The sequence below is a fragment of the Phyllobates terribilis genome, unplaced genomic scaffold (genome assembly GCF_046119375.1).
Source record: "Phyllobates terribilis strain yellow unplaced genomic scaffold, ASM4611937v1 Scaffold_2__4_contigs__length_985480577, whole genome shotgun sequence".
In the NCBI taxonomy this organism is placed as follows: domain Eukaryota; kingdom Metazoa; phylum Chordata; class Amphibia; order Anura; family Dendrobatidae; genus Phyllobates; species Phyllobates terribilis.
This window is the reverse complement of record NW_027362762.1, coordinates 233858479-233930567: the sequence shown is the minus strand read 5'-3', so window position 1 is coordinate 233930567 and position 72089 is coordinate 233858479.

Below are 72089 nucleotides of genomic sequence, written 5' to 3'. Positions count from 1 at the left end.
CAAACATCAGAATCAGAATCACAATGACTTTTAGTCACCCTGAGTATTCTCTTGGTTGATCTCATAAGACAAGAAAAGCTACAAGTCACTATCCACTTGACCTGATTGCTTAATGGTAAGGCATTACCCACTGAAGCTACTGTGTCTGGGTTCAAATCCCAATAGAAATAGATTTTTTTTTTATTTAATTTTACTTAGTTAGCACACAAACTACAGGGGTGTTTTACTTTTAATATCTGACATTTCGATTGTCATCCCGACGTGTTAAAAGTTTCAGACATGCTGTCTATTTGCATGGTAAATCACATAGCCAAAGTAAATGTGTAAAAAGATAAATAAAATCCAAAGGCGGGCAACTAGATTATTACAAGGGATGGAAAGCCTCATATACTGTATGATGTGAGGTTGAAAAAGTTGGGCTTGTTTAGCTTAGAAAAACTACGCCTCAGAGGAGATCTCATTTACATGTATAAATATATGTGTGGTCAGTACAAAGGACTAGCACATGACTTATTCCTTCCAAAGTCCAAACTAAGTACCAAGGGGCACTCATTATGGGTGGAAGAAAGGTGATTCCGGCACCTAAACAGGAAAGGGTTCTTTACAGTCAGAGCAGTCGGGCTGTGGAATGCCCTACCACAAGAGAAAGTGATGGCAAACACTATAACAGCTTTCAAAAAAGAGCTGGATGATTTCCTCGAAACACATAACATTGTGGGTTACAGTTTTATTTGTACAATTAGTACAGTATCAGTACATTTAGTACGGTAATAGTAATTACGTTACTAGTAACATAATTAGGTTTGATCCAGGGTTCTAGGACTCATTGCCTTTTCTCAGGGTCAAGAAGGAATTTTTTCCCTGGGACACAAATTGGCTGAAGGTGTCCAGGGGTTTTTGCCTTCTTCTGGATCAACAGATTTAAGCATAGGGATTTTAGTAATACCATTATTAGAATCACAAGAGTAATACAAAATACAAAACTAATTAAAAAATGTTCATTATTAACGGGTACATTTTTAATTGTAATAGTGCAGCAATAATAAAAATGGCAATAATAATAATAATAATAATAATAATAATAATAATAATAATACATTTGTGAGGCCTAGTCCGAGTTAGTTAGTAAGTTAGTAAGGTGTTAGTGTAGGGAGTGCATTTGGGGGACGGAGGTTGAACTTGATGGACCAAGGTCTTTATTCAACTCTGTTGCTATGTTACTATGTTAATAATGATTGCACATTTTCCTTTGGAAAAAACTATGGTTGACAGAAGAAAATATTTTGCAGGTCATTTTGTGGTAGGGCTGAAATTCAGTGGAAATTATTTTTGTGATTAAGTTAATTTTCTAGGCAAGACATTGCATTTATTTTTAATTCATCAGTTCGCTATTTATAACAATCTAGAGGTAATGCAAATTACCACTATGAAAACTGAAATAGCAAACTTTGTAAAAAGAAAAACAAAATTTGTGTTAATCTCAAAACTTGTGGTCACAGCTGTAGACTCAATGAAGTAATAGAAAAATCTACAATACAAGCTCCATGTTTTAACAACTTTCTATCTAATGACCTTTCTCAAATATGTATTTTGCAACCTACAAAGTATTTTGTTTAAAACTAAAGATATAAATTTAGTTTTATACTGGTCGCTGTTAAGTAAAAGTCTCAGGCTTTATTCACATATCTGTCCATGTTTTCTGTTTCCGTGTTCCATTTTATACACATTGAACAGATAAACGAAATTAACATGCTGTGCATTTCTGGGTCAAATGGAGGCAGGGAGGCCCAAATGATTTATTTGGGGTATGTCTGCTTTTCATTTCTTTAAATAAGAGAACCTACATAAAAATGTAAAAGCCTCAATATATTAGAAAAATATGTTTTACATTTTACTAGATAATTGTTAAAACTAGTTGAACATACAAAGTTAAGATATTTAAAATATTAGAGATTGGTGAATAATGACATCATGCACTCAATGCAGGTACAGTACAGACCAAAAGTTTGGACACACCTTCTCATTTAAAGATTTTTCTGTATTTTAATGACTTTGAAAATTGTACATTCACACTGAAGGCATCAAAACTATGAATTAACACATGTAGAATTATATACTTAGCAAAAAAGTGTGAAACAACAGAAAATATGTCTTATATTCTAGGTTCTTCAAAGTAGCCACCTTTTGCTTTGATGACTGCTTTGCACACTCTTGGCATTCTCTTGATGAGCTTCAAGAGGTAGTCACCGGAAATGGTCTTCCAACAATCTTGAAGAAGTTCCCAGAGATGCTTAGCACTTGTTGGCCCTTTTGCCTTCACTCTACGGTCCAGCTCACCCCAAACCATCTCGATTGGGTTCAGGTCTGGTGACTGTGGAGGTCAGGTCATCTGGTGTAGCACCCCATTACACTCCTTCTTGGTCAAATAGCCCTTACACAGCCTGGGGGAGTGTTTGGGGTCATTTTTCTGTTGAAAAATAAATGATGATCCAACTAAACGCAAACCGGATGGAATAGCATGCCGCTGCAAGATGCTGTGGTAGCCATGCTTTTTCAGTATGCCTTCAATTTTGAATAAATCTCCAACAGTGTCGCCAGCAAAGCACCCCCACACCATCACACCTTCTCCTCCATGCTTCACGGTGGGAACCAGGCATGTAGAGTCCATCCGTTCACCTTTTCTGTGTCGCACAAAGACACGGTGGTCGGAACCGAAGATCTCAAATTTGGACTCATCACACCAAAGCACAGATTTCCACTGGTCTAATGTCCATTCCTTGTGTTCTTTAGCCCAAACAAGTCTCTTCTGCTTGTTGCCTGTCCTTAGCAGTGGTTTCCTATCAGCTATTTTACCATGAAGGCCTGCTGCACAAAGTCTCCTCTTAACAGTTGTTATAGAGATGTGTCTGCTGCTAGAACTCTGTGTGGCGTTGACCTGGTCTCTATTCTGAGCTGCTGTTAACCTGCGATTTCTGAGCCTGGTGACTCGGATAAACTTATCCTTAGAAGCAGAGGTGACTCTTGGTCTTCCTTTCCTGGGGCGGTCCTCATGTGAGCCAGTTTCTTTGTAGTGCTTGATGGTTTTTGCAACTGCACTTGGGGACACATTCAAAGTTTGCCCAATTTTTCGGACTGACAGACTTTAATTTCTTAAAGTAATGATGGCCACTCATTTTTCCTTACTTAGCTGCTTTTTTCTTTCCATAATACAAATTCTAACAGTCTATTCAGTAGGAATATCAGCTGTGTATCCACCTGACTTCTGCACAACACAAATGATGGTCCCAACCCCATTTATAAGGCAAGAAACCCCACTTATTAAACCTGACAGGGCACACCTGTGAAGTGAAAACCATTTCCAGTGACTACCTCTTGAAGCTCATCAAGAGAATGCCAAGAGTGTGCAAAGCAGTCATCAAAGCAAAATGTTGCTACTTTGAAGAACCTAGAATATACGACCTATTTTCAGTTGTTTCACACTTTTTTGTTAAGTATATAATTCCACAGGTGTTTATTCATAGTTTTGATGCCTTCAGTGTGAATGTACAATTTTCAAAGTCATGAAAATACAGAAAAATCTTTAAATGAGAAGGTGTGTCCAAACTTTTGGTCTGTACTGTACATAGCAAAACAAATGGGAAATATTGGAATATATTAGATTATACAGTCTCAGCATTAAAAATGGATACTAACATGAAGGTATGAGCCCAGAATTGTAAATGCTAAGCATTCAGTATAAATATTACAAAGAATAATCAAAAGAAACAAAATACATAAGAATGAGAAAATGATATCACATATAAGTAATGATGCACAGTGGCATTAGAGATCCTTACCCATAAAAGAAAATGCACTCAACACGCGTTTCGCATCAAGATTCATCAGGTTTATTTTTTATATTTAGAACAGAAAAAATGTCCAGCGTGCATAACTTTTTATTCAGTTCTAAAAATAAACAACAAAAGGAAAATATTTAGATTTGAGAGTCCTCAGTGGTTGATACCTTTTAATGGCTAACTGAAAAGATGATCAGGCATAGTATAACATGAAATCTGAAGAGTCACATATTTATACACAATATCTTATACTATGCATGGTGAAGAGACTTGATTAGTCTCGACAGCTTGCAATTTGTTACCATCTTTTAGTTAGCCATTAAAAGGTATCAATCACTGAGGACTCTCAAATCTAAATATTTTTCTATCCACTGGCTAACACGGTACAAAGATATATATTTTCCATGCAGCAAAAGGAAAGCAGACAGTCAATATATAAATCAATGGAATGACGAAACATACAAAAGATGCACAGCTAATAATGAAATGGGTGTTAAATCAGTAAGCAAAAACTAAAAGTACAACCAAACAAAAGAGCCTTACACAACAATAAGCTTACCTATATAAAATTAGACAAATTTTAGGGCCATACACATATAGTTCTTTTGGACCCTTGCAGTATATTTTTGTGGTTTCCCTATCATCCTTTCTAATATGTTTATGTCAGTTTGGGGGTTTAACTTGGTCTTAAATGTTTTTATATTATTGCTTGTATTTTGGTCTCAATTAAATTTGTATATTTTTATACATGTGTGCTTATTGTTGTGTAATGCTCTTTTCTTTTGGGGGTACATATAAATCAATGGGACCCCTCAGCTTCTGTTTGACACATGAATGCACAGGATGAAAGTTATTCCATTTTTTTTTATTTCTCCATTTTAAATTGAATCAATGGAAAAGATCTGATGTGAAAAAAACCCTGTATAACCTGTATAATTTTATGTTTTAATAGAGTTTAGCCATGTTGACTCATTGACAAAAACAAACATTAACTCATTTTTTTTAGAACTGATGATCTTTAAATATGGTAAAGATTTCCTTTTTTGTTTAAGAAAGTTTTATGTGATTATGGCTTAGGTAAACACTTTTTTGCTTCCATTCACTAGTTAATACATTCAAGAAAGCAAAATGAAATAGCCTCATTTTATTGTCTCTAGATATTTACTAATGAAAGGTTATCACCAAAAGCATTCATCCTTAACATACTCTCTGCTGTGCTGGTTGTTAGCAGGATTCAGTTGGCAAATAAATCAGTTAAATCTCAGAGTTTATCTGGAACATTAAAGACCATCTGAGCTCAGCATGATTCAATTCTTATAATATGTATAACACATTGGTTTACTGAAAGTTTTCCTTTCAAGTAAAGAAAAAAAATGCATATATTGTCATTTTGTGAAATTATTTAGTGATAAAAAAGTAATTGGGTTGTACATACATTTACTCTATTACAATTACAATTACTTATTAATTGTTTTAAGTGCTTTGTGATGACCCACGTAGAACATTTACAGTTTTGTGAAAATGTAATTTGTTAATATTAAACAAGTATTCCACTTTGATGTAAATTATTCCTTATAAAATAGTAAAATTAGAATTGTTTTCATATACTTGTATTTCAAAACTTGGTTGAGATACTTTTTTATGTCGGGGCTGTTGATCCATTTTCTTATAGTGGAATGACATTATCCACAGAATAATGCAATGTAAAAATAGCTGTAATTCCTAAAAGCTTATAGTGTTATTTTTGTAAGAGATCTTGAATTACAGCTTATAAAGGACTTGTTACATGCCATAAATTTCGTCAGATGCCAACATTTTCAGGATTCGATTGGCCATTCAGCTGCCATTTTGCTAGATTCTTTTGAGAGCCAAGAAGTGGTTAAAATTAAAAAAACAGTTAATAATTTCCTGGCCTAGGTTTGTGAGAAAGAGAGGCAGTACACATTATGGACATATGTCATATCTTACGTGTCTACAAGAAGCCTAGTAAGTGTCAGATCTTCTGGCTTTGATTAGGCACTCATGGTCATATGGGGCACAATGAACATCATTGACATAAATAACTTGGATCAATTGTCACATAGCCATATGAGGCCTAGTCACTACTGGAAGATCTAGAGTGAAATGCCTTCAAAAAAACAATTTAAAGCTAATGGATGACCTGATAGGGAGCTTTGCATACAGGACAAATGAGAATAATATTTCCCAGCCGTAACTTTGTTATGTTTTAGGGTCTGGAAAAATTAGATTCAGACCAAATTTCATTTGGATTAAGTCAGGACCTTGCCCGCGAGGTCTCACAATCTACAAACGATGGATGAGGATACAGTAGGTGAGGGTAGAGCTGGTCATGCAGCAGTATGGTGGAGCGAGGGTGTTATGATCTGCAACAAGTACTAAGGAAAGATAGGGGAAAGCAGTCCCTAGAGTAAGACTAAGCTGAATCCCTATGATGTAGCGGGCAGCCTGTTCCTAGTGGACAGACCCGCCTTAGTCCTCGGCTAGTCTGAACGAAGACCTGTAGAATTAAGGGAGGGGTCCCGAAAAGAACTAAGGACTGGGACAAAAATGGGACACCTCCTAAGCAGAGAAGTTGCTGCAGAACACAAAAAGACAAACTGACAAAAATGTACTAGAGGTCCCAGAGGACCAAGCGAACTTGACAGAGAAAGGCACCGAAGCACCAGGCTAGAGAAACAGTCAAACACTGAAGTCCAGAACAGCCATAAGGGCGGAGCTGGAATATAAAGGCAGATGGTCACGTGACGGCAAAACACAAGATGGAAAAAACAAACAGGAGGGTTCTAACAGAGGGTTACTGCACGTTGTAGGCTTGTCGGAAGAGGTGGGTCTTCAGGTTCCTTTTGAAGGTTTCCATAGAAGGCTAGAGTCTGATATGTTGGGGTAGAGAGTTCCAGAGTAGTGGGGATGCAAGGGAGAAATCTTATATGCGATTGTGGGAAGAGGAGATAATAGGGGAGTAGAGAAAGACATCTTGTGAAGATCGGTGGTTGCATGCAGGTAAGTACCAGGAGGCTAGGTCACAGATGTATGGAGGAGACAGGTTGTGGATGGCTTTGTATGCCATGGTTAAGGTTTTGAACTGGAGTCTCTGGTCAATGGGGAGCCAGTGAAGGGATTGACAGAGGGAAGAGGCCAGGGAATAGTGGGGGGACAGGTGGATTAGTTGGGCAGCAGAGTTTAGGATAGACTGGAGGGGTGTGAGAGTGTTAGAAGGGAGGCCACAGAGCAGGAGGTTGCAGTAGTCAAGGTGAGAGATGATGAGGGCCTACACTAGGGTTTATGCAGATTCATAGTTGAGGAATGTGCAGATCTGGGAAATATTTTTGAGCTGGAGTCAGCAGGAAATTGAAATGGCTTGGATATGAGGCTTGAAGGAGAGATCAGAGTCAAAGGTTACCCCAAGGCAGCTAGGTTGCTGGACTGGGGAGAGTGAACAGCCACTGACTTTGATGGATTGGTCAGATCGGGGGCGTTGAGAGAGATTGGGGAAAGATGATGAATACAGTTTTATCCATATAAAGTTTTAGGAATCTAGCAGAGAAGAAAGATGAAACAGCGGACAGCCAGTGTGGGATTCTGGCTAGTAAGGAGGTGATATCAGGACCAGAGAGGTAGATCTGTGTGTGATCAGCAAAGAGGTTATACTGAAAGCCGTGAGACTCTATGAGCTGTCCCAGGCCTAAGGTATAGATTGAGAAGATTAGGGGTCCTAGAACTGAGCCTTGGGGGACACTGACAGATAGGGGGCGAGATGAGGAGCTGGTGTGTGAGTGGGAGACACTGAAGGTCCGGTCTGTTAGGTATGAGGAGGTCCAAGATCGGGCCAAGTCGGAGATGTTGAGAGATGAGAGAGTCTGTAGTAAGAGGTAATGGTCTACTGTGTCAAAGGCAGATGACAAGTCCAGAAGGAAAAGGACAGAGTAGTGTCGCTTGGATTAGGAGGTCAGTAGGTCGTTGGTGACTTTAGTCAGTGAAGTTTCAGTAGAATGGTGCGGTCGGAAGCAAGATTGGAGGTAGTCAATGAGGAAGCAGGAGGAGAGGTGGGAGGACAGCTCAAGATGGATGTGTTGTTCCAGTAGTTTTGAGGCATAGGGGATAAGTGATATGGGGCAATAGCTAGACAGAGAGGGTAGGTCAAGGGAAGGCTTTTTGAGTATGGGTGTGATTGAGGCATGTTTGAAGCATGAGGGGAAGACACCAGTTGTTAGTGACAGGTTGAAGAGGTGGGTTAGGGTTGAGATGAAGACTGCGGTAAAATTTGGGATGAGGTGGGACAGGATTGGGTCAAGTTCACAGGTGGTGGGATGTGACTTGGAGAGTAAAGAGGAAAGCTGATCTTCCGTGATGGTGGAGAAGCTGGTTTTGGAGGAGGAGAGTTGAGTAGATATAAGGAGGGATTGTGGGGACTTATGACAAAAGCTTTGTCTGATGCAATCAATCTTCTGCTTGAAGAATGAGGCAAAGTCTTCAGCAGAGATGAGTGGAGAGGGAGGGGTTGGTGGGGGACGGAGGAGAGAATTAAAAGTACTGAATAGCTGCTTAGGGTTCCGAGACAAGGAGGATTTGAAAGATGACAAGAAGTATGTTTGTTTTGCTGCAGTGAGTGTGGACCTGAAATTAGTGAGGGCTTGTTTGAATGCAATGAAGTGCTCGTTGGAGTGGGACCATTTCCATCTCTGCAATCCTAGAAGCCCATCTCAGTTGTTTAGTCAGGCTGATGTGACAGGGTTACCAGTTGATTGTGCGAGCTTTAGTATGTATGAAGGGGGAGACCGATTCAAGAGCTGCAGCTGTTGTGGTGTTATATAAGGTGGCAGCAGCATCTGCATCGTGTAGGGAATTTATGTCTGTAAGTGGGAGGAGGGATTCAGAGAGTGTTGGCTGTCTGTGCTTAACGATGCAAGACAGAATGCTGAGTAGTGATGAGTGAGTACTAAATTGCTCGGGTACTCGTTGCTCGGGTCAAGCAAATTGGAATACTCGGGTGCTCGACCCGAGCAATGAGCCCAATGTAAGTCTATGGGAAACTCGAGCATTTTTCAGGTGGCTCCCCCCGGCAGTCTGCAAAGGGCCTAAAAATTGCCCAAATCGAAGGGAACAGTGCTCAAATGACATGGGAACAGCATGGGTAAGACCCCTGGAAGCATTTCTGACTCCCAGGTCACTGCTGTCAACAATATTGTTAGAGTATTATGCCACTTTTACGGACTCACAATAAAACATACAAAAACAAAAACAAAATGGATTTTCCTGGGAAATATATTAAGGAGCATCCTTTCCATGGTAATGACTTGTATATAAGGCAAAATAAATAACCAAAGCCAAAAATACTCCTCCACACCTTGGGCTATATTCACACGTAGCGTTTTTGATGCATTTTTGCACTTTTGCATTGCTTTCAACAAAGACAAATGCATTCACTGGGAAATGTAATTTTAACATTTTACAACCTTATCTGGCCATGTGGTGTGTGACACATCATCAGACACATGCATACAGTGCTGAAAATACATGGGAACAGCATGGGGAAGACTTCTGGAAGCATTTCTGACTCCCAGGCCACTGCCTAAAAGTGCCCATCATAAGTGATCCTTGGCAAATGCGAAGATGCCTCCCGCCATGCTCCTGTCATTGCTGACTTGCAACAATCACCGTCCACATCCTTGTCCCAGTGCAGCGTTCAGTTGTCCATACCCCATTCTTTGGAATGCAAGCGCAAGTATGCAACCAGCCACGCACCCACCCACAGGCTGCAATTCTATACTTCCAATTTTTTAACAGCTGCTTGCACTTGAAATGTGGCCTTTTAGGCTCGTAGAGGCGGAAGCTTTTCATAACCTCATGCCGGTGGCAGCCGGGTGTCCATACTCGGTCCCCAGCTGCCACTGTTTCTCCCGGTGTCGTATCCGCCTTCCACTAGCACTGGTCCCACAACATTACCCGTGCCCTCCCCAGTGCACTTACTGGGAAGAACCGCCTAACCACAAACACATGGACAGGTGAATGTGGCCAAGGACGGTACGGATCCAGTCCACAGCTTTTTTAGCTGAGCTATATTTCACCACAGCCATATTCTTTAGCTTGGTAAAAGGACTTGGGAAACCATATCTACCCAGCTGTCATTTCTCCCAGGAAGTCCTCTAAAGATGCTTTCACTTGAAATGTGGCCATTTAGGCTCATGGAGGTGGAAGCTCTTCATAACCTCATGCCAGCGGCGGCTGGGTGTCCATACTTGGTCCACAGCCGCTACTATTTTTCCTGGTATGGTCTCCGCCTTCCACGAGCATGGGTCCCACAACATTACCCATGCCCTCCCCAGTGCATTTACTGGGAAGGACTGTCTAACCACAAACACGTGGACAGGTGAATGTGGCCAGGGACGGTACGGAGCTAGTCCACAGCTTTTTTTGATGAGAGTTGTATTTAGCTTGGTGAAAGGACTGGCATAGAGGGAAACGGTATCTACCCAGCTGTTATTTCTCCCAGGAAGTCCTCTAATGCAGCTTGTTGCAGAAGCAATGGCAGCCCATCCAACATCAACTCGCACTTGTCGGTGGTGCTTTGACACACACACATCTTTCTTTGCACATTTAATTTCATGAATACAGAGGTGGACAATGGCCTGATCTGCAATGCGGTTTAAGAAATAACATGCATATGCATGTCCGATCCACATTAAAAAAGCAGCCATAGAGTGTCCCGGAACCTTCCCCCACATTTTTCTTAGCCAGGGCTGCTTCTCTGCAGGGTTGGACGGGCCCATCAGAGAACCGTAGACTCCTCCGGTGGGCCCTGGCTTCTGCTTCAGTAGAGTTCATAGTGCAGAGGTGAGGTCATATTGATGATAGAGGCCACCATCTGCTTAGTTTTCTGTTACTTGGAATGCAAGCGCATGTATTCAGCCAGCCACCCACCCACAGGCCACAACACTAGACTGCCAGATTTCTGGGCAGTTGCTTGCACTTGAAATATGGCATTATATGCTCGTGGAGGCTGATGCTGTTCACAACTTCATGGCGGCGGCGGCCAGGGGGTCCATACTCGGTCCCCAGCCGCCACTATTTCTCCCGGTGTCATCTCCGCCTTCCAAAAGCACGGGTCCCACAAAAATACCCATGCCCTCCCCAGTGCACTTACTGGGAAGTAACGCCTAACCACAAACATGTGGACAGGTGAATGTGGCCAGGGACGGTACGGAGCCAGTCCACAGATTTTTTTGATGAGAGTTGTATTTAGCTCGGTGAAAGGACTGGCATAGAGGGAAACCGTATGTACTCTGGGTGTCATTTCTCCGTCACCAGGTTCTGCCCATTGTTACACACGACCGTGCCTGGCTGTATGTTCAGCCGTGAGAGCCACATATCAGGCCGCTGTGTTACAGCTTTCAACAACTCTGCAGCGCTGGGCGGTTTGTCAATTAAGCATTAAGCATGTTATCTGCAGCACAGCCTGTTGCCGCTTGGCCAAGAATGTGCTGCAGTGCTGTCAGCTTGTGACTGATGTGGTCACTTCGAAGATGGAGGAGGAGATGCACTAGCTGAACAATGTGATTACATTGAGGTTAAATTGGTGGCGCTGTTTTTCATACTAAAGAAAGATCCTATGGTTTTGTTGTTTCTTACGTTATTTTTTAAGACAAATGCATTCACCGGGAAATGTCATTTTAACATTTTACAACCTTATCTAGCAATGCGGTGTGTGACACATCATCAGACACATCCTGTTTTATTTCTGATGGAAGGACTCTGAAAGTCAAAAAGCCTATTTTTATAGGGCCATCAGACTGCCCTTACTATTCATAAAAGGCCAGCAGTCGGCCCCCACTATTGATAGAGAGCCATCAGCCGGCTATGCTTTGTTGTTCCCATTATTAACAAGTGGGTCTCCTATACTGTTATTGCGTATCCAGTGACTGCAAGGGCTGCTAAAAATTTGGACGCAACCCAATAACCCTTTGGAGAGACATAGAGGAGGGTCTCAGTGAAAAAAAAGTTCCCATTATAAAGGAGCTAGTCTCCTATAATGGTGATTCCCATGCTGTGACTGCAAGGGCTGACAAAATTTTGGAAAAACCCCACTAAGAATTTAAAGACACAAAGAGCAGGGCCTCAGTAATGAAAAATTCCCATTAGAAAGGAGAGAGTCTGCTATACAGTTATAGGGTATGCAGTGAGTCCAACGGCTGACCAATTTTAGGAAAAACCCCACTAAGAATTTAAAGACACATAGAGCAGGGCCACAGTAGCGACAAATTCCCATTGGAAAGGATGGAGTCTGATATACAGTTAAAGGGTATGCAGCGAGTCCTAAGGCTTACCAATTTTAGGAAAAACCCCACTAAGAATTTGAAGTCACACAGAGCAGGGCAACAGTAACAAGTACGATATGTTCCCATTAGAAAGGAGAGGGTCTGCTATACAGTTATAGGGTAAGCAGTGAGTCCAACAGCTGACCAATTTTAGGAAAAACCCCTATAAGAATTTAGAGACACATAGAGGAGGGCCACAGTAACAACAAATTCCCATTAGAAAGGAGAGAGTCTGCTATACAGTTATAGGGTATGCAGTGAGTCCAACTGCTGACCAATTTTAGGAAAAACCCCTCTAAGAATTTAAAGACACATAGAGCAGGGCCACAGTAACAAGTACGACATGTTCCCATTAGAAAGTAGAGGGTCTGCTATACAGTTGTAGGGTATGCAGTGAGTCAAGCGGCTGAACAATTTTAGGAAAAGCCCCACTAAGAATTTAAAGACACATAAAGCAGGGCCACAGTAACGACAAATTCCCATTAAAAAGGAGAGAGTCTGCTATACAGTTATAGGGTATGCAGTGAGTCAAACGACTGACCAATTTTAGGAAAAACCCCACTAAGAATTTAAATACACATAGAGGAGGGCCACAGTAATGACAAATTCCCATTAGAAACAGAGTCTGCTATACAGTTATAGGGTATGCAGTGAGTCCAACAGCTGACCAATTTTAGGAAATACCCTACTAAGAATTTAAAGACACATAGAGAAGGGCCCCAGTAACGACAAATTCCCATTAAAAAGGAGAGAGTCTGCTTTACGGTTATAGGGATTGCAGTGAGTCCAACGGCTGACCAATTTTAGGAAAAAAACACTAAGAATTTAAAGACACATAGAGCAGGACCACAGTAATGACAAATTCTCATTAGAAAGGAGAGAGTCTCCCATAGTGTTGGCCTATGCAGTGAATGCAAGGGCTGCCAAAAATTTGGAGGCACTTTAATGCCCCTTAGAAGAGACGTGGAGGAGGGCCTTATAAAAAATTGTTCCCATTAGAAAGGAGCGGGCCTCCTATACTTGTAATTCCCATGCACTAGTGTATAGGCTGACAAACATTTACCCCTGGGGGGTATTCATGAATATACTATATAAAAAATTTTTTTTACGGGCATCATAAACACACTTTAAAAATATTATGTGGGTGTTGCATCACGGACCACGGTCACCCTGGTGATATGGTGGTGGAGGAGGATGAGAAGAAGGAGGAGGACAAGAGCAAATAGCCAAATCAGGAAGCGTATACCCATGTGTGGGTGTAAAGAAGTGCATGGAAATATACCTCTCAAGAAAAGACACTGGATTTGAGTTTATGTTACTCTGCTATCATTCGGTGGTGTTGAGAAGTCTGGCCCAATCAAGCCCTTGTTCATTTTTATAAGAGTCATCCTGTCAGAATTTTCAGCTGACAGGCGGATGTGCTTATCAATAATAATATCACTAGCGGCACTAAAAACCCACTCTGATAAAACTCTGGCGGCAGGGCAGGCCAGGACCTCCAAGGCATAGAGAGCCAGTTCATTCCACGTATCCAGCTTGGATACCCAATAATTATAAGACACAGAGTAATCATGGAGGACGTTGGTACGGTCGGCCAGGTACTCCCTCAGCATCTTCCCAAACTTTGCACTCCTTGTGAGAGTACCACGAGCCTCAGGGCTGTGCGATGGGAGGGGCTGAGAAAACTCTCCCAAACTTTGACAGTGTTCCCCTGCCTCTACTGGATTGAATTTGTGTCTCTCTCACCTGTACTCCTTGGTTGTCCAACGAAGTGTGCCCTCTGCCGCCAGCGTTTTCAGATGGGAATTTTTTTAACAGTTCGGCAACAAGGGCCTTCTGGAACAGATCCATTTTTTTAGACCTGTCCGCCTCAGGAATAAGAGATATAAAGTTCTCCTTGTAGCGTTGGTCTAGAAGTGTCACCAACCAGTAATGACTGTCACCAAAAATTTTGAGAACGCGAGGGTCATGGGAAAGGCAGCGTAACATAAACTTAGCCATGCATGCCAAACTACTAACAGGCAAGACTTCCGTGTCCTCATCAAGAGGACGACTGACCATGCACTCCTCCTCCTCCTCTCTGTCCTCTGGCCATCCACCCTGAACAGACGGTATGACAGCTTTGCAAGTAGTACAGTCTATAGTGCCTGAAACTAGCTCCTGTCTTTGCTCCTCCTCCTCCTGTTCCTCATTGTCACTCAATCCACGTTGGGATGAGATGAGGCTTGGCTGTGTGTAATCATCTTGGTGGAGTCCTCAAAGTTTTGGAGGATGGTACATATGTCTAACATCAATGTCCAGTCCTGAGGTCTTATGTGTGGAGTCTGAACTGAATACCGACGGCCTTGTTGATGCTGGTACTCAACAACTGCTCTCTTCTTCTCACAAATCCTTCCCAACATCTGCAGTGTAGAGTTCCAACGCGTGGGGACATCACACACCAGTCTGTGAGCTGGAAGGCGAAAACGATGCTGAAACACGGCAAGGGCGGCAGAAGCTCTTGCTGACTTTCTAAAATGGGCACACACTTGCGGCGTACTTTAACAAGCTGATCCGGCAGCTCCGGGTAGGATTTGAAAAACTGCTGAACCACGAGGTTAAGCACATGGGCTAGGCATGGTAAGTGTGTGAGCTCGCCTCGCCTCAGAGCCACCACCAGGTTCCGGCCATTGTCACACATGACCATGCCTGGCTGCAGGTTTAGCGGTTTGAGCCACAGATCTGCCTGCTCTTTCATAGCTGTCCACAACTCTTCAACATTGTGTGGTTTGTCACCTAAGCATATTAGCTTCAGCACAGCCTGTTGGCCGAGGCAGTGCAGCAGTGCTTCCAGCTTGTGATTAATGTGGTAATTTCAGAGATGGAGGCTGAAAAGGAGGAGGAGGCTGAGGAGGATGAGGTGCAGGAACTGTAGACCGTGGGGACAGCCCTGATTGACCTAGGGCCCGCAATCATTGGCGTCGGGAGGACGTGTTCCGTCCCAAGGTCCGACTGGGTCCGGACTTCCACTATGTTAACCCAGTGTGTCGTCAGCTAGATGAACCATTCCTGCCCACAAGCAAATGTCCATGGTTAGGTGGACTTTCCCGGTAACTGAGTTGTTCAGGGCACGGCTAATGTTTTGGGACAAGTGCTTGTGTAATGCGGGGACAGCACACCGGGAGAAATAGAGGACCGAGTACTGAGGGACGGCCGCCGCCATCAGGTTTCCGAATGCTTAACTCTCCACGAGCCTAAAAGGCAACATTTTGAGCGCAAGCAGTCGTGAAATGTGAGAATTTAGTAGTGTGGCCTGTGGGGCGTTGGCTGCATATTTGCGCTTGCGTTCCAAGGACTGAGGTATGGACAACTGAATGCTGGGCTGGGTCAAGGACATGGACGTGCTTCCTGATGCTGCTACTTGAGAGTGTGCAACGACAGGTGCAGAGCAGGAGACATCTTTGCATGCACCATGGACAGGGGATTGGATTGCATGCACAACAGCGGAAGTAGCAATGCTGCCACCTGCAAACATTGTTCCTGGACCCTGGGGTTCGGCCCACAAAGTCGGTGTAATACTATTTTAGGAACTCAAGGATTCTGGTAGCGTGGGGCAATGAACAATCAGAGACGGGTTTCTTTAATGCAAATAGTGTATTTGTGCAACATCAATAACACCCAAAAGCAATATACAGATAACCCATAGTGACCTGCAATGAAAAGTCCAGCGATATTAAGTCTTTGGAACCTATATTGCAAAGTCGGCAAGGTTCTTACGACGGATTCCTCACACAAATGTGATCAAAAGGTAAGTCTGACAAACTGGTGACTAGAGATGAGCGGTGTTCGACTAGAACTGTTCGCCAATCTCAAATTCGAGCTGTTTTGGGCGGTGTTCGAGTTGTTCGACGAACCAGAACGATTTTCAAAAAATTCGGCTGTTCGAGGTTATGTTCGATAACTGTTCGTGCACCAAAAGCGTGTCCTGCATGTCTGGCGCTATTTAGAGCACCAATCATGCAGGGATTGTCTGCCACTCACTGTAATGCCACAGCCATGGTGGTTGTGGCATTAGAGTGATTGCCCAAATCGATGGGAACTGTGCTCACAGTGAAACATGAAAAGCCGGCAATTCAGCAGCGGCGTACACAGGTACCCGACAATTTATAACCGAAAGAATAGAGCTTCACACATAGATTAGATAGATAGAAACATGTCAGTCACATATATAAGAAGTACAGTGACAGCGTTGATTACTGTACTTGTCATTTAGTGTAAAGGATTTATAAAAAAAAATATTAGTGTTTTCATGCACCGTCTATTTAAAAAAGCCGGCGGCAATTCAGCAGCGGTACCCGACAATTTAGAATGGAAGGAATAGAGCATCACACATAGATTAGATAGATAGAAACATGTCAGTCACATATATAAGAAGTACAGTGACAGTGTTGATTACTGTACTTGCCATTTAGTGTAAAGGATTTATTAAAAAAAATATTAGTGTTTTCATGCACCGTCTCTTTAAAAAAGCCGGCCGGCAATTCAGCAGCTGTACCCGACAATTTAGAATGGAAGGAATAGAGCATCACACATAGATTAGATAGATAGAAACATGTCAGTCACATATATATGAAGTACAGTGACAGTGTTGATTACTGTACTTGTCATTTAGTGTTAAAATAAAGGATTTATTTAAAAAAAAATTAGCGTGGGGTTCCCCTTAATTTTAGGCTCTAGCGGAGGTTAAGCAGACGGCTGGGGCAGATGTTTTACGCCTGGGAAGGGGGTAATACCCATGGAGCTTCCCAGGCTACTAATATCAGCCCCCAGCTGAATGCCTAGCCTTTACTAGCTATTAAAATGGGGGACCCCCCAAAAAATTGACGTGGGGTCCCCCCTATTTTAATAGCTAGCAAAGGCTAGGCAGACAGCTGGGGGCTGATATTAATAGCCCAGGAAGGGTGCCATGAATATTGGCCCCCTCCCAGGCTAGAAACACCAGCCGTCAGCCGCCCCAGAAATGGCACATCCATAGGATGCGCCAATTCTGGCACTTAGCCTCGCTCTTCCCACTGCCCTGTAGCGGTGGCAGTGGGGTAATAGGGCTGGGGTTGATGTCAGCTTATAATGCCAGCTAACATCAAGCCCAGGTTAGTAATGGAGAGGCGTCTATAAGACACCCCCATTACTAACCCCATAGTCAAAGTTAAAAAAAAACACAAACACCCAGAATAAAGTCCTTTAATTGAAATAAAGACACAATTCTTTATTGTTCTAAATTAAACCATACTTACCGTCACGCCCATTCCAGCTGAAGCCAACGATCCCCTGCAATAAAAGAAAAATAATAAAGCAACATCATCCTTACCTTTCCATGGTTCCCACGACAGCTTCAGCTCTGCTACATCGAGATGACAGGCTGGACCGCAGCAGAACGCTGCCATCCAGCCTGTCATCCCGCGGACACTGAGAAGCGCAGGCATGCTTGCGCTCCTCAGCGTCTCTCTGTGACGGCATCCAGATGAGCCGAGGTCATGTCCAATGAACTTGGCTCACCTCATGCACGTCACTGACAGCGTGGGAAAATTCTCACGCTGAAGCGCTGAGTGCAGGAGAATTCTCCACACGCTGTCAGTGACGTGCATAAGGTGAGCTCATGTCCAATGAACTCAGCTCACCTCATGTACGTCACTGACAGCGTGGGAAAATTCTCCTGCACTCAGCGCTTCAGCGTGAGAATTCTCCCACGCTGAAGCGCTGAGTGCAGGAGAATTTTCCCACGCTGTCAGTGACGTGCATGAGGTGAGCCGAGTTCATTGGACATTAACTCGGCTCATCTGGATGCCCTCACAGAGAGACACTGTGGAGCACAAGCATGCCTGCGCTTCTCAGTGTCTGCGGGATGACAGGCTGGATGGCAGCGTTCTGCAGGTCCAGCCTGTCATCTCGATGTAGCAGAGCTGGAGCCATCCTGGGAACCATGGAAAGGTAAGGATGATGTTGCTTTATTATTTTTCTTTTATTTCAGGAGATCGTTGGCTTCAGCTGGAATGGGCGTGACGGTAAGTATGGTTTAATTTAGAACAATAAAGAATTGTGTGTTTATTTCAATTAAAGGACTTTTTTCTGGGTGTTGTGTTTTTTTTAAATACTTTACTAGAAATTCATGGTGGTCATGTCTAATATTGGCGTGACCCCATGAATTTCGGGCTTAGGGCCAGCTGATAATGCCAAGCTGGCCCTAACCCCTTTATTACCCAGTAAGCCAACGCATCAGGGCCCTGGATGAGTTGGGTACAGCGCCAGAAGATGGCGCTTCTATGAACGCACCATTTTCCGGGGTGGCTGCGGACTGAAATTTGCAGCGGGGGTGGCCCAGAAAGCTTGGGCCTCCCTGCGCTGCGGATTCCAGCCCCCAGCTGCGTAGTTGTACCTGGCTGGACTCAAAAACAGGGCGAAGCCCCACGTCAATTTTCTTTAAATTATTTCATGAAATAATTAAGAAAAAAAGGGCTTCTCTATATTGTTGTGTCCGGCCAGGTACAAATAGGCAGCTGGTGGTTGGGGGCAGCCTGTTCCTGCCTGCTGCACCTGACTGGACACAAATATAGTGCGAAGCCTCACGTCAATTTTTTTTTAATTATTTCATGAATTTCCTGAAATAATTTAAAAAAATTGAAGTGGGGCTTCGCACTATATTTGTGTCCAGCCAGGTACAGCAGGCAGGAACGGGCTGCCCCCAACCACCAGCTGCCTATTTGTACCTGGCCGGACACAACAATATAGGGAAGGCCTTTTTTTCTTAATTATTTCATGAATTTCATGAAATAATAAAAAAAAATTGAAGTGGGGCTTCGCACTATATTTGTGTCCAGCGAGGTACGGCAGGCAGGAACGGGCTGCCCCCAACCACCAGCTGCCTATTTGTACCTGGCCGGACACAACAATATAGGGAAGGCCTTTTTTTCTTAATTATTTCATGAATTTCATGAAATAATAAAAAAAAATTGAAGTGGGGCTTCGCACTATATTTGTGTCCAGCCAGGTACAGCAGGCAGCAACGGGCTGCCCCCAACCACCAGCTGCCTATTTGTACCTGGCCGGACACAACAATATAGGGAAGGCCTTTTTTTCTTAATTATTTCATGAATTTCATGAAATAATAAAAAAAAATTGAAGTGGGGCTTCGCACTATATTTGTGTCCAGCCAGGTACAGCAGGCAGGAACGGGCTGCCACCAACCACCAGCTGCCTATTTGTACCTGGCCGGACACAACAATATAGGGAAGGCCTTTTTTTCTTAATTATTTCATGAATTTCATGAAATAATTTAAAAAAAAATACGTGGGGCTTCGCCCTATTTTTGTGTCCAGCCAGGTACAACTAGGCAGCTGGGGGCTGGAATCTGCAGCGCAGGGAGGCCCAAGCTTTCTGCCCCCCCCCACTGCAAATTGCAGTCCGCAGCCAACCCGGAAAATGGCGCGTTCATAGAAGCGCCATCTTCTGGCGCTGTACCCAACTCATCCAGGGCCCTGGTGCGGAGGCTCACTGGGTAATAAAGGGGTTAGGGCCAGCTTGGTATTATCAGCTGGCCCTAAGCCCAAAATTCATGGGGTCACGCCAGTATTAGACATGACCGCCATGAATTTCTAGTAAAGTATTTAAAAAAAACACACCCATTCCAGCTGAAGCCAACGATCTCCTGCAATAAAAGAAAAATAATAAACCAACCTCATCCTTACCTTCCCATGGTTCCCAGGACGGCTCCAGCTCTGCTACATCGAGATGACAGGCTGGACCGCAGCAGAACGCTGCCATCCAGCCTGTCATCCCGCAAACACTGAGAAGCGCAGCATGCATGCGCTCCTCAGTGTCTCACTGTGACGGCATAAAGATGAGCCGAGGTCATGTCCAATGAACTCGGCTCACCTCATGCACGTCACTGACAGCGTGGGAAAATTCTCACGCTGAAGTGCTGAGTGCAGGAGAATTCTCCCACGCTGTAAGTGACGTGCATGAGGTGAGCAGTGATCATTGGACATGAACTCACCTCATGTACGTCACTGACAGCGCTTCAGCGTGAGAATTTTCCCACGCTGTCAGTGACGTGCATGAGGTGAGTTCATGTCCAATGATCTCTGCTCACCTCATGCACGTCACTGACAGCGTGGGAAAATTCTCCTGCACTCAGCGCTTCAGCGTGAGAATTCTCCCACGCTGAAGCGCTGAGTGCAGGAGAATTTTCCCACGCTGTCAGTGACGTGCATGAGGTGCGCCGAGTTCATTGGACATGACCTCGGCTCATCTGGATGCCGTCACAGCGAGACACTGAGGAGCGCAAGCATGCCTGCGCTTCTCAGTGTCCGCGGGATGACAGGCTGGATGGCAGCTTTCTCCTGCGGTCCAGCCTGTCATCTCGATGTAGCAGAGCTGAAGCTGTCCTGGGAACCATCGAAAGGTAAGGATGATGTTGGTTTATTATTTTATTTTTATTACAGGAGATCGTTGGCTTCAGCTGGAATGGGCGTGATGGTAAGTATGGTTTAATTTAGAACAATAAAGAATTGTGTGTTTATTTAAATTAAAGGACTTTATTCTGGGTGTTTGTGTTTTTTTTAACTTTTACTATGGGGGTAGTAATGGGGGTGTCTTATAGACGCCTCTCCATTACTAACCTGGGCTTGATGTCAGCAGGCGTTATAAGCCTTCTTGTCTAAATTGTCGGGTACCGGTGTATGCCGCTGCTGAATTTGCCGGCCGGCTTTTTTAAAGAGAGTGTCTTCTGAGCAGTTTGTCAGCTTTTGGACACCTTTGCAGGTGTTTTCTATGTGTTTCTATGTGTTTTTGTTTGCCTGCCATTGGTTTTAACGGTGTTCGACGGTGTTCTAAGGTGTTCGACGAACAGTTCGACGAACAGTTCCTCGAACATCCCGGTGTTCGACGAACCGAACCCGAACACTATGTGGGTGGCTCAACACTACTGGTGACATGGCTTGATTTAAACACTGATGGTGTAGTAAGAGTCAGATCCAGGTTTTCAGTAGCCACATGGAAGTCCAAAAACAAGTTCACAAGTTAATCCCAGATGTGGCATAGTTTCAGGGAAGTCCAGAAACAAGTTCACATTTAAGTATTATTCCAGTAAATAGTTCCAGCAGCTCTCAATGGAGGGAGAGAACGAAGGGTTAAACAGCAACACACAGTTCAGAAACACAGTTCTTACAAGGTAGAGTGTGCCAAGGTTTAAATTCCAAGGTCAACAGGTTAATGATAACACAGTGAATGTAGCTTACATACCCAGACAATGTCCAGAGCCATGGGTAGAAGCTCACTGCTGCTGAGAAACACCTGAAGATTAACCAGGTAAATACACAAGAGATCTGGGAGATAATAGAAGGACAAGGCAGTTGGACTGAAGGGAAATGGAAGCAGAATACTCCAGCAAGGAAGCCAGCACCTGAGCAGGGTTTTAAACAAATGAACAGGAAGTAGGGCACACAAGAACAGCAAACCTTATTTTAACAAAGGGCAAAATCATTCACAAGGTTACCTAGAAAACCCGGAATACTGACAGTCGGGTACTTTGCTGCCGTGTGCCTGATCATGCTGGTGGTGGACAGGTTGGTCATTTTGCCACCCCTGCTGATGCAAAAGGCTTTTTTGGGATTATCAGCAGAGTCTTTAAATAACAACCAGACTCGGGAAGACCTAACAGTTGTACTGGCAACTTCCTTCGTGTTGGTGTTTTGGGGAACGGTTGCTTGCCTACTATCTGCGGCCACCACACTGCTTCATCCTGCCTGTTGGGTTGCTTTGCCTCCCTCCCCCTGTGTGCTGCTGTCCTCGCTCTGCATGTCCTCCTGCCAGATTGGGTCAGTTACTATATCATCCACCACCTCGTCTTCCTCTTCCGCACCCTGGTCCTCCTCCTGACTTTCTGGAAAATTGTGTCTCATCATCGTCCACCTCATGTGACACTTTACCACCGTCGCCTTCATGTGACTATTGCTGCTCAAATATTTGGGCATCGCTACATGTGATCTCCTCTTGCCCCGCTTCAAGTGGACTGGGCGAGAGGCCTGAATCTATTCATTGAAAAGTGAACTGCTATTTAGAGTGTCCAAATGTGGGATCAGTTGTCTCTGGGTACTCGGCATGGTGGGAGGGTTGAGATTTGACCGCGTGGAAGACAGGGTGGTAGTGGTGGTGGTGGCTAAGTGACTGGAAGCATTATCCGCTATCCAACCAACAACCTTTTGACACTGCTCTGGGTTCAATAGTGGTGTGCTGCGGTCCCCTAAAAATCAGGACAGGAAGGTCAGGCGAGAAGATGTGGGTGTTTGTTGTGGCACAAATTCAGCTTGCCCACGGCCTTGTCCTCAATCTCTGTATGCACGATTACCATCACATCCAGTTCCCCGTCCCTTGCCACGTGCCTTGCCCATTTTAAATGGAGGACAGTATCTTCCACGCTCACTACAAATGACTGAGTTTGGGGCGAACTTATATGTGATCCGTGTGACGGAGATGAGAGTTTCAAATAGCTGTCCTATAGGTAAGTAGTTTGAACAGCAAACTGCTGTGAATTGCTTCACTGACAGACTGAAAGAAATTTTTAATGGAGGCCAGAAGTGGCAGTATTTTCTGACAATGTATATGTGATCCGTGTTATGGAGATTACAGAGTTTTCAATACCTGGCCTGTAGGTAAGTAGTTTGAACAGCAAACTGGTGTGAATTGCTTCACTGACACACTTAAGGAAATTTTTAATCGAGGCCAAAAATGTGATTCATGTGACAGAGAAAACACAGTTTTCAATAGTTGGATTTCTAGCGCTGTAATATGGAAAGGACCTGGCTGTATTCTGCAGTGCCAACAAGCAAATGGCGCAGAAAAATGGTGCTCTCTGGTTTGCTTTTTAAGGAAATAATGAGGATTAAGATCCAAAGAAAAGTATTCCTGGCCCCTGAGAACTGGGCCTTGAACAGAAATATCTGACAGCAGCAGAAGGTTAGAATTGGAATGGAGCCTCTTGTGCAATATGCACTGCAGTCTGCTATATACCCTGCCTGCCTATATACACTGCCTGCCTGATATCTCTGCAGATGGATTAGTTAGTCCTCAAAAGGACTGTTTGTTAAGATGGATATGTGTAATGTAGGGTTTTTCTCCCTATTCTACCTAATACACAAGCAAATCTCTCCCTGACGCAGCAGCACCTCTCCCTACACAAGCAAATGGCGCAGAAAAACGGTGTTCTCTAGATTGCTTTTTAAGCAAATGAGGATTAAGCAAATCTCTCACTGATGCAGCAGCACCTCTCCCTACACTGTCTGATTCCGGAGTGACTGTGACGAGCATAGTGACGCCAGGTCTGATATAGACCCGATGATGCTATGCGGACAATTACTGTAATGCCACAACCACCATGGCTACGACATTACAGTGAGTGGCAGGCAATCCCTGCATGTTCATTTGCTCTGTAAAGAGCGCCAAACATGCAAGGAGGAGACCCGAGCTCCCGCCGAGCAACCCCAGAATTACTCGGCGAGCGCCGAGTATCTCGAGCTGTGAGATGCTTGGGCGAGTACCGAGCAATGGCGAGCACGCTCACTCATCACTAATGCTGAGGAATATTTCTGAGGAAGTGGTGAGATGGATGGGGAATATGGAGGAAGAGATGACCAGTTCCTTACTAAGTGTTAAGGGGGTTAGTAGAAAGTGAAGGATTATAGACGAGAGAGTGAAAACAGACAGGAACATTGTTTACTATGACTGAGCATCCAGTTACCTTCAGTCCCCTTCAGGTTCAAATCAGGTCTAATTCAGAGCTGTATACTTCTGCAATACACTTCTATGCTACGCTGGCAGACGACATCTTGCAGATGTCCAGCTCACAGTTATGGCCTTAATATTGGAACCGGCCATCGCGCTTAAGTGCTACTCAGAAATCTTAACAGGTTGACTTTTTTTGAGGCGCAGTGGTTAGTGTGAACATTCCCACATTTCAGGATTATTTTAAAATTTGGATAATATCATGGGAAATTAGTAACAAATTCATGATTTAAATCATGCTTTTAAAAATATGTTTAGTATATGAAGTTGATTTAAACAAGAAGCTTTATTGTGACATTATATTCCCCAATTGGGTTTCAAAATAACTTAAAATATTTATGTTTTAAAAAATATATTTTCAGATGATATACAGCTTCATATATCAAGTTAATTTTTCAGCACCTTAAATTTATTTAGTAGATCTAAAAAAATGTCCAAATATACGTCTCAACATTATTGCAACCTGTGAACTGATGTGTCACTTTTAAAAGGAAACTATTTATTTAAAAGGAAATCCTGGACAACATTTGGAAGTGTAGCTTTAACATTTGTAGGGGTATACATTAAAGATTTTAATATTTACCCTCCATTTTTTAAACAAAGTAACACCTAGGTAGAACCGCCATCCTTGGTTTGAACCTTGAGGAGAGATCCTTGTCATATCTACAAAAGCTTCATATCAGTCTCATTGGTTGATATTTAACCCTTTTCTTATTTAATTTTATTTGGAACAATAAATTGTTCATGATGGAATGAAATACCTAAATTATTATTAGTTCAAAACAATCTTTGTCTCTTAAGTATGCCAATTAACCTGAGTATCTTTTAAAAATAACAGATGTCTTTTATATGCCGCATGTAATCTCCATGGTATAGATCATATTTCTGACATTACACATTAATAATAACAGTGTTTAAGCACATGGAATTATTCTGATTTCTTAGAAATAAGCCTTTCTATTAATTAACATAATGCATTTTTGTTGACTGTGAAAAGGCCCACACAAATATGCAGAATGTGTTTTTAAATAGAAAATTATAAACTGCTTGCAATTAAAAATGTAGCCATATAGAGTTTTATATTTGTATACTCATGTAATATAACAGTATATGCCATTTAGTAAATTTTTCTGTTAAAAGGATCATAAACAACTTTCTAACATGAATGGATACCTCAAATGTAATACTACTATGGTTTTAAGAACTGAAACTGATGAATCTAGATGTGAAATCTTTAAAAATAGCCCAAGTCAGTATGATACTGAAAGAATGAAATAGTTTTCAAACCATGTTACTTCATCCATTTAAAAAGACCCGTAAAAATAACTCTTACAAATGATAAAAGCAAAAGGACTCACAACAACAAATCCCCATGTAAATTATAAACACAGCATAAGGGAAAGAGATTATCTATATGCATATACTTAGTAGATAGAAAAGTGCCTAGCATTCCTTGGCCAACTGCCCTACTATGAAAGACGGCACCTCACAATATAACAATATGGTGCCCACACTTGTCTAACTACCCAAATACTCAATCCAACCTAACAACAATTATAATAATGTGACTAAAGTGCTTAAAAATACTTGGGTTTTAAAATAATGATATGTCAATCATCTATGGACATGATGCACGGGTATAACATCAGAGGATAGTGGAGTTCTGTAGAAATGGGGGAGGCAGAGAATAGGAGGCTAGTCTTGCCCTAATCTTCGCTCCTGTCTTATCCTGTCTTGCTGAGGAGGTTGGCACCTTAATGTTAAATGGTATGGTGCCCAAACTCAAGGTCGCTAACCCTGAGTACCCTACCATTAACTCTAGATCAAATTAACTTAAATACGTTTTAAACGGAAGGGCAAATGCATCAAATAATGGACTAACATACAAATGTCTCCCAATGTGGACATTGCAACAAATTTAAAAAAGTTGACAATTATTATTTAAGTTGTCCCTGTCCTGACACGTTTCTCCATCAAGGGATCGGTTCATCAAAAGACTGATGGTAGACATCAATTTCTCTCCATATGGCTAAACAAATGTGCATTTGTTTGGCCATATGGTGACAGATTGATGTCTCCCATTATTAAAATTGGCTATCAGGATGCTTAGGTCTAAACCTTTGTATTGACTATTTCTGTGGTTCATATTAAGGGATCAATGTACTGTATTTGTAAGTCTTTTTAATTTGATTACCGAGTCATTTATGGCATATACGGGATAGAGATTCTGTCTTTGAGTGCATGATACATCCATGCCTTTCAGACTAATATATTTGATACATTTGCCCTTACCTTATCATCCCCATTTAAGTTTATTTGATTTAGGGATAGTAGTAGGGTACTCAGGGTTAATGACATTGAGCGGGGATGCCATACTGTTTAACATTAGGGCGCCAACCTCTTCAGCAAGATAGGGTAAGACAGCAACATAGATTAGGGCTCTTAGATGGGTTCCTCTGAGTGTGCATGTGATTTTTTTTCAAATGTTTCCCACTCAGTCTGCATACCCTACATGACATAGGAACCCCAAATGTAAAGCAATAGCAAGGAAGAATTAATTTTATAATTTTTATAAAAATTAAATTTATTGATGGCATTGGTGAAATTTATATATAATAGGTAGCAGGCACAAGGTTTCATGCTCACATCTTCTGTTTTACACAGAGGCGCAGGCATAATTGTTATATATTATATGACAGCACATCACTTTGTTAGCAATAACATTACAGCAATACTGCATGCCTGACTTGAATATTCCATTTAAACTAACCATCTTTAACAGACCTTGGCCCACTTCTTGGAGATTCTCATGTTCCGTCCTGGCAAGTCCAGTGTTTCTTTACTAAGACTCCCAGATCCATTAGCCTCACTTTACCTGTGCTTTCTCTGGGTTACCACCACCCACAGCTCTTCCTTCTTGGTCTCACCACAGGACCCACTGCAGCTCAGCTCTCCTTTCTTATCTGTTTCACTTCACAAGATCCAGGATGTTCGGATGTATTAAGGCCCGTCACACTAAGCGATGCTACAGCGATCCCGACAACGATATGACCTGTCAGGGATCGTTGCTATGTGGTCGCTGGTGAGATGTCAAACAGTCAGATCTTCCCAATGACGAAGCAACGATGCGGCGACCCGTAACGATCTGTATAACGATGCACACCTATGTGTTTCTGTGTCTGAGTCGTCAACAAGGTCGTTGGTAAGGTGTCAAACACACCGATGCATGCTACCTAGTGGGGCTTCAATGATCAAAGAAATGTCCAGACCATTCCGACACGACCAGCGATCTCACAGCAGGGGCCTGGTCGCTGCTAAGTGTCAAACGTAGCGAGATCGCTACTGAGGTTGCTGTTGCGTCACAAAACTTGTGACTCAGCAGCGATCTCGCTAGCGATCTCACTTAGTGTGATGGGGGCTTTAGGATTCAGATTGCCACTGCATCCAACACAGTCTACAAAGCTTACTACCTCAGAAAATCTCCTACATTCACACACTCAGTATTCTGCTTAGTCTTTTACACTTCATGTGACTGGTTTCACTCTCTTCATTTCACTATTAATTGCTGACTCACACTAACCAGAAAGTAACTCTCTTCTTAATCCCCAAAACTCCTCCCATCTGGCTAACTGAAAATTTTTCTGTACACAGCATCTACTGTTACTGTCACGTTACCAAAAAAGTGCATGGAGTTGTATTAAACATACATTAAACAATTGTATAAACAGTGTTTCCCAATCCCCATCCTCACGGCCCCCCACAGGTCATGTTTTCAGGATCTCCATAGTATTACACAGGTGATTGAAGTATCATCAAGGCATCAGGAATTCTCTCACCTGTGCAATGCTAAGGAGATCCTGAAAACATGACCTGTGGGGGGCGGTGAGGATGGGGTTTGGGAAACACTGGTATTAAACATCAACATAAGGAAAATTCAGCAATTCAACATTTATCAGCACTAATTCACAAACAAGACTCTCAAGAATAAGAGAGCTTATACGACCAGAGTTTTTCAGAAAAAATAATACTTTATTTAAACATTACATATTAAAATATTATGGTGCTGCAAAAAGAGGGTACAGCTAACTCACATATAATTCAACAGAAGTATATGTCAGCGATATAATGGTCCAGCGTCATTGAAGTGCATACGAGGTATATCAAAAGTAAGCGTTGGGCTATGGATAATATATGTCCTTCAACCATAATATAGAATCCAGTCAATATTGTAATATAGCAGGTTAAAGTGAACAGTGCATAGTGCATAATAAGTCATGTAAACATTCACAACCTTGTTGGACTCATAGATAGCACGTCGATTTATAACAGCACATTCATGTGCCTATAGATCTATTAATCACTCTGACATTAGGGCTATGTCCGGCATTCAGACCCTAATATAAGGTTCCATCTCTGTCAAAAATTCATCTGGCTAATAGCCATACCTCCACATATTAATCAAGAGTACCTACCTGTGGAGGTGAATGAGTGTCGCTCGTGCCCTCACGCCCCTACGCACATTTCGCTCTCGCTTCGTCGGGGGGCGGGTATTTTAGAAATGAGTGCATATTGCCTTAAATAGCAGCTTGTGGTGTCGCGGTCTAGTCTCCCTGATAACGGCGCATGCGCCGCCGCATGTCACTTCCTGTAGGGCACTTCCGCCGGCCAACAGTGAGACGCAAGCGTGCCACCACTGCTAAGCAGCGGCGCCCACGCTCACGTACCTGGTGTCAGCAAGCGGAAGGTCCGAAGCGGCCGCGGCGCGCATGCGCACCAGGTAGGATAGCGGAGATCAAGTGGTCATAGATAAATATAAGATCTATTTAGCGTTATATAAGTATAGCTATATGAATGTACTTTAATCCATGCATATTTGTGAAACAGAAATGAAGGCACAAATTCCTATATCCCATTGATTCCTCTCACATATCCCCACAGCCCACCCAGTAATCAGAAAGGGGGTTTAATGGTATACTGAGTATATTAAGTTTTTTTATATGTGGTTACCGTTTAGTTTTAAAGACCCCTTAGGCATAGTGTTGAGCCACCCCCGTAGTGTTCGAGTTCGGTTCGGTTCGTCGAACACCCGTGTGTTCGCCGAACTGTTCGTCGAACTGTTCGTCGAACACCTTCGAACACCGTTAAAACCAATGGCAGGCAAACAAAAACACATAGAAACACATAGAAAACACCTTCAAAGGTGTCCAAAAGCTGACAAACTGCTCAGAAGACACAACTAACACATGGAAAAGTGACAAGTACATATAGTTATGCGAAAAGAAAAGAGGTGGAGGAGTAAAAGGAGGGGGAGACACAAATATAGGCATGTCATGCCCTTCTAAAATCCAAAAAGCGAGAAGCCGACACGTTCAGTCCGCTCCTGCCCGTGCCACCTCCGTGTCGCCGGGTTTGTGCCAGAGCCGCGGTGAACCCTGACGGCCAGCCCCCCTCTCCCAATACTGGTGCCTGTCCGCTGGTGGGTCGAGCGAGCCCCCTTGTGGTGGAGGCAGCTCTAAGCTTTTTAATTTAAATTGTCTCTCTAATTTGAATGAATACACTTTAAATCCATTTACAAGGATCTATTGGAGGGCAAGTCTCATGCCAGCAGCCGCGTAATTCCAGCTCCAGTAGCGTCCACTAAAGCTGCTGCAGTTAAAAAGCTTTTATAAGGATCGAGCTCGGCTGTCCACCGCAAGGCATCCTACTGCCAGTCCCAGCCCCTATGCCTTGGGGTGCCTCCTGATGCTCTTCACTGAGTATCCCGTGGTCCCGAAGCATTTCCTTTGAAAAAATTAAGTGTCCAAAATACAGGTGGTGTAGCTTGCTTAACAGCCGGGATAATCCGCTGACTAGCAGACACTGCTACTAGGCACAAAGTATTTCCTGGGCTAGATGCAGTTAAAAATTTGTAATTAGATACTCTCGTTGGATGCTGAGAAAGCATTCCATAGTCTCCTGGCATGCCATATATGATTCTCTTAAAAAGCTTGGGGTAGGGGTCTAGGGGACCCTTTTATAGCCAAAATCACGGCCCTGTATCACAATACGTCACCTAGGCTGAAGATAAATGGAACTGTAGCACCCTGAGGGCTCGGTTGCTACAGAGGTATTGCACCTCACCCAGAGGTGTGATATCTCACTCTCAGGTAAGGATGGAGTGTGGATCAGGACCCGACACCTGCATGCATTACACCACATTGCCGTGGGGCAGGGCGACCAATATGCCTCTGAGATGGGCACGACAGTCCCTGTCCCTGGCTGGAGTGGGGGCAGGGAACACTGAGGAATGGGAACCCTGTAGTGAAGGAGCAGGGAGGAAGCAGTTCCTGGGTGCATTGAGAAGGGAATATAAAAGGTGGGCACCATCTTAGTTCAGTGCAGAGAAGTCTGAGCAGAAGTGGCAGGGAGCAGGGGCTCTGCATGAGCTCTGCTCCGGAGGCGGGCCTAGTAACAGAGGCCCAGGCCTGGAAGAGGGAGAAGGAAGGAAGAGGAGCGGAGAAGGCTCCAGGAACGAGGAATGAAGGGATCCCAGGGGTGCGGACGGGCGAGTCGCCACCGCACGCCCGAATCCACCTGCGTGGAGGGGTCAGGGCAAAGGGGGAGACCGGTCCCCGAAACTAGTGGAGGCAGGAAACGACCCTCAGCTAGAAACCGGAGGCTCTGACATTTTATGTGGCGCAGCCCCTCGCTACACCCGCTAGGAAGGCACCACATAGGGTCAGGGAAACTGGCGCCAAGTTTACCAAGAGGAGGCCCGAGGCAGCCGGACAGAAGGGTTGGTAAGAAAGGCCAGACAAAGGACACACAAAGGGGGTCCTGTGAAGCGCTCCAAAGTTATCTGGGAGTTGTCTGAGCCCCTCACCTGGTGAGCACAGTACGACGTGGGCAGCCGTTACCTGCAGACGTGGTCTGGATAATAAGAACTGTGAGTAAAGGCCCTGGACTGCATCACTGACTCCGTGTCGTTACTGCTGCTGCCCTGCACCATCACCCCCATCCTCCGCATACACTGCCCTGAGGCTATACTCCTCCCGTGGGGAGTTATGCTACGCTCTGCTGCACCCACAACACCAGCCTCAGCGGTCTGCCCTGCAGCGGCGGTTCACTCTGACCGCAATCCACGGGTGGCGTAGTCGGACATTTAAACATTAAAACCACATAAATAGTTCCGCCACTGGTTTGACCACCCTGAGCCACGGAACCGGGTCGCCGCCACGAAGACTACAACCACCAGCATCCACCAAAAAGGTTCCGGCTCCGGGTGTCCCAAGGCCCAGGGGGTGCCTCAGAACATTTTCATCACCTTTCACAATCACCAATGGGACAAGGCAGGGATGTCCTCTGTCCCCTCTCTTATACATCCTAGTGACGGAGCACCTGCTCTCATCAATTCGTCATAACCCCAATATTAGGTGGATTGAGGTGGGAGGCACCGAGTACAAGTGCTCTCTATTTGCTGATGATGTCCTAGTATATATCACTCAATCACATATATCCATCCATGCTGTTATGGCTGAAATAGATCACTTTGTTACATGGTCAAATTTTAAAATCAATGCAGCGAAGTCTGAGGCCCTCGATGTCTCCCTCCCCAAATCCATATAGGATTCCATCCAGTCCAACTTTCCCTTTGCCTGGCCCTCACAGGGTATCAAATACTTAGGAATTCCTATTCATAGAGACCTCTCCCATCTATGTTATCTTAATTTTGGGCCCTTTATTGAACAACTCCATACAGACCACGGTTGGCAAGTTAGAACTGTAAGATTCACTACGTGAACCACTGGTGTTTTGTGGAAAAGCACATGTACACTGTGTTCCAAATTATTATGCAAAAAGTGTTTAGGAGTGATAAGGGAAGAATTTGTTTGTCAGTTAAACTCATTGATGGTGATGTGTGTCAGGGCTCTTTATATCACTGTAAGCAATTGCAGACACCTGTGCTAATTAGTTTGGCAGGTGTGTCCAATGAAAGGCAAGACTACTTAAGAAGGCTGTCTCACATTATTAAGCAGCCTACATTTTCTGCCAAAATGGGAAAGAAAAAGGATGTGTCGGCTGCTGAGAAGCAACAAATTGTGGAGTGTTTAGGTCAAGGCATGACTACAATCAACATTGCGCGATGATCAGGATGAAGTGTCTTGGCAATCAAGAAGTATGTAGCTGATTCACAGTACACACGTGTGCGTGCTGATAAGGGCAAATTGAGGACTCTTTCCTACAGGCAATTACGTCAGGTTAAAAGAGCAGCGGCAAAAAAGCCTTGTCATAGCAGCAGATAAGTTTTTGAAGCTGCTGGTGCCTCCAACGTCCCCCGAACAACAAGATGCAGGGTCCTTCAGAGGTTTGCAGCTGTGCATACGCCATGTTGTCGACCTCCTCTATCCACTTCACACAAGCAGAAACGGCTCCAGTGGGCTAAACATTACATGAAGACTGATTTCAAAACTGTTTTGTTCACGGATGAGTGCCGTGCAGCGCTCGATGGTCCAGATGGATGGAGTGGAGGATGGCTGGTTGATGGACACCCCACGCCAACACGGCTACAGCGCCAACAAGGAGGAGGTGGAGTAATGTTTTGGGCTGGAATCATGGGGAGAGAGATTTCGGCCCCTTTAGGATCCCTGAAGGCGCTAAAGATGAACTCCATAATGTATGTGGATTTTCTCAAACAGCACTTCCTGCCATGGTTCAAGAAGAAGAACCGTGTATTTCACAGCAAGATCATTTTTTTGCATGATAATGCACCATCTCATGCTGCACATAAAACATCTGCATCTCTGGCTGATATGGGCAAAAAAGAGGACAAACTTATGGTGTGACCCCCATGCTCCCCTGACCTCTACCCCATTCAGAACCTCTGGAGCATCATCAAAAGGAGTGTCTATGATGGCGGGAGGCAGTTCACATCTAAGCAACACCTCTGGGAGGGTATTCTGTCCTCATGCAAAACAATTGAAGCGGAAACCATCCAAAACCTGACAAATTCAATGGACGAGAGAGTTCAGAAGCTCCTTTCGAACAAGGGGTCCTATGTGAAAATGTAACATCACCTAGAATAAAGTTTTGAGTTGAAAACTGTTTGATTTCAGTTTCTAATAACCTGCTAATGCTTATAATTTCAAAAATGACCATTTTTTTGGTCTTTATTAAAATGAAAAGGTTGATCGAAAAGTTTGGGGGATCTAAGAGTGTGGCAACCCAGTAGTCATGATTACTTCGAATTCTGACAATATGAGGGTCATGTTGCAGGTAGTGCAGCAAGAAGGCACTTATGTGTCTTGTGCATCTCGGAGCCCCAAAATTATTTTCCGGGCTAGATGCAGCTAAAAATTATTATTAATTTTAAATCTGGTGGAGCTTAGTATAGATGGCCTAATAGGATCAGTGCTGCACACTGCTACAAAGCCCAAATTATTTTCCAGCCAAGATACAGATAAACATGATTAGTAATTTTAAATCTGGTGGAGCTTATTATAGATGGCCTAATAGAATCAGTGCTGCACACTGCTACAAAGCCCAAATTATTTTCCAGCCAAGATACAGATAAACATGATTAGTAATTTGAAAGCTTAAAACGGTTGGTAGGGTGATTTTAACCAATCATCAAGCTTTTACTCTCCCCAGGATGACACAGGGGTAGAAAAGTCGTTTCGGATCCATGATTTGTTCATCTTTATGAACGTGAGTCTGTCTACATTATCAGTGGAGAGCAGCGTGCGCTTATCTGTCAGCACACCACCAGCAGCACTGAACACACGTTCAGACAGAACGCTGGCTGCGGGGCATGACAAGATCTCCAAGGCGTAAGTGGCTCGCTCCGGCCATTTATCCAGATTGGAAGCCCAAAAAGAGCAAGGGTCCAGTGACACAGTCAAGGCTTCAATGTTTACTTGGAGATACTCCTGTACCATCGTCTCTTTGCGTTGACTATGTGTCAGACTTCTTGTCTCCTGTGGCCTTGCAAAGGATGGGCTAAAAAAGTGGTGAAATGATTCCGCAAAATTGATGTTACCAGCAGATACTGTGGTTCTGTTACGGTTTGAGTGCTGAACACTTGACGGTCCCACGGTTGGCAAGTTGGAACTGTGAGATTCACTACGTGCACCACTGGTGTTTTGTGGAAAAGCACATGTTAGATTCTGCAACAGTCTCTGCTGATACTCCTGCATGCGTGCATCCCTTTCTATGGCAGGAATAATTTCTGCAAATTTACTTTTGTACCGGGGATCTAACAGTGTGGCAACCCAGTAGTCAGGATTATTTCTAATTCTCACAATTCGAGGGTCATGTTGCAGGTAGTGCAGCAAGAAGGCACTCATGTGTGTTGCGCATCCAGGAGCACCAAGTCCCTGTTGTGTTGGTGGCGAGTTAACAATCATGCTTCCTTCCTCTGTCCTCTCCCCCCAACCTCGCACAACAGAAATGTGATCAAGGTCTCCCTCATCTGATGAGTCTTCCATCAGTTCGTCCTCCACTTCTTCCTGGGCTCCTGCACCTTCCTCACTAGTTTGGCTGCTACCATGCGCCCTGGTAAAACCATCTCCCCCACCCTCACATGCCTGCCGCCTTGGTGCTGCCGACCGTCTGGATCTTGCAGATGTTAGCCCTTCCGCATACAACTCCTCCTCCTCTACTTCCTCCACCTCCTCTTGTGCCACCACCTGACTCCGAATTCTGTTTAACATGTGCTCCAGCATGTAAATCACCGGAATAGTCATGCTGATAATGGCATCGTCAGCACTAAACATCTTCGTCGCCATTTCAAAACTGTGCAGAAGGGTGCATAGGTCCCTGATCTGAGATCACTCCTCCAGCGTGATTTGCCCCACCTCTGGATCTCGTTGGCCCAGGCTATACGTCAGAACGTATTGCACCAGGGCATGTCGGTGCTGCCACAGTCGCTGCAACATGTGCAGAGTTGAATTCCACCGGGTAGGCACATCGCATTTTAGCCGGTGAAGTGGCAGGCCCAACGACTTCTGTAGAGATGTAAGTCGCTGAGCTGCGGGATGCAAACGGCGGAAGTGAGCACACAGCGACCGTGCCCTCTGCAGAAGGCCATCTAGTCTGGGATAGTGGGCTAAAAATTGCTGGACAACCAGGTTCAACACGTGAGCCATACAAGGCACGTGTGTGACATTGCCCCGGCGAAGGGCCGCACCCAGGTTTGCAGCATTGTTGCACACAGCCTTCTCTGGTTTCAGGTCCAGTGGAGACAACCATTCATGAAATTAGTTCTCCAGAGCTGACCACAACTGCTCAGCTGTGTGACTCACATTTCCCAGACATTTCAAAGTAAAAACCACCTGATGACGTTGAGCCCTATTGCCAGCATAGTAAGGAGGTGTGCACAGTCAGAAAGCTTGTGGCATGACCAGACAGGCTTTGGGTGCAGGTGGAAGACCGAGAGGAGGTTGAGGAGGCAGAAGCAGTGGAGGAACTTTGACATAAAGAGGATTGACGCACAACTCGTGGGGACGGCAAGACTTGGACAGCAGCCCCTTGTCCTGCTGTCACCATAGTTAACCAGTGCCCAGTCAGCGACATGTAACGCCCCTGTCCATGCCTACTCGTCCAAGTGTCTGTGGTGAAATGCACCCTGTCACACACAGAGTTTCTCAAAGAAGCGGTGATGTTTTGTGCGACATGCTGGTGGAGCGCAGGCACACCTTTCTTTGAGAAGTAGTTCCGACTGGGCATCTGGTACTGGGGCACTGCGATGGACATAAGGTCTCGAAAATCCTCTGTGTCCACCAGGCGGAAAGGCAGCATTTCTGTAGCCAAGAGCTTGCAGATGGTGAAATTCAACCTCTTAGCTTTCTCATGGCTAGGAGGAAATCGTCTTTTACTTGTCCACATCTGAGGGACCGAGGGCTGGCTATTGTGCTTAGACGGGGTTGATAAGGGTGTTCCCGGCAAACTGCCGGTCTGTGAGGAAGATGCAGGCGAACATGTTAGGTTGCCTTGATCCAAAGGTGGTGCTCTCGATGTCGGACAGCGCTCAACACTAGCTGGTGTTACCACCTCCAAAGAAAATGATGACCTGCCAATCACGCTGGCTGTTGCGGGTAAAGAGGTGGCAGGTCTGCGCCCCAAAACAGGTGTGACTGCTGTCCCCCCAGTCACAGAGTATGAAGAGGCCGCGGATGCACAAGATATGGCAGACAGTGGTTGGCCCGGCCGGCTAGGCCGCATTGAAGCACACTGAGCTTCCCACTGCAACTTATGCTTCATGTCCATGTGCTGGTTCATGCATGAAGTACTCAAACTATGTATTTTTTGGCCTCTACTTAGCTTTTGCTGACAAATGTTACAGATAACACGAATTGGGTCATCTTTATCGATCTGAAAAAACCCATAGCCCAGGCTATGCAAGGCTTAGCACCCATGCGACCTGAAGAGCCATCACGACTTGTGGTGAGAGGCAGAGTTGTGTTTGAGGATGCAGTTGTTGACGTGCTTCCAGTACTACGTCTCTGTCCAGGAAGGCGCAACCTGACCTCGTCGTCACTAGCATCTTTCTCCACCTCCTCTGCTGACCTCATCTCTTGGCTGACTGTGGGTTGACAGTAAGTGGGATCTCCAACCTCATCATCATCACCCTGTGCGTTATCACACCCGTCGTCCTCAGAGCCAACCTGTTCCTGCCCTGACAAAAAACTAAAGTTGTCGCTACAATCAGGTATTTGAGTCTCATCATCGTCTTCCTCATTGTCTCCACCAACAGGAGTTACAGTTTGGGAATGAGGGTCTACATTATGGTCAGAACCTTCTGCTTCTGGTCCTGGATCCGACTCATAAAGATTCTGTGCATCAGTGCAGATCATTTCCTCGTCTGGATTCACAGAAGCGCTGGAGTCGACCTCTGATTCCCAGGCTATAGTATGAGTAAACAGCTCTGCAGACTCAACCATCTGTTCTACCTCATACTCAGACGGGCAGCTGGAGATTTGGGAGCTGTGAGGAAGCAAGTGCGATTGGGGTGACACCTTTGAGGACTGGAGTATTTGTGATGTTGAAGTTGATGTGGAGGAGAGCCCACTTAAAGGAGCACTTGATATCCGTTGAAGCACCTGCTGTTTTTGTGCCTCATCTGGCATTTGTAGCGATTGGCGTGGCCGTAAGAAAGGGATCTTATCACATTGTCCGCTAAAAGAAGTAGACATTTTAGTTTGGCTGGAAGAAGGTCTTTCTTCTGCAGATGTTACTGTTGCTTTAACACCTACCCCACAGACACAACCTTTTTTCCCCTTCCCAACACGCCTATTCCCCTTTCCACCAGCAGCAGGCCTTTTTCCACTCATTTTGGTGGTTAACTAATTCACAACTCTGGAGTTGTTTGCACAAAAAAACAATGGATGGGAACCGAGCAGAGCTGAGTGGCCAAACTGTGGTATTAGGCTAAAACTATTGGCTGGGTTAGATGGAGAAAAAAATTATATTCGATTTGCAACCTGATGGAGGTCAGTATAGATGGACTAATAGAACAAGTCCCACACACAGCTAGAAGCCCAAATATTTTTTCAGAGGTAGATGCAGAAAAAAAATATATTCAGTTTGCAACCTGATGGAGGTCAGTATAGATGGACTAATAGAGAAAGTCCCACACACTGCTAGAAGGCCAAATATTTTTTCAGAGCTAGATGCAGACAAAATATTATTTTGAATTTGCAACCTGATGGAGGTCAGTATAGGTGGACTAATAGAACAAGTCCCACACACTGCTAGAAGGCCAAATATTTTTTCAGAGCTAGATGCAGAAAAAAATAATATTCAGTTTGCAACCTGATGGAGGTCAGTATAGATGGACTAATAGAACAAGTCCCACACACAGCTAGAAGCCCAAATATTTTTTGAGAGGTAGATGCAGAAAAAAATTATATTCAGTTTGCAACCTGATGGAGGTCTGTATAGATGGATTAATAGAACAAGTCCCACACACAGCTAGAAGCCCAATATTTTTTCAGAGGTAGATGCAGATAAAAATTATTTTTAATTTGCAACCTGATGGAGGTCAGTATAGATGGACTAATAGAGAAAGTCCCACACACTGCTAGAAGGCCAAATATTTTTTCTGAGCTAGATGCAGATAAAAATTATTTTTAATTTGCAACCTGATGGAGGTCAGTATAGATGGACTAATAGAGAAAGTCCCACACACTGCTAGAAGGCCAAATATTTTTTCAGAGTTAGATTCAGATAAAAATTATTTTTAATTTGCAACCTGATGGAGGTCAGTATAGATGGACTAATAGAGAAAGTCCCACACACTGCTCGAAGGCCAAATATTTTTTCAGAGCTAGATGCAGATAAAAATTATTTTTAATTTGCAACCTGATGGAGGTCAGTATAGATGGACTAATAGAGAAAGTCCCACACACTGCTAGAAGGCCAAATATTTTTTCAGAGCTAGATGAGGAAAAAAATTATATTCAGTTTGCAACCTGATGGAGGTCAGTATAGATGGACTAATAGAACAAGTCCCACACACAGCTAGAAGCCCAAATATTTTTTCAGAGGTAGATGCAGATAAAAATTATTTTTAATTTGCAACCTGATGGAGGTCAGTATAGATGGACTAATAGAGAAAGTCCCACACACTGCTAGAAGGCCAAATATTTTTTCAGAGCTAGATGCAGATAAAAATAATTTTTAATTTGCAACCTGATGGAGGTCAGCATAGATGGACTAATAGAGAAATTCCCACACACTACTAGAAGGCCAAATATTTTTTCAGAGCTAGATGCAGAAAAAAATTATATTCAGTTTGCAACCTGATGGAGGTCAGTATAGATGGACTAATAGAACAAGTCCCACACACAGCTAGAAGCCCAAATATTTTTTCAGAGGTAGATGCAGATAAAAATTATTTTTAATTTGCAACCTGATGGAGGTGAGTATAGATGGACTAATAGAGAAAGTCCCACACACTGCTAGAAGGCCAAATATTTTTTCAGAGCTAGATGCAGATAAAAATTATTTTTAATTTGCAACCTGATGTAGGTCAGTATAGATGGACTAATAGAGAAAGTCCCACACACAGCTAGAAGCCCAATATTTTTTCAGAGGTAGATGCAGATAAAAATTATTTTTAATTTGCAACCTGATGGAGGTGAGTATAGATGGACTAATAGAGAAAGTCCCACACACAGCTAGAAGCCCAATATTTTTTCAGAGGTAGATGCAGAAAAAAATATATTCAGTTTGCAACCTGATGGAGGTCAGTATAGATGGACTAATAGAGAAAGTCCCACACACTGCTAGAAGGCCAAATAATTTTTCAGAGCTAGATGCAGAAAAAAATTATATTCAGTTTGCAACCTGATGGAGGTCAGTATAGATGGACTAATAGAACAAGTCCCACACACAGCTAGAAGCCCAAATATTTTTTCAGAGGTAGATGCAGATAAAAATTATTTTTAATTTGCAACCTGATGGAGGTCAGTATAGATAGACTAATAGAGAAAGTCCCACACACTGCTAGAAGGCCTAATATTTTTTCAGAGCTAGATGCAGATAAAAATTATTTTTAATTTGCATCCTGATGGAGGTCAGTATAGATGGACTAATAGAGAAAGTCCCACACACTGCTAGAAGGCCAAATATTTTTTCAGAGCTAGATGCAGATAAAAATTATTTTTAATTTGCAACCTGATGGAGGTCAGTATAGATGGACTAATAGAGAAAGTCACACACACTGCTAGAAGGCCAAATATTTTTTCAGAGCTAGATGCAGAAAAAAATTATATTCAGTTTGCAACCTGATGGAGGTCAGTATAGATGGACTAATAGAACAAGTCCCACACACAGCTAGAAGCCCAAATATTTTTTCAGAGGTAGATGCAGATAAAAATTATTTTTAATTTGCAACCTGATGTAGGTCAGTATAGATGGACTAATAGAGAAAGTCCCACACACTGCTAGAAGGACAAATATTTTTTCAGAGCTAGATGCAGATAAAAATTATTTTTAATTTGCAACCTGATGGAGGTCAGTATAGATGGACTAATAGAGAAAGTCCCACACACTGCTAGAAGGCCAACTATTTTTTCAGAGCTAGTTGCAGAAAAAAATTATATTCAGTTTGCAACCTGATGGAGGTCTGTATAGATGGATTAATAGAACAAGTCCCACACACAGCTAGAAGCCCAATATTTTTTCAGAGGTAGATGCAGAAAAAAATATATTCAGTTTGCAACCTGATGGAGGTCAGTATAGATGGACTAATAGAGAAAGTCCCACACACTGCTAGAAGGCCAAATAATTTTTCAGAGCTAGATGCAGAAAAAAATTATATTCAGTTTGCAACCTGATGGAGGTCAGTATAGATGGACTAATAGAGAAAGTCCCACACACTGCTAGAAGGCCAAATATTTTTTCAGAGCTAGATGCAGATAAAAATTATTTTTAATTTGCAACCTGATGGAGGTCAGTATAGATGGACTAATAGAGAAAGTCACACACACTGCTAGAAGGCCAAATATTTTTTCAGAGCTAGATGCAGATAAAAATTATTTTTAATTTGCAACCTGATGGAGGTCAGTATAGATGGACTAATAGAGAATGTCACACACACTGCTAGAAGGCCAAATATTTTTTCAGAGCTAGATGCAGAAAAAAATTATATTCAGTTTGCAACCTGATGGAGGTCAGTATAGATGGACTAATAGAACAAGTCCCACACACAGCTAGAAGCCCAAATATTTTTTCAGAGGTAGATGCAGATAAAAATTATTTTTAATTTGCAACCTGATGTAGGTCAGTATAGATGGACTAATAGAGAAAGTCCCACACACTGCTAGAAGGCCAAATATTTTTTCAGAGCTAGATGCAGATAAAAATTATTTTTAATTTGCAACCTGATGGAGGTCAGTATAGATGAACTAATAGAGAAAGTCCCACACACTGCTAGAAGGCCAAATATTTTTTCAGAGCTAGATGCAGAAAAAAATTATTTTTAATTTGCAACCTGATGGAGGTCAGTATATATGGACTAATAGAGAAAGTCCCACACACTGCTAGAAGGCCAAATATTTTTTCAGAGCTAGATGCAGAAAAAAATTATATTCAGTTTGCAACCTGATGGAGGTCAGTATAGATGGACTAATAGAACAAGTCCCACACATAGCTAGAAGCCCAAATATTTTTCAGAGGTAGATGCAGATAAAAATTATTTTTAATTTGCAACCTGATGGAGGTCAGTATAGATGGACTAATAGAGAAAGTCCCACACACTGCTAGAAGGCCAAATATTTTTTCAGATCTAGATGCAGATAAAAATTATTTTTAATTTGCAACCTGATGGAGGTCAGTATAGATGGACTAATAGAGAAAGTCCCACACACTGCTAGAAGGCCAAATATTTTTTCAGAGCTAGATGCAGAAAAAAATTATATTCAGTTTGCAACCTTATGGAGGTCAGTATAGATGGACTAATAGAACAAGTCCCACACACTGCTAGAAGCCCAAATATTTTTTCAGAGCTAGATGCAGAAAAAAATTATATTCAATTTGCAACCTGATGGAGGTCAGTATAGATGGACTAATAGAATGATGCTATGCCCAAAAGATTTTACTTCACTAGGTGCTGTAAAAAAATTGGTATTCTATACACAGGTGGTATATCTTGCAACACAGATAGGCTACTCCACTGACTAACACACTCTGCAATAGGCCAAAAAGGATAAGCTTTGCTAGATTCAGCCAAATGCTGTGAAAAAAACTTGCACAGCACTGGCACAGACCTGCCTGGCAAAAACTGATAGGAACTGATGTAACCTAGTCCTGAAAAGGACTGCAATTACAATTAGTCTTTACTCCCACAATCTATCTATTTAAGAGCACAGACCTGCCTGATAAAAGTCGTAGGAAATGCTGTAACCTAGTCCTTAAAAGGACTGCAATCACAACTATTCCCTACTCCCAAGCTATCTGTAGATTTGTGCGAAAATTGGCTTGAAATTAACAAGGTATAGCGCACACAGCAGCAGCGGTGCCGTCTAACACGCAGCTGCAGCAGTGAGAAAATGGTGGCGACGGGGAAAATGGCTTGGTCTTATAGGGCAAGGACATGTGACATACACTGCCAATGACACATGCCCTTGCTTGTGTGAAAAACAGCAGTTCGCTCCGTGTGTGCGCTGCTGATAGGCTGACAGACTGCACCTCCCCACTGCAAATGTGGGAAAGAGAAAAAATAATGGAGATCTTCATTATTCCTGCAGAGATCCATCCCCTGCCCCTCCCCTCACCCCGCTGTACACTCAAACTGCGTATTAACATTAATTTTCATCATTACTGAGAAATAATCCAGTTATGATTTTGGCGCACGAACAGTTATCGAACATAACCTCGAACAGCCGAATTTTTCTCAAATCGTTCGTGTTCGCCGAACGGCTCGAACACCGCCCAAAACAGCTCGAATTTGAGATTGGCGAACAGTTCGAGTAGAACAACGCTCATCTCTACTTATGCATCTATAAATCTTATGTTAGCTATACCCGAGATCACAAGCTCCAACTAACGTATACTGAGTTTGATCTCAAGCGGAAAAAAATTATATCCATGGGGGGGGGGGGGAGAACGCAGGGAAAAAGGGAAATTGACATTCCATTCCATTTATCATTATCACCATTTCGGAATACATAATTCTCCCCTATAATAAGCCTCAAATGGAAAATCTAATATCATTGTAACCCAAAAGCAATATGCTCAGGAATAATTCGAAGGCTAATCTAAAGAAAGACAAACAGTAGAGCATCCCCCTTATATATTGATAATCATTCAATGGCTTCCCCAATCTTATATATATCAAACATTGATTCATCCATAACATTACAAATCAAAAGAATGTAATTTCTCTATATATTCAGAATAAAGTCCATTGCAGACCAATCTCATAAGGTTCTGACAAGTCACTCGTGGCTTGACTTGTTTTCCGAATCACACAGGAAACTGAATCTTGAGCGAACACACAAGTTCGACATCGAATGATCTAAAACTAAAAGAAAGTTAATTAAAATCAAAAAATTAAAAGAATCAACACCCATATCCCAAACACCAGGGAACTCTAAGGAAATCAAAAAAAGGAAAAGAAAAAAATGATGAAAAAATGAAGAAAAAATAAAGGAAAAATGATGGAGAAGGAGTAGGAAGAGGAGGAAAATTGATGAAAAAAATTTTTGAAGAGAAAATGATGGAGAAGAAGTAGGATGGGGAGGAAAAGGATAGCAAGGGGGAAAAAAGGGGGAGCGGAATATATAGGGATACCGGGCAAAAGAGGGGCTGGAAGAGAAAGGGAGGACGGCTCATAGGATACAGAGGGGGTAGGTCCCTTGTCGTTTCAGAGGAAGGAGCTAAATCCAAAGTTCTCATTGAGTCCCGATGGAGTTACGGTTTTTAATCTGTAGATCCACCGGCTCTCTACCTGGGATAAGATCTTAAATAGGTCTCCTCCCCTTGGGCCCAGGACTACCTGGTCGATTGCTCTTATCCTTAGACATCTTGCATCACTATTATGCATGGCTTTGAAGTGCCTGGGTAAGGTTTTTAGTTCACTCATATCTTCGATATTTTTAGATTTTTCGATATCCCTTATGTGCTCTCGCACTCTGATTTTGAGTTCCCGGGTAGTCATGCCAACATATAGTTTTGCACATGGACATTCTGCCAGATAAATCACACCTTTCGAGGAGCATGTCAAGTAGGTGTCAATTTTGAATTCTCTATTTTTTGCAGAATTGGAGAAAGTTTTACTTTTCATTAAGTTGGAACATGTCTTACAGTGTCCACACGGGAAAAAACCTTTGATGTAATTTCTGAAGGAGTTTTTATGTATTCTTTCCCTGGAATAATGACTCCGGACCAAGAGGTCCTTTAGGTTTTTGGACCTCTTGGCCGTAATACTGGGCTTTTCCCCGATTACTCGTGACAGAATCGGATCCGTTTTCAAAACTCTCCAATGTTTGTGGATAATTTTATTAAATTCTTTCCATTGCCTATTGAAAGGTGTGATTAATCTAGCCTAATCAGAAGATTATCCCTCCTTTATTGGGTTATTGTACAGGAATCTATCCCTAGGGGTATCCTTAGCCCTCTTGTATCCACGCTTGATGGTTCGATGCCCGTATCCTCTCTCCCTAAATCTCAGATAGAGATCAGCAGCCTGATTTTCAAACTTTTCTTCTGTAGAGCAAATTCTTTTTGCTCTAAGATACTGACTGGTTGGAATACTCCTGATAGTGGAGGGAAGGTGCGAGGAGCCGGAATGCAGGATGGAGTTGGTTGAAGTCGGTTTTCGATAAATATCGGTAATAATCATTCCATCGGTGGATACTCGTAAATCCACATCAAGGAAGTTAACATGTAGACCGCTATTATACGTTAATCTGATATTAATGTCATTTTTATTCAACTCAACCATGAATGCGTCCAGCTCCTCGCACGTTCCCCCCCAGACAAACAGTATATCGTCTATATATCTCATCCAGTTGAGGACCTTGTCTGACCCCTCAACTGGATTACACTGTAAAACCTCCCTTTCCCAGGCCCCCATGAATAAATTTGCATATGAGGGGGCACATGCTGCCCCCATAGCTGTTCCTTGTGTCTGAACATAGATCTGCTCATTAAATATAATGCAGTTATGCTCAAGCACAAATTCTAGCAGGGTCATAATAAGCTCTATCAGCAGTCTGTCCAGATTACTGTTTTCAAGGAACCAATGTATCGCCTTTAACCCATCCCGATGTTTTATCGCTGTATACAGGGCTTCAACATCGGCCACGACTAGGATCATTCCATCTTCCAAATGTATTTGATCCAGTCGTCTTAAGGCCGATGTTGTATCCTGTATATAGGATGGTAATGTTGAGACGATTGGCCTTTGAAGACGGCGTCATTCCCAAAAAATTTCTGGACATGATAGATAAAATGAAACCAAGACTTCCAACATTTTACTTGATCCCCAAGTTGCACAAGAACATGATGGACCCCCCAGGACGCCCCATAGTCTCGGGTAACGATGGCCTATGCGAAGCAGTCTGTAGAATGATAGATTACTATCTAAAGCCAATCGTCTCAACATTACCATCCTATATACAGGATACAACATCAGCCTTAAGACGACTGGATCAAATACATTTGGAAGATGGAACGATCCTAGTCGTGGCCGATATTGAAGCCCTGTATACAGCGATAAAACATCGGGATGGGTTAAAGGCGATACATTGGTTCCTTGAAAACAGTAATCTGGACAGACTGCTGATAGAGCTTATTATGACCCTGCTAGAATTTGTGCTTGAGCATAACTGCTTTATATTTAATGAGCAGATCTATGTTCAGACACAAGGAACAGCTATGGGGGCAGCATGTGCCCCCTCATATGCAAATTTATTCATGGGGGCCTGGGAAAGGGAGGTTTTACAGTGTAATCCAGTTGAGGGGTCAGACAAGGTCCTCAACTGGATGAGATATATAGACGATATACTGTTTGTCTGGGGGGGAACGTGCGAGGAGCTGGACGCATTCATGGTGGAGTTGAATAAAAATGACATTAATATCAGATTAACGTATAATAGCGGTCTACATGTTAACTTCCTTCATGTGGATTTACGAGTATCCACCGATGGAATGATTATTACCGATATTTACCGAAAACCGACTTCAACCAACTCCATCCTGCATGCCGACTCCTCGCACCTTCCCTCCACTATCAGGAGTATTCCAACCAGTCAGTATCTTAGAGCAAAAAGAATTTGCTCTACAGAAGAAAAATTTGAAAATCAGGCTGCTGATCTCTATCTGAGATTTAGGGAGAGAGGATACGGGCATCGAACCATCAAGCGTGGATACAAGAGGGCTAAGGATACCCCTAGGGATAGATTGCTGTACAATAACCCAATAAAGGAGGGAGAATCTTCTGATCAGGCTAGATTAATCACACCTTTCAATAGGCAATGGAAAGAATTTAATAAAATTATCCACAAACATTGGAGAGTTTTGAAAACGGATCCGATTCTGTCACGAGTAATCGGGGAAAAGCCCAGTATTACGGCCAAGAGGTCCAAAAATCTAAAGGACCTCTTGGTCCGGAGTCATTATTCCAGGGAAAGAATACATAAAAACTCCTTCAGAAATTACATCAAAGGTTTTTTCCCGTGTGGACACTGTAAGGCATGTTCCAACTTAATGAAAAGTAAAACTTTCTCCAATTCTGCAAAAAATAGAGAATTCAAAATTGACACCTACTTGACATGCTCCTCGAAAGGTGTGATTTATCTGGCAGAATGTCCATGTGCAAAACTATATGTTGGCATGACTACCCGGGAACTCAAAATCAGAGTGCGAGAGCACATAAGGGATATCGAAAAATCTAAAAATATCGAAGTTATGAGTGAACTAAAAACCTTACCCAGGCACTTCAAAGCCATGCATAATAGCGATGCAAGATGTCTAAGGATAAGAGCAATCGACCAGGTAGTCCTGGGCCCAAGGGGAGGAGACCTATTTAAGATCTTATCCCAGGTAGAAAGCCGGTGGATCTACAGATTAAAAACCGTAACTCCATCGGGACTCAATGAGAACTTTGGATTTAGCTCCTTCCTCTGAAATGACAAGGGACCTACCCCCTCTGTATCCTATGAGCCGTCCTCCCTTTCTCTTCCAGCCCCTCTTTTGCCCGGTATCCCTATATATCCCTCTCCCCCTTTTTTCCCCCTTGCTATCCTTTTCCTCCCCTTCCTACTTCTTCTCCATCATTTTCTCTTCAAAAATTTTTTTCATCATTTTTCCTCCTCTTCCTACTCCTTCTCCATCATTTTTCCTTTATTTTTTCTTCATTTTTTCATCATTTTTTTCTTTTCCTTTTTTTGATTTCCTTGGAGTTCCCTGGTGTTTGGGATATGGGTGTTGATTCTTTTAATTTTTTGATTTTAATTAACTTTCTTTTAGTTTTAGATCATTCGATGTCGAACTTGTGTGTTCGCTCAAGATTCAGTTTCCTGTGTGATTCGGAAAACAAGTGAAGCCACGAGTGACTTGTCAGAACCTTATGAGATTGGTCTGCAATGGACTTTATTCTGAATATATAGAGAAATTACATTCTTTTGATTTGTAATGTTATGGATGGATCAATGTTTGATATATATAAGATTGGGGAAGCCATTGAATGATTATCAATATATAAGGGGGATGCTCTACTGTTTGTCTTTCTTTAGATTAGCCTTCGGATTATACCTGAGCATATTGCTTTTGGGTTACATTGATATTAGATTTTCCATTTGAGGCTTATTATAGGGGAGAATTATGTATTCCGAAATGGTGATAATGATAAATGGAATGGAATGTCAATTTCCCTTTTTCCCTGCGTTCTTTTTCCCCCCCATGGATATATTTTTTTTCCGCTTGAGATCAAGCTCAGTATACGTTAGTTGGAGCTTGTGATCTCGGGTATAGCTAACATAAGATTTATAGATGCATAAGGGGTCTTTAAAACTGAACAGTAACCACATATAAAAAAACTTAATATACTCAGTATGCCATTAAACCCCCTTTCTGATTACTGGGTGAGCTGTGGGGATATGTGAGAGGAATCAATGGGATATAGGAATTTGTGCCTTCATTTCTGTTTCACAAATATGCATGGATTAAAGTATATTCATATAGCTATACTTATATAACGCTAAATAGATCTTATATTTATCTATGACCACTTGATCTCCGCTATCCTCCCTGGTGCGCATTCGCGCCGCGGCCGCTTCGGACCTTCCGCTTGCTGACACCAGGTACGTGAGCGTGGGCGCCGCTGCTTAGCAGCGGTGGCACGCTTGCGTCTCACTGTCGGCCGGCGGAAGTGCCCTACAGGAAGTGACATGCGGCGGCGCATGCGCCGTTATCAGGGAGACTACCCGGAAACAATCTTCCACATTAGACCACGACACCACAAGCTGCTATTTAAGGCAATATGCACTCATTTCTAAAATACCCGCCCCCCGACGAAGCGAGGGCGAAACGTGCGTAGGGGCGTGAGGGCACGAGCGACACTCATTCACCTCCACAGGTAGGTACTCTTGATTAATATGTGGAGGTATGGCTATTAGCCAGATGAATTTTTGACAGAGGTGGAACCTTATATTAGGGTCTGAATGCAAGACATAGCCCTAATGTCAGAGTGATTAATAGATCTATAGGCACATGAATGTGCTGTTATAAATCGACGGGCTATCTATGAGTCCAACAAGGTTGTGAATGTTTACATGACTTATTATGCACTATGCACTGTTCACTTTAACCTGCTATATTACAATATTGACTGGATTCTATATTATGGTTGAAGGACATATATTATCCATAGCCCAACGCTTACTTTTGATATACCTCGTATGCACTTCAATGACGCTGGACCATTATATCTCTGACATATACTTCTGTTGAATTATATGTGAGTTAGCTGTACCCTCTTTTTGCAGCACCATAATATTTTAATATGTAATGTTTAAATAAAGTATTATTTTTTTCTGAAAAACTCTGGTCGTATAAGCTCTCTTATTCTTGAGAGTCTTGTTTGTGAATAAGATTTTCAATGGAGTTGGATGTGATGTTCCTGAAATCCTTGTGAGTATGGTGTTATCAGCACTATAAGGTTTTCAGAATGGTGTTTCTTCTCTTTCCACACTCTTTAAGTACGTAAGGTGTTCTTTTCAACAAATGATTATTCTTTCTTTTGAAGACATACTACTGATCTTTTGGTTAGGCCAGAAAAGTTCCAGCTTTGTTTCATCATTCAGCAAAACAGAATCTAAAATCTTCTGTAGCTTTTTTATATGGTTTTGAGTATATTGAAGCTGATTTTTCTTGTGCTTTTAAGTCAGTAGAGATGAATTGCTGGGAGTTCAGGCACAGATACCTTTAGTGCTTAATATGTACCCTACCATGCAAACTAAAACCACAATGCCTGCTGACAGAAAATATTTCTGCAGGTCTTTTGCTGACACACAAGGATTTTTGACCACTTGCTTCTTCGAGAATCTGTTGGGAGTCAGTGATAGCTTCTTCTTTCTGCCACCATCAATTAGTGCAATCAACTTTTGAAATTGTAAACTATGCTTCACTTCAAAGCTCTAGGAATGCCTTTGCTATCTTTTGCATTCTTTTGTATTCTTTTCCTTGTTTGTCAAGGCAATGATCTACGATATTTTCTTAACCTTTTGGACCATTCTCTTGACAACTGAATATAAGAAAACTTGCCCAAGAGGATTGGACTAAGATTTCTAAGGCATGCTGCCAGTAACTGGTGTTTGGCTAAGCATCTCATTTGCAACAGATCATAACAGCCAAATGATATTTGTCTTGAAGAGGTTAAAAAATTATGAGACTGCACTAGTCTTTAAAAGAGGTATCTTGAGTTGAATTGGGGAGAAACAATTTGTTATGTTAGTTGTGTTAAGAAGTGTTGAGCGAGCATGCTCGACACTGCTCGGTACTCGCCCAAGCATCTCACTACTCGGGATGAGCATTTTCGGGTTACTCGGGCGGGAGCTCGGGTCTCCGCCCTGCATGTTTGGCGCTCTTTACAGAGCCAATGAACATGCAGGGATTGCCAGCCAGTCACTGTAATGCCGCAGCCATGTTTGTTGTGGGCATTATAGTGATTGGCTGGTCACACAGCGTCACCTCGAGTAATTAAAACCGGGCGCCGCCATCTTGGACACAGTCGCTCCGGATCAGACAGTGTAGGGAGAGTGCTGCTGAGCTAGGGAGAGATTTATACTGTGAAATACGTAGTGTAGGGTCTCTAAAGCCTTCAAAATCAAACAAACAGTCCTTCTAAGGACTAATATCCAGCCCAGATATCAGGCAGGCAGGCAGGCAGGCTTTATATGAGACGCAGTGGTTATACCAGCAAACACTGCATTACAGTCCTGTGTGCTGCTGCTCAAATTGATAGACTTAGCCCCAGGTCTCAGGGGCAAGGAAAAATCCTTTTTTTTTCCATCTAAATCCTCTTTTTTTTTTTCTCAGTCAGCCTATACAAATACCCGTCTTATTAACCTTTTGGTATCCCCCCCTCCCCAAAAAAAAAAAATTGAGTGTGTCTGTGAGTGTTCAGACACAAATATATCTATTTAAAAGAGTCTGGTTTCAGCCAGATAACTAGAACTGTGGTTTTGCAGTTCCAAGGTTCAAAGCTCTGTATTATCCACTTTCTTGCCTTTTTTCCATAAACAAATACAGTTTGAGTGTCTCGCTGACTGTTCAGACACAAATATATCTATTTAAAAAAGTCTGGTATACGCCAGGAAATTAGAACTGTGGTTTTTACCTCTTCCACGGTTCAAATCTGGGTGTTATCCACCTTTTTGCCTTTTTTCCATAAAAAAAACTGTTTGAGTGTCTCACTGACTGTTCAGACACAAATATATCTGTTTAAAAGATTCTGGTCTAGGCCAGAGAACTAGAACTGTGGTTTTCCTCTTCCACAGTTCAAATCTGGGTGTAATCGACCTTTTTGCCTTTTTTACATAAAAAAAACAGTTTGAGTGTCTCGCTTACTATTAAGACACAAATATATCTGTTTAAAATATTCTGGAGTAGGCCAGAGAAATAGAATTGTGGTTTTCCTCTTCCACGGTTCAAATCTGGGTGTAATCCACCTATTTGCCTTTTTTACATAAAAAAAAACAGTTTGAGTGTCTCGCTGACTGTTCAGACACAAATATATCTGTTTAAAAGATTCTGGTGTAGGCCAGAGAAATAGAACTGTGGTTTTCCTTTTCCACGGTTCAAATCTGGGAGTTATCCACCTTTTTGCCTTTTTTCCATAAAAAAAACAGTTTGAGTGTCTCACTGACTTTTCAGACACAAATATATCTGTTTAAAAGATTCTGGTGTAGGCCAGAGAACTAGAACTGTGGTTTTCCTCTTCCACGGTTCTAAACTCCTTTTTATTACCCTTTTGCCATTGATAGTGCAAGTGTAAGCTATTTTACTTAATTTACAATGGGCAAGGCGCGTGGCAAGGGATGTGGAACTGGACGTTCTGGTGATGGTGCGTGCAGAGGATGGGGCCGTGGCCAAGGTGAAAATGTACCACAACCAACAGCCACATCTTCTCGCTCCCAGTTCAAAACCAAATTACTAGGGAAGCACACAACAACACCACTATTGCAAACTGATCAGTGTGAACAGGTTATTAATTTGATAGCAGATAATACTTTCAGTCACTTGGGCATTATCAACTCCAGTCTGTCTTCCACACGGTCAAGTCTTAGTAGCCGTGAGTCTCGACCGCATACTCCTCCTCACCCTGATGCTCCTTCCTCCCACCATGCCGAGTGTCGTCAGACAGCAACTGATCCCACAGTTGGACGCTCTAAAGAGCTGTTCACTGGTCCATTTCCATATTTGGGCCCCACGCCTGCTCCGCTTGAAGTGGTGGAAGGGGAGATCCCTGTGTCATGAATAGGGGGTTGATGTGCACACAATACAGCGGAATAGGCATGGTCGTGTGTGACAATGGCCGTAACCAGGTGGCGGCTCTGAGGCGAGGCGAGATCACACAAGTACCATGCCTGTCTCATGTGCTTAACCTCATGGTTCAAAGGTTACTTAAATCATACCCCGAGTTGCCAGATCTGCTCGTCAAAGTACGACGCCTGTCAGCTCATTTTCGGAAGTCTGTTACAGCTTCCACCGCTCTTGCTGTGTTGCAGCAGCGTTTGCAGCTTCCGGCACACCGACTGGTGTGTGATGTCCCCACACGTTGGAACTCTACCCTCCACATGTTGCAAAGGATTTGTGAGCAGAAGAGAGCAGTTATGGAGTACCAGCTGCAACAAGGCCGTAAATATTCAGGTCAGACTCCACACATAAGACCTCAGGAGTGGACCTGGATGTCTGACATATGTACCATCCTGACAAACTTTGAGGAGTCCACCAAGATGGTGAGTGGTGATGACGCCATCATTAGTATCAACATCCCACTTGTCTGTCTTTTGCAAAGCTCTCTGCAGAAAATTAAAGAGGAGGCATTGCAGCCAGAGTATGATGAGATGGATCAAGAAGCCGTAGCGGGCGATTACACACAGCCCAGCCTCATCTTATCCCAACATGCATTGGGAGACAATGAGGGAGAGGAGGAGGAGGAAGAATAACAGGAGCTGGTATTATGCGCTGTAGACGGTAGTACCTGTACAACTGTCATACCGTCGGTTCAGCGTGGGTGGCCTGAGGACAGGGGGGAGGAGTAGGAGGAGAGCATTGTCAGTCGTCATCTTGGTGAGGACACAAATGTCTTGCCCGTTACCAGTCTGGCACGCATGGCTGTCTTTATGTTACGCTACCTTAACTGTGACCCTCGTGTTGTCAAAATGTTGGGTGACAGTCATTACTGGTTGGTGACACATTTAGACCCCTGCTACAAGGAGAACTTTCACTCTCTTATTCCTGAGGTGGAGAAGTCTACAAAAATGGGGCAGTACCAGAAGGCCCTTGCTGCAGAACAGTTAAAAAAAAATTCCCATCTGAACACGCTAGCGGTAGAGTTTACAGTTCGTTGCACAACCAAGGCGTACAGGCAAGAGAGACGCAACTCCAATCCAGCAGAGGCAGGGGAACACTGTCAACATTTTGGGACAGTTTTCTGAGACCCATCCAGCTTACAGGCCCTGAGGCGTGGGGTACTCTCACAAGGAGTGGAAAGTTTCAAAAGATGGTGAGGGAGTACCTTGCCGACCGTACAGGCGTCCTCCGTGATTCCTCTGTGCCTTTTAATTATTGAGTATCCAAGCTGGACACTTGGAATGAACTTGCTCTATATGCCTTGGAGGTCCTTGCCTGCCTGCCGCTAGCGTGTTATCGGATTGTGTTTTTAGTGCCGCTGGGGGAATTATAACTGATAAGCGCACTTGCCTGTCAACTGACAATGCTGACAAGCTGACCCTTATCAAAATGAACAAGGGCTGAATTGGGCCAGACATCTCATCACCACCAAATGACAGCAGAGTAACATAGAGTCAAATCCACTGTGTTATTTCGGGAGGTGTATTCCCATGCACCACTTCACACCCTCACATTGGTATACGCTTCCTCATTTCTGCTGTTTTTTGCTCTTTTCCTTATCCTCAGCCTCCTCCACCACTATACCACCAGAGTGACTGTGGTCCGTGTTGCCAGCATTGCAAGTTCCTCAGTCCTAATTTTTGGAAGATTTTGCTTGGAAGGCATAGGCAAAGACTATGGGAGACCAACTCCCCAATTATGGGAATAATGTTTTTAATATGCTGTACTGCTTGGCTCTTGTAAGGGGCATTGCAAGTTCCTCCATCCTAATTTTTGGCAGCTTTTGCTTGGAAGGCATAGGCAAAGACTATGGGAGACATAGAGTAATAGAACTGGGATAGTAGCAGGAAAACATCCAGCAATCCTCGGAGGAGGTAGGATATGCGCCAAAATGCTGACCACCTCAGGCCTAGCTGCTACTACATACATGCGCTTGCATTCCAAGGAACAGAAAGCTAAGGAGATGGATGGCCTCATGGTCTTGAAAAATTTACTCGTTGTGTAGGAGGCCGACCACTGCTGCTGTCTACCTTCTGAACTTTGTATTGAAGCCAGATTGACCCAAGACCCGCAATCCTCTATGTCTGGAGGACGTGTTGCATCCCAGTGTCCAACTGTGTCCCGGCTACCACAATATTAACCCAGTGTGAAGGCGTCAGTGTTTGTGGTTAGGCTGTCCTTCCCACTAAATGCACTGGGGAGGGCACAGGTAATGTTTTAGTATGCGCGCTTGTGTATAAGGAGCACCGGGACAAATAGGGGCGGCTGGGGACCATTTATGGACCCCTGGCCGCCCCCAGGCGGCTGGGGACCGTGTGTGGGCACCCAGCCGCGGGGCGACTGGGGACCGAGTATGAACACTTCGCCGCCCCCTGGTGGCTGGGGACCAAGCGTGGACACCCAGCCGCCGGGCGGCTGAGGACTGAATATGGATACCAGGCCACCGACGCAGCCATGACATGGTGGCCAGATTCCACCTCCACATGCCTAAAAGGCCCAATTTCAAGGGCAAACAAGCAAGCAGTATGGTATTGCACCCTGGGGGTGGGTGGGTGGCATGCTGCATACGTGCGCTTGCATTGCAAGGAATGGGGGAGGTACAATTGAACACTGCCCTGGGACAAGGACTTGAACGGGGATAGTTGCAAGTCTGCAATGACAGGTGCAGGGCGGGAGGCATCTTCGCATGTGCCATGAATAGGGGGTTGGCGTGCACACACTACAGCGGAATAGGCTGTCCTTCCCATTAAATGCACTGGGGAGGGCACAGGTAATGTTTTGGTATGCGCACTTGTGTATAAGGTGCACCGGGACAAATAGGGGCGGCTGGGAACAGAGTATGGACACCCGGCCGCCCCCTGGTGGCTGGGGACCGAGTGTGGACTCCCGGCCGCTGGGCGCCTGGGGACTGAGTATGGATACGAGGTCACCGACGCAGCCATGACATGGTGGCCGGCGTCTGCCTCCACAAGCCTAAATGGCCTCATTTCAAGTGCAAGCAATCTAGCAGTATGGTATTGCAGCCTGGGGTGGCATGCTGCACTCTTACTCTTGCATTCCAAGAAAACAAATCAAATGCTAACTTCTATCATCATCATCATGCTCCTCACCTTGGCACTCTCAACTCCCCTGATGGAGAAGCCAGGGCCCACCGGTGCAGTCTATTTGTCTGGTGGGCTCGTCCAATACTGCCCTAAAGCAGGCCAGGCTAAGAAAAGCATGGGGAAGGTTACCAGGACAAATGGTGGCGGCTGGGGACTGAGTATGGAGACCTCGCTGCCGAAGCAGCCATGAGGTAGTGGCCAGATTCGGCCTCCTCCAAACTAAAAGGCCCCATTTCAAGTGCAAGCTAGCAGTATAGTATTGCAGCCTGTGGGTGGGTGGGTGGTTGGCTGCATATTTACACTTGCATTGCAAGGAATGGGGGAGGTACAATTGAACACTCCCCTGAGACAAGGACTTGCACGGGGATAGTTGCAAGTCTGCATCTTCTAATGCGGCAAGGATCACTTCTGATGGGCACACTTTTAGGCAGTGACCTGGGTGTCAGAGATGCTTCCAAGGGTTTTCCCCATGCTGTTCCCATGTCTTTTCAGCACTGTATGCATGTGTCACACAGCACATGGCCATATAAGGTTGTAAAATGTTAAAATTACATTTCCCGGTGAATGCATTTGTCACGGGTGAAAGCAATAGAAAACTGCAAAAAAAGCATAAAAAATGCTACTTGTGAACATAGCCCAAGGTGTGGAGGAGTATTTTTGTTTTTTGTTATTTATTTTACCTTATACACAAGTCTTTACCTTGGAAAGGATGTTCCTTAACATATTTCACAGGAAAACAGTTTCAGTTTTGTTTTTGAACGTTTTATTGTGAGCCCGTAAAAGTGGCTTAACACCTCTTACCACGTTGTTGACAGCAGTGACCTGGGGGTCAGAAATGCTCCCTGGGGCGATCCCCATGCTGTCCCCATGTCATTTGAGCACTGTTACTATCATTTTGTGCACTTTTTTGGCTTTCTACAGACTGCCGGGGGTGCCGCCGCAAAAATGCTTGGGTCTTCCATAGACTAACATTGGGCTCGTTGCTCGGGTCGAGCACCCGAGTATCACGGTGAGCTTGGCTTGAGCTTCGAGCACCCGAGCATTTTAGTTCTCGCTCAACACTAGTGTTAAGCTATTTACAGTAAATTGTTTTTGCTTGATTTAGGTTAATATGAAGAGCAGAAAGTTTGTGAATTTTGCTAATAAACCTAATTTGCAGTTGGGGGGCTAAATGCTTGTGATTGCAAATATGCAAAATGCCTCTTCAGGGACAAAGAGAAGTTGAACTCTAGCACCTCCTATTGGAAGTAGCAATCCTAAAAGTCACTATCGACCCTTTAACGAGCCTTGACATAAGACTTAGGATGAAAGCCAAACCAGAATCTCAATAAGAAATGTTACCCATTTGATTGCAACTGTATAAAAAAAAAATGGGATGCTGCCCCCTTTGATTGATAATCATTTTATTGCAGGATAGTGTTGTCAAGCATACTGCTGTATGTGTAAAGGCATACAGCAGGGAATAGTGGTTGCATAATCTATTTTAGAGTTGTTCATGTGAATGAATTAAAAAATATTTTGACTTAAAAAAAATATCACTATGTCTGTAAAAATAGTAGAAAGGAATCTGTCAGAGAAAAAAAATGCAGAAAAGAGTGACTCTTGGAGTTTTCTGGATGACTGAGTATGTCTGTGCATTACATGAAGAGAATGAAGAAAGAAATAGTCTTCACAGTGTCATAAAGTCATCTGTTACATAGTGACAAACATAAATGATAAGGTTAAAAAAGACACAGGCAGAAGTTAATCCCTGGATCAATGTGCTATTTTCCGAAATTTACTAAACATATATTTTACAAGTAATAGAATTATATTATGAATAGAGCATTACTTGGTGTTTTTGGGATGGCCCAGCATAACTGTGCATTAAATGAAGAGAATAATAGAAGAGTAAATCTTCAAATTGTTATAAAGACACCTTACACATAGTTAAAGTACATGATTGTTAAGAAAGAGACATTGACCAGAAAATAATCCTTCAATATCCCATCTTCAGAAATCTTCTAATCATAAATGTTACTACTTCTACTACTACTGCTACTACTATTGCTGCTATTACTACTACTACTACTACTACTACTGTTACTACTACTACTAATAATAATAATAATAACTTTTTTTGACAAATAAACATATTAAAATCACTTATTTTTTTTCATAAAAATGCTGTAAATTTACTGCAAGTAGTGGATGACTGTATTTGTGACCATAAAGCCCTAACCTTATGTTTCATATATCATTCTGCTTTTTTCTTTTGTTCAAAATAAGATGCATAAAAGTACTTTTAGGTCTCCAAACATAATCTCCTTTCTCATAGCTGGCATCTCTCTTGGAGATACAGGTGGCATTTTAAATAAATAAGCACAGAAACAGCACATTCAGCGCAATAAAGTAAGAACAATAAAACATAAAACAGGCAAAAGGATGAATAACATCTCATCTATCACTTGTGGGAATGAAATGAAACTTCACCTGCCTTATCCTAAAGGGGATCTCAATCCTTGTGGAAGCTGTAATCAAGACTGAACTGCACTTGAACGGAAACATCACGAGCATACACTTCAAGCATATATTCCATTGCTTTTGAATTATCTTTTGAATGTAATGTATTCAAAGAAATCTTATACCAGAATGGAAAAAAACAGTTGTTTTATTCACTTCTTTACATATAGAACTAGTTATTGAGAATATTGTTTCTTTTTAACTTTAGAAGTCCTTTTAAAATGTAAACATAGAATAGAAATAACAACTATATAGAAGAATTTGATACAGATTTAGGATGGCATTTGCTATGCTTTTTCATAAACATTGATAATGCCCTTGATTTTATTTGATTTTGCTGTTGTAAAGCTTATGTTGTTTAAAGGGGTTGTTCTGCCACATTCCAACTAAAGTTGCACCGCCACCCTCAATGCAAGTGTATTGAGTGAAGATTGGAACAGTCTAGTCAGAATGTGGTCAGTAGCATACACTACTTTTCAAAAGTTTGGGGTCACTCAGACAATTTTGTGTTTTCCATGAAAACTCATACTTTTATTTATAAAATGAGTTGCAAAATCATTAGAAAAAATAGTCAAGATATTGACAAAGTTAGAAATAATGATTTTTATTAGAAAGAATAATTTTCTCCTTCAAACTTTGCTTTTGTCAAAGAATGCTCCCTTTACAGCAATTACAGCATTGCAGACCTTTGGCATTCTAGCTGTTAATTTGCTGAGGTAATCTTGAGAAATTTAACCCCATGCTTCCTGAAGCCGCTCCCACAAGTTGGATTGGCTGGATGGGCACTTTTTGCGTATCATACGGTCAAGCTGCCCCCACAACAGCTCAATGGGGTTGAGATCTGGTGACTGCTCTGGCCACTCCATTACAGATAGAATACCAGCTGCCTGCTTCTTCCCTAAATAGTTCATGCATAATTTGGAGATGTGCTTTGGGTCATTGTCCTAATGTAGGATGAAATTAGCTCCAATCAAGCGCTGTCCACAGGGTATGGCATGGCATTGCAAAATGGAGTGATATCCTTCCTTATTCAAAATCCCATTTACCTTGTACAAATCTCCCACTTTACCAGCACCAAAGCAACCCCAGACCATCACATTAACTCCACCATGCTTGACAGATGGCGTCAGGCACTCTTCCAGCATCTTTTCAGTTGTTCTGCATCTCACAAATGTTCTTCTGTGTGATCCAAACATCTCAAACTTTGATTCTTCTGTCCATAAAACTTTTTTCCAATCTTCCTCTGTCGAATGTCTGTGTTCTTTTGCCCATACTAATATTTTCCTTGTATTAGCCAGTCTCAGATATGGCTTTTTCTTTGCCACTTTGCTCTGAAGGCCAGCATTCCGGAGTCGCCTCTTCACTGTAGACATTGACACTGGCGTTTTGCATGTACTATTTAATGAAGCTGCCAGTTGAGGAGCTGTAATGCAACGATTTCTCAAACTAGAGACTAATATACTTGTCTTTTTGCTCATTTGTGCAGCGGAACCTCCCACTTATCTTTCTACTCTGGTTAAAGCCTGTTTGTGCTCTCCTCTGAAGGGAGTAGTACACACCATTGTAGGAAATCTTCAGTTTCTTGGAAATTTTTCACATGCAATAACCTTCATTTCTAAGAACAAGAATAGACTGTCGAGTTTCACATGAAAGTTCTCTATTTCTGGCCATTTTGAGAGTTTCAGAGAAGAAACAAATGAAATGCTTCAGATTCTCAACTAGATCAAAGAAAGGTCAATTTTATAGCTTCTCAAATCAGCCAAATCATTTTCAGCTGAGCTAACATACTTGTGCAAGGGTTTTCTAGGGTTTTCTAAACATTCATTAGCCTTCTTACACAGATAGCAAACACAATGAACCATTAAAACACTGGAGTGGTGGTTGTTGGAAATGGGCATCTATGCAGCCTACTGTATGTAGATATTGCAGTAAAAGCAAGACGTTTGCAGCTAGAATAGTCATTTACCACATTAACAATGTATAGAGTGTGTTTCTGATTCATTTAATGTTAGCTTCATTGACAAAAAATTTTTCTTTCAAAAATAATGACATTTCTAAATGACCCCAAACTTTTGAACGGGAGTGTATATATCACATACTTACGGTCACATGACCCCGCTCCTGGCGCTGACACCAGGGACTCCTCACAGCACACAGTGCGCGCGATGTGAGGATTCACAAGTCTACAGTCACATAGAATGACACATAGAGTGACTGCAGACTTGTAGCTTAAGAACAGACAACCCCTTTAACTACTTGGGGGCCACCTATAGACTTTAATCCTTTGAGAACCAGGCAATTTTTCATTTCTGTGTGTTTTTTAATCTCATCATTAAAGCTGAGGGGAAAGATCCACAAAAGATTTACTTTGGATCAAATTTCCAGAAATTAGGAGGTCCCAATGAATTTAAACACTTTCCTACTCCATTCTTGAAGATTGACTCTCCCACCCCACCAAAAAATAAGCCCAAAGCCTTTTCTCACATCACAAGGTCAAGCACAATCAATGAGGATGGGGCTACCACAGCCAGTATAAAAAATAGAGACTTGTCAAAGAGCATCGTTTTATGCTTGAACAGAGTAGGGATAGGAAGTAAGACAGCAGAGGACATTTCCCATATAGATAGAAAAAGGCACAATCTGATTGTAATGTACTAAGAATATTGAATGGAGTGGTAGTCTCAGTTTGTGAATACTGATCCAAAGATTCAAAAGTTATAGAGAAGTGCTGTATATGTATATTCACTCAGTGAAGAAAGTGTGTGTCCTGCATTGTAAAATTGCCAAGCCATATTATTTTAAATCCAAAAGAGAAATCTCCGAAATCCAGAAATTTAAACACAACTGTCTACCTCACAAAGTGTGCATGTTGTAAAAAATGTTTTTGTGTCCTAAATAACCTAGATTTTTTTGTCTCAGCCTATTATGTAAATTCACATTAAAGGGTTATTTTTCGTAAACAAAGGCCACATTCTAGTTTTGAGTATGTTTTAATTGTCCAATTTATCAACCGTACATCAAATGACCATAATGCATGCTTGTACCGCATGGTCTTTCCATTCGTGAACCTATGTGTAGCTACATTTCAATGTGGCATTCTAGGGTTATGTAGCCTATGTTGTAGTTTTATTGAACAGGGTAGATAAGTAAAAATTAAAAAATACAGCATGGCTGTAACCATTGGCTGTTGCCGCAACTTACTTTTTTTGTGTTTAGCTATATAACAAACTCGATTTTAAGGTTGGTCTGGAAAGATATATACACCGGTATATATATATATGAGCTGAGATCATTGGACATGAACTCAGCTCACTTCATGCACGTCACTGACAGCGTGGGAGAATTCTCCTGCGCTTGCCGCGAGCGCAGGAGAATTCTCTCACGCTCACCGCATGCGCAGGAGAATTCTCCTGCTCTTGACGTGAGCATGAGAGAATTCTCCCACTCTGTCAGTGACGGGCATGAGGTGAGCTGAGTTCATTGGACATGAACTCGGCTCATCTGGATGCCGTCACAGCCAGACACTGAGGAGCGCAAGCATGCCTGCGCTTCTCAGTGTCTGCGGCATGGCAAGCTGGATGGCAGCTTTCTGCTGCGATCCAGCCTGTCATGCGAATGTAGCAGAGCTGGAGCCGTCCTGGGAACCATGGAAAGGTAAGGATGAGGTTGCTTTATTATTTTACTTTTATTGCAGGAGATCGTTGGCTTCAGCTGGAATGGACGTGACGGTAAGTATTGTTTAATTTAGGACATTAAAGAATTGTGTGTTTATTTCAATTAAAGGACTTTATTCTGGGTGTTTGTGTTTTTTTTTAAACTTTGACTATGGGGTTTGTAATGGGGGTGTCTTATAGACGCCTCTCCATTACTAACCTGGGCTTGATGTCAGCTGGCATTATAAGCTGACATCAACCCCAGCCCTATTACCCCACTGCCACTGCTACAGGGCAGTGGGAAGAGTGAGGCTAAGTGCCAGAATTGGCGCATCCTATGGATGCGCCATTTCTGGGGCGGCTGACGGCTGGTGTTTCTAGCCTGGGAGGGGGCCAATATTCATGGCACCCTTCCTGGGCTATTAATATCAGCCCCCAGATGTCTGCCTAGCCTTTGCTAGCTATTAAAATATGGGGGACCCCATGTCATTTTTTTGGGGGTCCCCCATTTTAATAGCTAGTAAAGGCTAGGTATTCAGCTGGGGGCTGATATTAGTAGCCTGAGAAGCTCCGTGGGTATTACCCCCTTCCCAGGCTTCAAACATCTGCCCCAGCCGTCAGCTTAACCTCCGCTAGAGACTTAAATTACGGGGAACCCCATGCCAATTTTTTTTTTAATAAATCCTTTATTTTAACAATAAATGACAAGTACAGTAATCAACACTATCACTGTACTTATTATATATGTGACTGACATGTTTCTATCTATCTAATCTATGTGTGATGGTCTATTGTTTCTGTGCTAATTTGTCGGGTACCGACGCTGAATTGCCGGCCGGCTTTTTTAAAGAGAGTGTCTTCTAAGCAGTTTGTCAGCTTTTGGACACCTTTGAAGGTGTTTTTTATGTGTTTTTGTTTGCCTGCCATTGGTTTTATCGGTGTTTGATGGTGTTCGACAGTGTTCTAAGGTGTTCGACGAACAGTTCCACGAACATCCCGGTGTTCGACAAACCGAACCCGAACACTACGGGGGTGGCTCAACACTACCCATGTGTCCAAAATGTATATTAAGCCAAAACATGGCATTGGAAATGGATGTGTAGCATGTTAAAAAATATACCCCACATCATGAGAAAAAAATGTAGGAGCTGCTTTCACCACCGACATTGCTGGCAACAACCATTCTGGTAGTATTAGTACTACATTCAGATAACCCTTGACCTTTTTTGCCTCTGGAAAGCGTATTAGTGGGGATGAGATGAAGGGTGCAATGGAAAATCTGTAACATCACTCATTTCAGTCACGGCCTCTGACAGCTGCATCATGAGCTGGTATTAATGTCCTGCTCAGTCGATCTCCTTTGCCACCATAACACTTAATGTTATACTTAGAGGAATTTCCATTCTGTCAATGACACTTGTTTATGTTCTGACCCATAGTCCTTTAATTCACAGCACCACGGGGGCTACAAACATACTAAACCAAAGCATGTTCTAATTAATTAATTAATTATTTTGAAGAGATGAATGATCAGCCTTTGTACTCAAATGTCATTAGGCCATAGGAAATGGAGAACATGATTCTAAAGCCATGCTGAGTTGCAGGCTCTGAGAGTTATGGTAGTAGGGGGGCACTTGCAATTGTAGTAGCACCATGTGCCATGGCAAATCTTGAAGTGGAAATCATCTTCGGGTGCACAGAACTCAGGACATTTCCTACATCAAGGAAATTTTAGCTGAATCAGGTATGACAATAATAATTACTCTGTGACAGACAATATGTAGGGACCGAACAGGGGTGTGATGCGACAGGAAGTGATGTAATCAGATGATGAGGAGTTGGTTGGCTTTAGCAATAGTGTAGATGATGTTTTCTGAATGATTGGAGCAAAGTCTTCTTGTTCTACGGTCAGCTCTGGAGCAGGTGATGTCATGACTGCTGGAGGCTCAGCAGTGCCTGAAACCTGTGGTTGTGGCCATAGTGCGGGCAACTTAGGTGTGGGAATTCTTTTCTACATTGCCGGGTGATCAATCTATTGAATTATTAATGCTGTGCTGTTGCGAAAGTAGCTGGGTACATCTTGACACATGTGAACTACAAATTCTATAAATTACATCACTCCATCAGTACATGAAAAACCATCATCTGCTTATGTGGGAAAAGCAAACTGATAAGCAAGATGAGCAAGGCTCAAGCTGTCCTTATTCTTCTCCTTGTGAACATCTTTCTGGTATCTAGTCTTCACTCAAAAGTAATGCCGTATTGTCAAAAGCCCCGTCATTCTTACCTATTCCTTTCCATACAATGTCACCTTCCTTTCAATTGCATTATCAGTTCTCTTTGTGTATGTCTAATAAAAATGTATTCAGTCCAATTACTTAGAAATTGAACTCCCATATTTCCAATTTTAACAAAATTGATGCCAGACTGCCTGGATTTTACTGCCTTTTTGCAAAATAATGGCATGCACTCAGATTAAATAGAAGATACTTAACCACAATTGTTTATTGTAATTAAAAGATTTGTCCCTTCCAAGTTTTGCCACAAAATGTACATTTTTTTCAACAGCAAAATGTATCATGATGCATGCATCTATTATTCAATATATCTCACCTTCTTTCTAATTTTTGGTAAAATTAAATTTTATTCTGGCTGCATCTGGAATTAATTTGATAGCATGCACCCGGATCAAAATTGTGATAAAGGGCAACATTTTTTTTAAAGTATCAAACCAGTGCAATTATCTATCACTATAGACTGCAAGCCCGATAGGGCAGGGCACTATCCCTTCAGTACCAGTCTGTCATTTTTTGTTTGCTCACTGTAATTTATATTTGTATTTATGTAACCCCTTCTCATGTATAGCACCATGAAATCAATGGCGTTCTAAATATAAATAATAATAATACTGCTAATAATAATAATCTTTCACAAAATTATCATTTTTTTCAACATTTTCAACAATCTTTTTGGGAGGTGGAATGAGATATTAACAGGGAAAATGTCCTTATTTCTTGAAGATTGTGCATGTATGACCAGGTGTCCACTACCCTCTCTCAGCATTGTCAACACTTCCCTGCATGTGTGGCCCCAGGTAGTGCATTTCAAAAAGAGAAAAATTGTCATAAAAGGAAAAAAAATTAAATTGCGGAACTAAAATTCTTGGAAGTGCAATTTTCTTACACAAAATTATCCCTTTTACACATAAGTAGCCAATTTTATTTCCCTAAATAAATAGTTAATTTTCAGATTTATCCAAGAACAAAATTCTTTATACTCATCAAGCAGAAATAATATTTGGATTCCATGTGTGAAAAACCTACAGCTTCTTCCACTTACACAGCCTGTGTATAAATACCAGAAAGGCAGGCATCTTCAAAAGAGATAATTTTTTGGATGGTTTATACAGTTTAAGTAGCCGAAAAGTTTAATACTGTAGTGTGTCTTTAAGAAGGCTGCTGGTTGCCACTGCTTACCATGTTTATACAGCTATCAAGATAGGCTGAGGTCACTTGGATATTAATAAGGTTGTATTGACATTACAGGGCTCAAAACATGGTCCTAGGAGACCTCAGAGTTTTATACACATATTTTCCAGACAATTCAAGGAATTTTTAGTATTGCAATTTTTGAAGATAAGCCAGCAAATTATAATTCCAAATGATCCAGTTATCTCTATCAATTTAACTTAGTACTGTACTTCACTATTTAACAATTATGTTTTTTTTTAATCTTAGATATTGAGTTAACAGGGGTATAAAATTAGTAAATGATTTTGTAATCTATCTTTTGCCCTATTTAGGATATTTAGGAAAATTTAATACGAGGGCAAGCATTCTTTCCTCACTTAAGAGTACAATGTATTCATATGAAGACCTTCCCACTGCCTTCCTCTGAACATGTAAAGTGTTTGATGAGCCACTGCATAAATATATATATATATATATATATATATATATATATATATATATATACACAGTTCAGAAAAAAGTTTGGACACACCTTCTCATTTAATGATTTTCCTGTTTTTCATGACTATGAAAATTGTACATTCACACTGAAGGCATCAAAACTATGAATTAACACACGTGGAATTATGTAGATAACAAAAAAGTGTGAAACAACTGAACATATGTCTTATATTCTAGGTTCTTCAAAGTAGCCACCTTTTGCTTTGATGACTGCTTTGCACACTCTTGGCATTCTCTTGATGAGCTTCAAGAGGTAGTCACCATAAATGGTTTTCATTTCACAGGTGTGCCCTGTCAGATTTAATAAGGTGGATTTCTTGCCTTATAAATGGGGTTGGGACCATCAGTTGTGTTGTGCAGAAGTCTGGTGGATACACAGCTGATAGTCCTACTGAATAGACCGTTAGAATCTGTATTATGGCATGAAAAAAGCAGCTGAGTAAAGAAAAACGAGTGGCCATCATTACTTTAAGAAATGTAGGTCAGTCAGTGCGAAAAATTGGGAAAACTTTGAAAGTGCCCCCAAGTGCAGTTGCAAAAACCATCAAGCGCTAGAGAAAATGGCTCACATGAGGACTTCTCCAGGAAAGGAAGACCAAGAGTCACCTCTGCTTCTGAGGATAAGTTTATCCAAGTCAACAGCCTCAGAAAACGCAGGTTAACAGCAGCTCAGATTAGAGACCAGGTCAATGCCACACACAGTTCTAGCAGCTGACACATCTCTTCAACAACTGTTAAGAGGAGACTTTGTGCAGCAGGCCTTCAAGGAAAAATAGCTGCTAGCAAACCACTGCTAAGGACAGGCAACAAGCAGAAGAGACTTGTTTGGGCTAAAGTACACACAGAATGGACATTAGACCAGTGCAAATCTATGCTTTGGTCTGATGAATCCAAATTTGAGATCTTTGGTTTGTGCGAAGCAGAAAAGGTGAACGAATGGACTCTTCATGCCTGGTTCCCACAGTGAAGCATGGAGGAGGAGGTGTGATGGTGTTGGGGTGCTTTTCTTTTCTTTTCTTTTCAAAGTAGTCACCTTTTTCTTTGATGACTTCTTTGCACACTCTTGGCATTCTCTAGATGAGCTTCAAGAGGTAGTCACCGGAAATGGTGTTCCAACAAACTTGAAGGAGTTCCCAGAGATACTTAGCACTTGTTGGTCCTTTTGCCTTCACTCTGCGGTCCAAGCTCACCCCAAACCATCTAGATTGGGTTCACGTCTGGTGACTGTGGAGGCCAGGTCATCTGGCGTAGCACCCTATCACTCTCCTTCTCGGTCAAATAACCCTTAGACAGACTGGAGGTGTGTTTGGGGTCATTGTCCTGTTGAAAAATAAATGATGGTTCAACTAAACGCAAACCAGATGGAATAGCATGCCGCTGCAACATGTGGTGGTAGCCATGCTGGTTCAGTATGCCTTCAATTTTGAATAAATCCCCAACAGTGTCACCAGCAAAGAACCCCCACACCATCACACCTCCTCCTCCATGCTTCACTGTGGGAACTAGGCATGTAGAGTCCATCCGTTCACCTTTTCTGCGCCACACAAAGACAACCGTGTCCTCAGAAGCAGAGGATACTCTTGGTCTTCCTATCCTGGGGCGGTCCTCATGTAAGCCAGTTTCTTTGTAGCGCTTCATGGTTTTTGCAACTGCACTTGGGGACACATTCAAAGTTTGCCCAATTTTTCGCACTGACTGACCTTCATTTCTTAAAGTAATGATGGCCACTCGTTTTTCTTTTCTTAGCTGCTTTTTTCTTGCCATAATACAAATTCTAACAGTCTATTCAGTAGGACTATCAGCTGTGTATCCACCTGACTTCTGCACAACACAACTGATGGTCCCAACCCCATTTATAAGGCTGGTTACACTGTTGGGGATTTATTCAAAATTGAAGGCATACTGAACCAGTATGGCTACCACAACATCTTCCAGCGGCATGCTATTCTATCCGGTTTGCGTTTAATTGGACCATCATTTATTTTTCAAAAAGAAAATGACCCCAAACACACCTCCAGGCTGTGTAAAGGCTATTTGACCAAGATGGAGAGTGATGGGGTGCTACGCCAGATGACCTGGCTTCCACAGTCACAAGACCTGAACCCAATCGAGATGGTTTGGGGTGAGCTGGACCGCAGAGTGAAGGCAAAAGGGCCAACAAGTGCTAAGCATCTCTGGGAACTCCATCAAGATTGTTGGAAGACCATTTCCAGTGCCTACCTCTTGAAGCTCATCAAGAGAATGCCAAGAGTGTGCAAAACAGTCATTAAAGCAAAAGGTGGCTACTTTGAAGAACCTAGAATATAAGACATATTTTCAGTTATTTCACACTTTTTTGTTAAGTATATAATTCCACATGTGTTAATTCATAGTTTTGATTCCTTCAGTGTGAATGTACAATTTTCAAAGTCATGAAAATACAGAAAAATCTTTAAATGAGAAGGTGTGTCCAAACTTTTGGTCTGTACTGTATATATATATATATATATATATATATATATATATATATATATATATATATATATACATAAATCATTGTAGATATAGTATTGTAATTATCACTGGTTGATTTCATTACAGAATTTGAAGGACTCCATATCAAATCTTTACATTTTCAAACTTAACCTTAAGCCTAAATAAGTGGTGGTTTTTATCTATAAGTTGCACAATAACTACCAGGAATGCAACTAAAAATATATCATAGGTAGATCCTTGCACTGTCTTATGAAGCCAACTAAAATTATTTCATGTAGACCCCATATCAGACACCAAAATTATTTCAGACCCAATATCCAATTATCTTTATACTGTAATTTGATAGATTGAATATGTATTTTCTATAGAATAGAGATATACACATTTTCCTGTAGTTTTTTTTTCGAGCTAGTAGAAATGCATACAGAATCTCATTACAGAAGAATGAAACAATACAAATTGAAATATTGGCATCCTGCACAATTTGATAACTTATAAAACAATATTTATTGTTTAAATACTAAAATAGTCAACCACATATATTTTTGTTATTTTATATTATTGTGGTATCTGAAAAGTTGGTAGAATAGTGTAAACATTTACAAATGATTTCATGAGAAAAATTATCTATTTCACATTATAAAAGAATCATTCTATTGGACTAAGGATTAATGCTGAATTATCTACTGTATTGAATAATACAAGTTCTCACAGCAGGTCTTGTGGATGTGGGAACTAAACAACAATTCTGCTACTCAACCAAAAGAGATTCAAATAAAATCGTACTGGGCAAGAGTATAAAAAAATCTCAAGCTCCCCAAGCACTATTATGCCTAAAAGTCTAATCTTTGTCATTACTTTTCTGGAAAAAAAGCTAAAAATGACAACACTGCAATGGATTAACAGTGATTATTATTCTTAATATTCTTATAATTATCATTATTATTATGTTTATCTTATATTTAGCATAAATTGCAATTCACCACTAATCAGTCTTCCTTCCCCTTACTAAACTCTTCCCTGCCCAATGTACTTTGAATGCAGCAGCAAGGCCCCTATTTCTGTCAAACAAGTATAACAATGCCTTCAACCCTATTTTAGGGTTCTGCTATGCAATAAAATTTTATCGAGCTCATCCACAATTGCCTCATGGTGCCCTCCATTCTGATAATTAGCTAATACTCTTATCTTTCATTATCTGAATGTCACACTTAAATCTCCAACATATTTTTCATGCTGCACAAGGACATTGGAATAGTTAACTCCCAGCTTGATGAATGTCGGCCGGTGGGTGCAGCTCTCTGGCGCCCCCTTACCTCTCAGGTGAGTCAAGGTACAGCACCTAGAGTAAATGGTGCCAGAAAGCTGCTACCAGCGGTTGAAAACACGGTGGTGTGTTGTCCCTTACACGTCACCAATCCGTGATGCCACGAGACAGGCACAACTCTCTGGCGCCCCCTGGCCTCTCAGGTCAGTCAAGGTTCTGCACCTAGAGTGAGTGGTCACCGGAGAGGCCGTCCTGTAGCCCTCTGGGTATTTGAGGCCCTCTGCAGTGAGAGTAGTATACATATTTCTCTGGCTTCGCCAGTAATATATATCCACACCTCCGACCTTCACTGCCAGCCTTCCTCAATTCCCCCTGATGGTATGCTGCCACCAGTTCTCATTTGATACAAGCCCGGTCCGTTAATAGACTTGTATCGGGTCAGGAACCAACACGGTAGCCAAGCGTTCTGGACCAATGGATTCGTATATGCAGATTAATTGGTACAGCCCACGATAAATTTATGATTTAATTGATTATAAGAATACACTAGATTACAAGGCTGTGCAATTAACTATACAAAGGTATTTGGCCAGAATAAGAGATATAACTATTAGACATACAAAACACAGGGATAACAACGATAAATCAGTTACCGTTCTTGTGGTGCAAGGGAGGATTTGCGATCCCACAGGTTCAAGCTTAGTTGCAGTTGTCCCGGCCTCAGTAGCACATGGCAAAGGTGCTCCTCCCACTCAGAGACCTGGACCCGATGTTAGGAGTTGTTCACATCATCTCCTGCGTCAAACTGAGGGGGTTTTCTGGCTGTCGGCTATACTAAAGTCATGTCACGCCCACTCTTGGTGATGTCAGTTTACTAAGCCCCGCCCCCCTACCAATGCTCATTTCAGCTTCATTTTAGAAAAGTACCCATAACTTTACCTGGGGTGATCTCATCGTATCCTCAGAGGTCTCGTCGTGATCCTCCTCTTGTGGGGAAGCCATTGACTCTAAACATGCCTCCCCTGGGACCTTGTATATGGTTCTTCTAAATATCCAGCTTTCCAGGCCACTCATGGATTTATAAGTCCCATGATTGTGTCCACGGGCACCTTCCTCACATGATACATTTTATTTGGGTTCCCTAACTTGTATCGTGTGGTTAGGAATTGATAGTGTATCTTGTAGCTTTGGTGGCCATTTTCCACAAAGAAAGCACATGGTTTTCAGGCTTGCACAAATGGTTTGCAGTGACATCAAGGTGTTAATTACCCCCCTGGAGGCTAGCTGACTCTGTCCTGCTTGGACACAACAAAAACTGGCCCATCTATTTACCATATCAAAGAAGTTTCTGGACACTGATCTCCTGAGGTGGGGGCAAATTGCTCTGTTTACCTGGGACTGCAAAAATGTGACATGGTAGAAGCTGTGTGACAATAGGGAATTTCTTCAGGTATGACGTATCATACCTAAGATGGCGGCAGACTTTCATGACACCTCCCCCTATAAGATGGCGCGAGGGGGTAACACACTCCTGTGTTCTCCCATGCGTCCTTCTGCACCCTCCCCTTGCCGGGATAACCCGTCAGCGTTACCGTGGTCACGGCCTCTTCTGTGGCGAAAGGAGAAGTGATACTGCTGGAGAATGAGGCTCCAGCCTAGCAACCTTCCATTCGACCCAGAGACCGTGTGTAACCAGCTGAGGGGGTTGTGGTCCGTCTCCACGGTGAAATGGCTCCCGTACAAGTAGGGCTGCAGACTCTGCAGGGCCCATACATTTACCAGGCATTCCTTTTCCACCTTGGAGTAGGCCACCTCCCGTGGCAGTAGCTTCCTGCTCAGGTACAAGACAGGATGTTCCTGGCCTGTCGTGTTGACCTGACTTAGCACAGCACCGAGGCCAAAGTCACTGGCGTCGGTCTGTACCACAAACGGCTTGTCGAAGTCGGCAGCTTGAAGCACAGGGGAGCTACTTAGGGCGGTCCTGAGTGCCCTGAAGGCTGTCTCGCAGGCGACAGTCCAGTTGACTGCGACAGGCAGCTTCTTCTTGGTGAGGTCTGTCAGGGGCTTGGCCAAGGTGCTATATTGTGGAACAAACCTCCTGTAGTACCCGGCAGTCCCCAAGAAGGACAGCACCTGCTTTTTGGTCCTGGGGGTGGGCCAGGATGTGATGGCATCCACTTTTCCAGGTTCTGGCTTCAGAACACACCCACCTACCCGGTGACCCAGGTAGAGGACCTCACTCATGCCCAGCTGGCACTTTTCCGGCTTGATGGTCAAGCCTGCACGGTGGATCCGACCGAGCACCTGCCGCAGGTGCTCTAGGTGATCCTCCCAGGTGGGACTGAAGACTGCAATATTGTCCAAGTACGCAGTCGTGTACCCTCAATGTCCCTCAAGCAGCGTATTGACCATCCGCTGAAAAGTGGCCGGGGCATGCCTCATGCTGAATGGCATCACCGTGGACTCGTATAGTCCAAAAGGGGTGATAAAGGCAGAGCATTCCCTTGCCGCGGGGGTCAGGGAAATCTGTCAGTATCCCTGGCTCAGATCCATGATGGTCAGGTACTTGGCCACGGCCATACTATCGAGCAGGTCATCGATGCGTGGTATGGGAAACGCATCGGGGACCGTCACCGCATTGAGCCCCCAGTAGTTCGCGCAGAACCGCGTAGTTCGGTCCTTTTTAGGAACGAGGACTACAGGTGAGTCCCACGCGCTGTTGGATGCCTGGATCACCCCCAGCTTCAGCATCTCGTCTATCTCTCGGCGCAGGTTTTCCTGCACCTCGAAAGAGACCCGATATGCTGAACGCCGGATCGGGGGGTGATCGCCGGTGACCACGTCGTGGACAGCAATCTCAGTCCTTCCGGGCAGGCTGCTGAACAGCTCCTGGATGGAGTGCAGGGTGGACTCCAGCTGGGACCATTGGTCCTCAGTGAGCTGGTGGCCAACCCTCACATCCTCGATGGATCCACCCGCCTTTGCTTGGGCGAGCAGATGCAGGAGGGTTTCTACTTCTCCCTCCTCAGGAAGGTTGCACACTGGGTGGGCATACGCTTCCCGTTCATGATGAGCCTTCATCATGTTCACGTGAAAGGCCATCCTCCTTCCACGGGCTTGGTCCATGGTGACCAGATAGGTGACGGCATTGAGTTTCTGGTGTACGAGGTATGGACCTTCCCAGGCTACCTGAAGCTTGTTCTGTGGTAAGGGGACCAGTACCCACACTTTTTGACCCACCTTGAAGGTCCTCTCACAAGCATTTGGGTCATACTACCGCTTCTGGTCGGCCTGGGCCTGGGCCATATTGTCCTGCACCAGCTTTGCCAAGGCCATCATCCTGTCCCGGTGGCGCGCGACATACTCGATGACCGACACCTCCGAGGTGGCTAAATCCTCTTCCCATGCTTCTTTCACCAGAGCCAGGGGTCCCCGTACACATCGCCCGTACAGGAGCTCGAAGGGGGAGAACCCCGTTGGTTTCAAGGTGCCAATGAACCACTCACACAGGCCATTAGTCTGTGGGTGATACAGGCTGGCCACCAGGTGTTGCACCTGTATTTGCTTACATAA